General features: G+C 36.6%; 2 protein-coding genes, 1 long non-coding RNA gene and 3 other non-coding genes across 6 annotated transcripts; 1 reads left to right on the forward strand and 5 right to left on the reverse strand.

The window, feature by feature from the left end:
* Positions 1–6,559: 6,559 nt before the first annotated feature.
* Positions 6,560–13,900, reverse strand: LOC142609412 (uncharacterized). The gene is made up of 7 exons (XR_012839594.1): positions 13,787–13,900; positions 13,420–13,550; positions 12,275–12,415; positions 9,368–9,462; positions 8,281–8,351; positions 6,880–7,049; positions 6,560–6,784 (listed from the first exon to the last, which is right to left on the reverse strand). It is a non-coding gene; the product is annotated as an uncharacterized LOC142609412 (long non-coding RNA).
* Positions 13,901–17,984: 4,084 nt separating this feature from the next.
* Positions 17,985–20,084, reverse strand: LOC142611128 (putative E3 ubiquitin-protein ligase RHC2A). The gene has a single exon (XM_075783166.1). It carries the CDS (start codon positions 19,655–19,657, stop codon positions 18,548–18,550), a length of 1,110 nt encoding a protein of 369 aa, XP_075639281.1. The 5' UTR covers positions 19,658–20,084; the 3' UTR covers positions 17,985–18,547.
* Positions 20,085–26,421: 6,337 nt separating this feature from the next.
* Positions 26,422–26,495, reverse strand: TRNAN-GUU (transfer RNA asparagine (anticodon GUU)). The gene has a single exon. It is a non-coding gene; the product is annotated as a tRNA-Asn (tRNA).
* A 12,764-nt stretch (positions 26,496–39,259) lies between these two features.
* TRNAN-GUU (transfer RNA asparagine (anticodon GUU)) lies at positions 39,260–39,333 on the reverse strand. Its single transcript has one exon. It is a non-coding gene; the product is annotated as a tRNA-Asn (tRNA).
* A 1,450-nt stretch (positions 39,334–40,783) lies between these two features.
* On the reverse strand, positions 40,784–40,857 carry TRNAN-GUU (transfer RNA asparagine (anticodon GUU)). The gene has a single exon. It is a non-coding gene; the product is annotated as a tRNA-Asn (tRNA).
* Positions 40,858–51,594: 10,737 nt separating this feature from the next.
* Positions 51,595–55,097, forward strand: LOC142610734 (uncharacterized). The gene is made up of 6 exons (XM_075782659.1): positions 51,595–51,895; positions 52,104–52,246; positions 52,360–52,410; positions 53,543–53,764; positions 53,872–53,974; positions 54,212–55,097. Exons 1-6 carry the CDS (start codon positions 51,810–51,812, stop codon positions 54,777–54,779), a joined length of 1,173 nt encoding a protein of 390 aa, XP_075638774.1. The 5' UTR covers positions 51,595–51,809; the 3' UTR covers positions 54,780–55,097.
* The last annotated feature ends 16,992 nt before the right edge of the window (positions 55,098–72,089 follow it).

Consider the following 72,089-nt stretch of genomic DNA (forward strand, 5'->3'; position numbering starts at 1 on the left):
GTTGCTTCTTTTTTTCTCTAATCTCCGTTGCTTCTTTTCTTTCATCTCCATTGCTTCTTTTTTTCTCTCATTCTCTCCGTTGCTTCTCAAAAAAAGAAAAAGAAAAAAAGAGAGAGCTGGAGAAAAAAAAAAGAAAAAAGAATGAGCTGTTGGAATGTTCTTGAATGTGGGGGAGAAAAAGAAAATAAAAGAAGGGGTGAGGTGGGTAGAGATAGGCTGGACACGTGTGTGGAGGAGAAAAACAAGAAAAAAGAAATGAAAATGTATGGATGAGAATGAATTGAATGAAAGGAAAAATAATATAAAAAATAAAAAATCTTAATTGAGAAATGCTACTATAATATTTTCACAATAAATTTTAAGTAATAGATTGCTATTAGTTAATATTGGTGAGTAAAAAAATATTTTTAGTGGTGAGTTCAAATTAGAACTAGTAACAATTTTCCACAAAAGATATTGATGTGATTTTTGTGAAAATATTGCGAAAAATGTTGTGAATATAACACTTTAAATTGAAAATTATAATTGTTGGGAATGAATATAGGAAGAATAAATGATGATAAAAAAATAATAAGGAATGAATGAAGAAATAATATTTAAATGAGATAGAGAATATGATAGAAAATCTATTGGAAAGTGTATTTGAAAAAGTAGGTAGCTAAAAGATAAAAATCATTGTACATTCTCCAAACAGTACAAAAATTTAAAAAATCTGCTAGAAATGCTCTAAGAGCAAGAAATACCCGCCAAGCCCGAACCCATATACAGTTTAATCATCATTCACTGTTTTTCATCAACAAGAAATTAAATTTCACCAAAACATGAAATACCCACGTGCTATTTTGCCCAATCACATCCAAAAACTTAAAAATCAAACATCAAAAACAGAAACTATTATTAAAATGCAAATCTTAGGATTGATTTGAAATTTTTATTTACCAGTCATGCTATCTCATTTTTAAAATTTGATTTGCTTCTCAAGAAGAAAAAAGAATTGATTTGGAAAATGAAAAAATGAAATGTCATTGACATTAGCTAAAGCATCAAGTTTTCCAAGAATGTGTACAACATGAAACAAATTAGAATTGGGAGGAACCCGTTAACCATCGCATTTTCCATCTACTAATCGGTAAAGGACAAGGTTCTATCACCTAGTTGATGCCAGCTGGCCCATAAGAACAAGAAAGTACAGATACAAAGATGAGACTATTTGTGTTCTTGCATGTTCATGCCCACCAGTCAATCTCTTCATAAAGATATGGAGGGCAATATAAATCTCAACACCCATAACAGGCAGAGATAGTAGGATTAGCAAAGACCATTGAAAAAATAACTTAATCCAATGATATTATTGATTTTATTTTTCAATGTAAACTTGGCAACATGGCCAACTTATCAACCTGATCCTTCATAAATGCTAACTCTTGAATTGTGAAGTTGTACAGCTATGTTCTCATAAATAGGTCAATAATAGACCATGACGAATTTTAAACTAGTTTATCTTTACATTTGAGTGAAACTACAAATAATCCAGTTTTTCACTTTTTCGTGCTTTTTCGTGCTTGTGCTCGAGCTCGATAATAGTTAGTGTAAGAAACAAGACTTGCAACGGAATATAAACAATCGGTTTTTCAACATACCTCTCTTGTCCTAAACTGACAATCACACAGGAGTTTCGAGATTGTTCTACGCTGTCTAGAGCCAGCCTCCACGCAACCAGCTATTCAAACACGTTTTGAATTCCAGTTTGTATAACCCACGGACCATAAATGTTTCTCGATGGTGTTGTACACTACTAGAGTGATGCAAACATAACCCACAACCTAAGAGTCTCACAACACTCTGTAAACACTATGAGAAATGCAGAATTCATTCACAGTACAATGGTTACCACTCTTAGTGTTTATATACACACCACTCCATTAATATTGAGTGGGATAGTGGACTTAGTGGGATAGAATAGCAGCCTAAACCATTACTCCATAACTCCTAAATGTTACAATTATCCAGAGGTATATAGAAGGACATGCCCACTTTGGGTATCCTTTCATATTCTTTTCCATTTCTAATAGTTAGTATATAAGATGTATGCTCAAATGGTGCAATGATCTTTCAAGACTTGCCTAGCAAGATCTAGTGCTCCATTTTATTTGTAAATCAGATGCAGATTGTAAGCTGCTTTTCTGCGGAGGTCAAAATACCCGGTTTCTGATTTTCAACAATGTCTGGATTCTCACAAAGAAGCTTTGGAATGGGGTAATCTTTCTCCCGAATTGCAAGCACCCTTTCATAATATTATGCTGCAAGAGTTACAAGGCCAACATGATGATATGCTCGGGCTATGTTATATAATGCTTCCTACATGAAGTTTTTAACAGGACAGTTATAACATATTATCGTATGAGTGTGTGGGTGTGGGTTAATCTTCCTGAAGGCAAGAGTGTGTTTTTACCAAAAGCATGCATATAAACTAGAAACCAAACAAAAGCACAAAATGATAACCAGATTGAAGCTGACTGTTTTCACAAAGCCGTAAATTTTTGTAGAGGAAAGCCATACGTTGTGCAAGACACTGATGCTTGTTTTGAAGTCTGAATCCAAGTGCTAAATTAATCAAGGCAATTCCTGCAAAAAACAAAAACAAAAAAAAACAACAACAACAACAGGTCATGTACATGTAGACTAAAAGCATAAAAATGCATTTATATGTAGCACTCAAAAAATTAAATAGAAATAAAGGGTCTCACCGACACAAAGATTAATCAAGGGATTATACTGGCAACCGTTTATATGCTTCAAGGTATTTTGTTGCAGCATGTTGATGATTAATGGCCATGGTAAATTGATGTGCATAAATGATAATGGGTGGTACACAATCTAGGAATTTGCTTAGCATACCACGAAGAAACTTAAAATGCCTTGAATCCCGATTGTCCACTCTACAATACATTAAGAAAGTCCATCAAAGATGAACTAGAGTTAAAGAATTTATGAAAAATAAATAAAACCACCATGGTCCTAGCCAAAAATTCTATTCCTAATTAAAAAAATATATATAAATATATATATTTCCAGTCCTTCCAATTACAATTACAAACCCCCCCCCCTCCAAAAAAAAAAACCCCACAAAAAGGTCCAAAGGCTAGGCAATGAGATAAATGAGAATATCAACAAGGTCTAGCAGCGAAGGATCATGATTGTAGTTTTTTAGTTACATCTGGCCAGGGCGAACCTAGGATTTCAAGTAAGGGAGGGGGGCGTAGTATAAAAAAAAAATATCTATATAGTATTAACAAACTATCAACGAGGATAAATACACAAAATCATTGTTTCTTAATACATTAAGGCTGTGTTCGGTTCGATGTAAAATGTTTTCCAAGTGTAAAATATTTTCAGGTGAAAATATTTTTCGTAAAGGAAAATATTTTTAGGTGTTTGGTGGTATTTTAAAAAATACTTTGGAAAATATTTTTTAGTGTTTGGTTATGTTTTTGAAAATAACATAGAAAATACATTTTCTACTTGTTGCTCACATTTTCTCAACATCCAAACAAATATATATCATCAAATCCAGGAGAGAAGAAGGAAGAGAGAGAGGCGAGATCGCGATTATCGAAGGCGAAGGCCTCGATCACGCGGCGGAGGCTTCGATCGCGCAAACTAGATCTCGCGATCTAGATGGCGGCGCCGGTGCTGGGATGCGATCTCAGTGGAGCCGGTGCTGGGGTGCGATCTCAGTGGAGCCAGTGCTGGGGTGCGATCTCTCTCTCTCTCTCTCTCTCTCTTTGCACGTCTGAGTCCGGAAATGGTTTGAAGTGAACCATTTCCGGGTCAAACCCTTTAATTTTACGGTCAAATGAAATGCATTTCCGGAAATTCTATTTTTCATGCGCAACCAAACACACGATTTTACAGAAAATTATTTCCTGAAATGGTTTGAAGCCAAAACAAACGGACCCTAAGATGCAATCATCTACCAACAACGACAAAAAAACATAAAAATAATATTATTTCTTAAGAGCATCAGCTATTGCAAAAAAAAAAAAAAAAATCACAAACCAAAATACTAAATACTGTATGAGACATTTGACAGTAGCATTTTTGGTATTTGATGCTCTAAATACTAAATATTTAGCAATTAGAACACCTGAAGCTACTCTAATTCTTGGCTGACTAGGATTTTTTTTAAAAATTAATTTTTTTTTGGTTAATTTTTTGAGTTGAGTAGTTGCTAGTTGGGCTGCTTTCTTAATATTTTAGAAAGTAGACATTCTGAACTTGAATTTGAACACTGTGAGGGTCAATTTTTGGACGATGTCCAGGACCAAATTTAAACAAGAACCTCGGACCCTCTAGTTGTAATTTGAAGGAACTGGGCTTGGTTCACCGCAGCTAAATGAGCTGTTTACAAAACTAAGTGATGCACAAGGCAAGACTCCTACAATACTTACATACTAGCAAGCGAGAATATGTATTGAGCAACAAGAAAACAGCAAAGGAAGACAAGATTATAACAATAAAACACAGAGTAATTGTTCGGGATCCTCAAATCAATAAGAACTAATCCATTAATTTTTCTTAGTTATGGATTACAACGTGCTCACTAAATCGTGCTACAAGGTCTAAATAAGCTCAAAAATTGCAGACTTAGATGGCTATCTTAACCTCTAAGACTTGCAAAGTTTGAATCATTTTGAATCCAAGTATTGTGTTATAGTGGCTGTTTATAAGATACCAGGAGATATTCCCCTATTTTCTTTGAGTTTTACAGAGTTTTTTTGGATTACAACGTGCTCACTAAATCATGCTACAAGGTTCAAATAAGCTCAAAAATTGCAGACTTAGATGGCTATCTCAACCTTTAAGACTTGCAAAATTTGAATCCTTTTGAATCCAAGTATTGTATTATAGTGACTGTCTCTGGGATACCGGGAGATATTCCCCTGTTTTCTTTGAGTTTTACAGAGTTTTTTTATTCTATTCCGATTTCACTATTGCTGAAAAAATTGTCCCTTCACTGTTGCTGCTTTCTCATTTTATAGCGTCGCCTCAAGGCTCCGGGGTACCACTGGTTTCCTTTCTTTACTCCCCTGAGTAACAGAACCTGCAGCGTGCCAGTGGCTTTGATGGCTGGCCCATTCCTTGTTTCTCACAGTTTTCTTCTTTTAATGCATTTTCTCCAAAAGTCCTTTGCTGACCTTCTATTTTAAGATGTCTGACCTTCAATTTCTCTTTCTCCAAGGCTTCTTTGTTTTCCTCAGCTTTTTGGCCGCCCTTCCTTTTTGTCATTTTTCCTAAGTGAACCGATTCTATTCCTGCCATGTTGAAAGTTCCTTAGCTACTTCCCTTCATAGTTCTTGTTCCTCGGTTTCCTAAGGTACCAGCTTCCTTGTTCGTGAGTTGTTGCTTTCCAAACTCTTTGGTTCTTTACTGCATCACTAAGTGCTTGAGAAGGACATATTTGTCCTTCGTTTCTTGTGCTTTTTGGTTCCCCTTTTGAGCTGTCACAATCCCACTTTGGCTGTGCTGCACGTCCCAGGGATCTCGGGCCCTTGGTAGTCTCCGGGATCCCGGCTCAGTTCTTTCTACTAGACTCTCTTTGGTCCTCTGATCTTGGCAGGCTAGGCCCTTTTCTTTCCTCCCTTTGTTTCATGGGCTCTAAAACCTGCTCCTTCATGGATCTTGGGTCTACCATCCTTTTCTTTTTGTGAGCTCAATCTCTTTTCAATTTTACTTTCCATGGGATTGGCTCAATGTGCTATTTCTTTGGGCTTTGTGTTATGATTTTTTGAACCTCAACAAATACAAATTTTGAATTTTTTCGATACAAATCAAGGGAGTTATTGTTGTTTGAATATGGCTCATCTGGCTACCCGATATTCAGATTCCACCAATGTGCCAATAAAAGGGCGTTAAAATATTTTTTTCTATAGCAAATCCATACAAAATTAAATTTTGGGTAAAATATATGTTGATAGCTAGTTATTCACGAGACTCAATCGCTTTGAAAATGTGCTAAAAGTGACCTTTGTTCAGCTAACTTTGAATGAGAAGGAATTTGCAGACACGGTCTTAATCTTACTTCACAAACCCTGCTGGAAGAATCTGTGCCTTCCGGCATGGTAACTAATCAGCACTGGACAGCACCCACAATTTCAGACAACTGTCAGGTTTGGTTCTATCAATTACATCCTCCATGGTTCTTGGCTTTTCCATGCATTCTTCAAAGATATAAAAGATTTTTTATAAAAAAATCAACACTTTGCCAGACTGTATTTGCCAAAATGCAGTGGCTCATTTACAAAGAAATTTTTTGGGGTAAGGGTGTGGAAAGAAAAATAATAGAAGATGGTTTTCCCAAGAAGAAAAAGTAATATCATAAGCAGTGGAAAAAATTAAAACAGCTAGTGCATCCTTGAACCAGTCACTAGGCATGTTTCATGTGGAGCATGTTCACCACACACACACAAAAAAAACGGCAGGCCCATAAAAGGGAACTGTGTCAATAAACTAATACATGAGGGGAAGGAAGTTGACTGCCTTATTTATTTCTTTGACATGTTTTAGTTAAAACCCAGAACTAGGGAAATCAGAGGATTTAAATAGCGCATGTGCCTCTTTATGATATGTTGAATGCAAACTAACCAACATGCATAATTGCTGCTACAGCCAACATATAAACTTCAACAAAAATTTCACATTCCAAGTTAGAAAGATCAAGCTGCATACAATAATTGGAGAAGGCCTGACAGAAGAGATCCTTTTCACTTTGCAATTGACTTACCTAATGAATAGACACAAAAAGGAGATCACAATAGATCTTTATTTAATATTTTTAAAAGCAAGCAACAAATCTAAAAGAAATTATTAAAATTAAACCTTGGCTGCAGCCGTTTCAATGGGCGATCTCAATGCTTCAGAAGATGGGGGTTCAATGGGTCTTAAAGATCTGAGACCGGCACAACATTTGCAAGTATCTTGAATCCATTGTCTGCTGTTGTAACAGCGAGAAGATTCCCCTCCATGTTGAATCTCAAGCAAGGAAGACTCTGACAGTTTATTTGGTGCAATTGTCAATCTAACAGGCATATTACTGACAGTTGAAGACAGTCCACAAGACTACTAGCAGGCCTAATAACCTGCATGGTCTCCTTGTTTTTATTTGAAGATAAACATGCATAGTTACAGTTAATTAGCTAGCAACTTGTTACGGTATCACTTTAACTACTTTCCCACCATAACATTTTCTATTTGTTTTTTCCACCACTAAGGTCCATAAACAAAGAAATTGCCTAAATACAAATGTCACAGATATTGACATACATTATTAAAAAAATCCACAAGATATCCATAAGCTGGGATGCACGGACAAGGCAAAACGCCCGCCGCACCTATGTCCGATGCGGGGGGACACCGCTGCCTGTGCATCCATGCCGCGTCCAGCTTTTTTTTTTTTTTTTTTTTCATGACTCGCGCCGACGCGCATGGAATCGGGTCGATCCGCGCCGAATCGGTCCGTATCGGCAGCAGCCACTGATACTGGTGCCAAACCGGCCAATTCAGGCTGAAATTCAACAAAAAAAAAAGTACGAAAAAAGGTGCAAAACACGTTGAGGATTCGCCGGAGTCAATAGTTTTCCATGGGTTTTTTTTTTTTGAAATAACCGGTCAGATTCCATGGGTTGATAGTAGAGAGAGAGAAACAAAAAAGAGTGGAAGATTTTTCTTTTTTGTTTTGGAAAGAGGAGAGAGGAGAGGAGAGGAGAGGAGAGTGATGTCAAATGTGGAGTGGGTGTGCATTTTGTTATGAGTCATGGGAAGGGCTTTTTGAGAAGAGTGGGGCCTACTCAGCATTCATTGATCAGGTGTGTGGGTAAGAACTATAGAAGCACTATGGCTTTATTTATTTAGTTCAGTGTACGAATGAAACACAAGTGTGAAGTTGTGTCCTATAAAACAATTGAGATTTTAATATAGATTAATTATTGTTGTATATAATTAGTTATACACAGTCTTGCATATATTTTGTGAAGTTATATTTTAAAAATATAATTTCAATTATAATTGTAAAATCATAAAATTTTATTTTCAAAACATAATTTTATAATTTATACTTAGCAATATATAGAAAATATTTTTAATAATTTTTTAATCGCCGCACAGCGTCGCACCCAAATCCGGAAACGCACCCGTGCTTCATAGTCCATAACCCTACATGTCATCATATTCATTCACTGAAGTGCATCACATTATGTTATAATATTAAAAAATGTCACTTACCTTGTAGGATCCATGATTGAATAAAGGTTCAGCTGTATTGCTGAAATCTTATCTTGTACAACCTCCTTTTCCTGAAAATGTCAATGGCAGAACATAATATGACGTGAAAAATGATAAAAAAAGAATTCAAGACCAATAGTCAATACTTATTTGCAACAAGGTCAGTTTTTTATCTTCTTCTCTGAATCAGGGAGACTATTATCAGTAATAAATGGATTTAATCAATAATACTGGAATTTTCATTCATTGCAAAATGCTCATCTCTGCCGCTCTAATTTTGTTTCTATTTGGATGAACTTGCTTATTATGTCTACATAATTTCAAAATTCAAAAAAAAAAAATTGGGTTTCTTACTTGCTATTGTAATTTGTGATTACTAGGTTTAATATTAACTAAGCTAGCCTTTTAAATATTTAGATAGCATTTCAAAGCATTAATTGCTTTGGAAGGATATTATAGCATGGATGGTAAAGGACTTTCTCACAACCAAAAGAGGAATCTGAAGAGACTACCACCACTATGAAAATTATGCTAGGAAGTGACCACATAAGCATCAACTACATCACCTCCACCATCACTAGTCATTGCAACCATTAACAACCAACACCAACATATGTGTCATTGACAACACTAACCCAAGCCTTAGTCCCATATTTTTTGAGGTTGGCTAGGGACACTCATCAAACTTTATGTACCTCCCCTCCCTTCTTGCCATTTAAGACTTGATCTTTTCATATGTAGGAAATTGAATGGCAACATGACATATCCCGGCCAATGAAGGAACAATGCCACTGTTTCAAACCAAAAAAATATCATGACAAAAAGAACACAGCATGAAGACTTTCTTTGTTGAGTTAAACAATGTGGAAAGCACATTTTAGTAATCACTTTGAGCAGAATGGGTCCCAATCATTCTGAAAAACTTTTATTTTTATTTTATAATATAAGTAGTTTAAAACCAATTGAAGTAAAAGAGTAGCTAGCTGCATTAATTACCACAATTACTCATAAATGTATTAAGATTGGATCCCAGATACTGGTTATTTGCAAACTCACATAATATACATCAAATTAAGGAAGAACTTACCTGTACAATCCTCGAATGCCTTTCTCATGTGCTATCCTCGTCAATGCAAACAGCATATCTTTGTAAGGAATTACATCCCGCCTCATTCCCTGTGTCTGAATGAAGATGAAAAAGAAATGAATGTCCAAAACACCTCAATGAAACATAAACAAAATGTGATATATTGGGAAACTTGGGTATTATTAGTCATATCATATTATTACATTACAATATCAATTTATGAAAGAAAACACATATTCTGACCAGCTTTCAAGCACAATGTCATCAACTCATGCCTTAGATTTTAAGACTACTTAAGACAATAAACCACAACGCTACTAACCATTTTAAGGCCCCTGGTTTAGGTCATAAAAATGGTGGGACAGGACAGGTCATAGGTGGAAATCATACTGACCAATAAAAACAATACTGCCATCCACTATAATTATATATATATATATATATATATATATATAAAAGTGAACATATATAAAACTGAGTTTATATATGTTAATTTGTTGATGATATTCTTCTAATTGCTCCCCTTTCCTTAATTTGGCACCTTTCTATTATTTTTTCTTTAATACCCTTATCTAAGTTAACCACTTTTCCCAAAATCAATTTGTCCATTGATATCACATTATCAACAAATCAACATATATAAACTCTGTTCCCCATCTTACCATGTCAGGTTTATACAGCCCTTCATCTTGTATGGCAGGTTGCAGATTACAAGGATTGAAGATAAAGTTAAACTTATCTTTATGAGAGAGAGAGAGAGAGAGAGAGAGATCAAATCATGTTGTCTGACAGTTAACAGAAAAGTGGGGTATGGGTATAGAACTTAAAAGTGAGTTATTCCACCACGTCAAGGTGACATTCTACCGCTGAGTTATATCCCTTGCCCCCCATTGAGAAATAGAACAGACTAATCCTAAGTCAAAGGGTAGAGAAACTCAAAGCTACTATTCCACTATTCTTGAACAACTTGGCGTCAGACCTTCCTTCTTTTCGCACTATTACGAATACAAAAATAATGGGAAAAATTGGATTCAATTGTCAACTATTCCTATCGAAAATAGGATTGACTATGGATTCGAGCCATAGCACATGGTATCATAAAGCCATACGATTTTCCCTATCTAAATAAAGCAAGTTTTACATGAAGAAGATTTGGCTCAGCATGTTCTATTCGATACGGGTAGGAGAAGAATATCCTAGAGAAACAACTTGCTAGCTTAAAAGTGATTAAGCATCAACCACCAGCGGCTGCTATTGAATGAACATTTCTAGCAGCCTTCCACAGAATCTCCACTTGACCAATTCTAAAAAAACTTTCCTATTAAAATAGGGGTATAGAACTTAAAGAAAGTTTTAGCTTAGACATTCCTGCACATCTCTGAATGCCATGTCACAGAAAAGCATATATTAATTGAGTTAAAAAATGTTTCACTATTATCCTTACATTGTAGCTTAATCATTCTAACAGTCAATTTCTTACTAGGCAAAACTTTCTTCTGACATTCACATAATAATCAAACTTATCAGCTCTTTAGGTGGGTAAATTTCTCTTTCTAATGTCTGAGAAAAAAGGTTTGTTTTCCCAATTTCATAATTGAAAAGAGATAGATATTGTTGCAACTGGAAAAAACAATACCTAGTACTAAACATAGCTATAAAATGTATCTTCAAATGTCAGTTGACTGTTTGAAGGGGAAAAAAAGTTTGAAGAGAAAATTGAGCATGAAACCAGATAAAATCATTGACTCAAACACAGCTACCATAGTTTCACATATTTAAAGGCATTACAAACAACTTCTTTATATATGTGTGTGTGTGTGTGTGTGTGTGTGTGTGTGTGTACGTATGCAGGTATATGTATGTATCTATGAATAATTTAATTGAAATGAGACAAGGCAATACCAAACAGAAGCACACCACAATAATCAGCAAAAATAAGCATAGAAGAATGCAATTGTGTCTTACATACTACAGTGTGACTACCAACTAAACAATTAAGTGTCAAGATGTCTTCTGCATCAAATTATATGCATGGCCAGGGCAACATAAAAAAACAAAAAAAAAAAAGGAAATTTATAGATTCAAGGAGCTAAAGGCATTAAAGAGAGGCCTAAATATAATATCGGTCTAAAAAGAAAGAAAATCATAATCATAAAACATATAACAGAATATGGCCCTAAATAGGGCTGATTGGAGAAAGAAGGATTTATGTAGCCAACCAAAGATAAATGCACTATACATTGTCCAAAGAGTATTTAGTGTACACTGACTCAAACATACTAGTCGAATTATGAACACTACCTACAAAAATCTAATATTATACAATGTAGATTCTATATGATACTAAAGACATCTATGAATACTGTCTTCTTTTATTTTTCTTTTTTTGATAGTTATGAATACTATTTATATAGATATGTAAACTAAATGACACTTTTTTTTTAATAAGTATGACTTAACTGAAGAATACAAATTTTAGATGCAAAGTTCCCTTGTTAAATGTATAGCCAAATAATAAGAAAAAAAAAGTGCATAACTTTTGTCCATGAATATGGCAAGGTAGTTAGATATGAATTTATGAGGATGTTCAACATGACAAACAAATCCCATCTCTTTCAATATATGTCTTTCTGTTCTGCTCAAGTCAGTCTTGAGGTCATGATATTTCTGTTAGAAAAGTAATAGGATAACAAGGAAACCATGAGAATTTATTGCATTTTTAGAGAAAAATAGGAGGAATATATAAGTGCAAAGACACCTGAAGTGCTAAAATTAACCACCTATTCAGACAAAGCCATTATACTCGATAGTTGCCAAAAAAGATAAAAAGAAGAGAGATTAAATTCTTGTGCCAAAGAAGAAAATGATAAACAGGTAATTCTATGGAAAAGAAGGTGGGTGCTTAACCTGTGAACCAATCTCCAAATGCTCTATCGGTAAGTTCTCCATCTTACATTCTATTCTGTGGAAAACGTTAAGGACTTGTCTTGCTTTCCTTGGGCTTTCCTCCAGCTTTGATGCAAGCCACAAGTAGCTTGCAGCAACTTTCTGCAAAAAATTATCATATCCCAGAATATTAATAGATGAGTTACATGAGCATAGAAGTTTTATGCTGTTCCAAGTTCGTAACACAACTATCTCTTATTGGTTGCTAAGAAAATGTAAGAATAAAAATACATTCTGGACAACAAGGACCTTAATTCAATGAAGCTCAAGGCAACTGTTGGACTTGGTAGAGGTGAATTACAGATACAAAACTAGTGGTAAATTATCAATTATCCCAAAGCTTAACTAATAGAAAACGGTGTATTTAATTAACTAACCATAATTCTAACACTCCCCTCATGTATAATCTCAAACTCTACCTTAAGAAGTGAGGCCCAACACATGGGATTTTTAACATTTTTAATGAGAGTTGGAGTGAAGGTAGGGTTCAAACTCATGACCACCTTTAACATTTATAATGAGAGTTGGAGTGAAGGTAGGGTTCGAACTCATGACCACCTACGTTGATTACCCTAAGAAATCACTAATTGTCCCAAAAACTTCAACTATTAGGAAATGGTGAATTTAACCATAATTCTAACAATTAGAACATCATGGACACATTTCAAGGAACACTTTTCTTTCCTACATTTATTCTCAATGTAAAGAGAGAATGATAAGAGACAAAACTTAACATTGAAGCAAGCAAATGATTTCTTGCAATAGAAACGATTTTATAGATCCTGCCCGGTCGCCACAGCTTCAGGTCTATAAGTACAAAGATTAAGGTAACATACTGATCCAACAAAATTAAGAAAAGTACACAATTTCATAAACCCAACATATAAATAAATAAATAAAAACAGGATACAGTTTAAGCAAGATGCCACTTTCTTGGATGAGATCACAGCCATAGATTCGTAAGGCTGCTACATCATAACAAATACAAAATTTTAGTCTAACATACCCATCGAATTATTATTTTTATTTTTATTTTTCATGTCACAAACTTGAAACTGTGTATAAACATGAATGAAGCATTTAGATTGAGAAAATTTGGAGATTACCTTAATTAATAATTATTGCATGGGTGCCAAACCTTGAGGGTCTCTAGCTCCTATCACCATTGAACACACCGGAGGGGGGACCAATGGTAGTGTGGTGATGCAGAGGCCAGTAAGGGGATGAGAACAATATTCTGAGGAGAAAATCAAAATAGAGCAGAATATTATTCATAATCTGGAGTCTGGTCTTAACAACCCACAATGGATTTGTTGTGATTGAATTGATAAAAGGGGGGGTGGGGGGAAGCAGTGATGCCCAGTCCTTTTTCTTGTTTTGGTTTTTCCCAATTCCAAAAGAGAATGAATTGATAGAGAAAAGTAATTGAGTTTGATCAAAGCATAGAAACAAACTTTAGAGAGAGAGAGAAACCTGTACTGCGAATGGGGTAGAGGGAAACCGGTTGAGATTTTCTGTTTTTTGATGAGAAGAATACCTCTGAAGCAAACGGAGACAGCCTCCATTGCCGATACCTCTCTCTCTCTCTCTCTCTCTGATTTCAAAATCTAAAACAGAGTGTGGGTTTATGTGAGCGATTCTTATTTATAACTATACGGGGGAAAGCAGGGCAGGGGCGTGGCCTCTGGTATTTTTTACTGTTGCTCAACTCAACGGTAACTTTTTTTTTTTTTTTTTTTAATACAAAATAGAATTTTACCCTAGAATAATCTAAGTGTATATGTGTGTAAAGCTCCCTCCTGAAGACTTGAACCCGGCCCTTGCTTCCCATATCCCACAAGTACTTATACTTGTGGAGTGATCATCGCACCAATGGTGTGCGGTGGGTACGGTAACAATTTTTGAAATTCCAAAGAATTTTGTAGTTGGACTTGGATCACTGCTGGCTTATGCTCGTTTTAATTGGGCCCAAATTAAATGATAGTATTTTCTAGCCACTAAAAAAACTAAATTTCTTAGTATATATGTTTAAAAAAATCACTAGTGTTTGAAGTGGAAATTTTCCATAATAAATAAATAAAGTTGATTTTTGTTATAGGTTTTCACTTTCAAATTTTGATGATATTTAGTGGTCACCATTTGTCCATCATGACAAAAAAGAGCGATAGTGTAAGAAAGTAGGATGTTGTAGGCATAATTTTTTTATTTTTTTTTTTGATGTATTTAGCTAAAAAGATTTTTTTTTTTTTTTTTTTTTTTTTGAAGAAACCTAAAGAGAGAGTTAGCTTAGTCTATTGTGGGTGTAAATATATATTTTTCATTTACTTTGACATATATGCTATTTGAGTAGCTTTTACATTATGTATGGAGTTTAGAGTTTAGATTCTCTACCCATTTATTTTGATTTCATTGAGCTCAATTATTTATATTTTAAATGATAATTTAATTTGTATATTTTTATTTTGCCATTTGTGAACAACAACAAATGGAATTGTTACTTAATGATATTATATGCTACATGATGATATTTTGGAATTTAATTCTTATTGAGGCAATTCCAAAACTGTTTTTGCATGGTGAATGAAATGATGAAATTTATTATGTATGAATGAATTTAAATTTTTTTATGTATTAATACTTGGAACATGTTTTATCTGTCTATGCATGAACAAGTTTATGATATATGTGGAACTTATTTCATTCACCATGTGTAAGGAAACAATTTGCACCCAAACGCAAAAAATAAGATTGGGATAGGTTCAAAAAGCCCAATACAATGAATTTGTAGAGAGTAGGCTTGAAATCTAGGTTCTAGTGATTTTAAGTAACAAAGATAATGGGCTAGATTACAACATCATACAAATGGAATAGTTTATATAACAAAAATTGTCCTCGGACTCAAGCCGAGAAAGCTGGATCCTATCTTTCTCTTTCTCAAAGACAGGTTATAGATATTGATCTTAATGTCTACAGTGTTTTCTTTCTCCTATTTTTCGATCCCATCTCTTGAATGTCTTCTCCTCCTTTTATATCATCTTTCTTCTTCTCTCCATCCTCCACGTATAGATCAGATTACTAGTTTGGATACTTGTCTCATCAACTCATCCATGAAGTGAAGTCTTTGGAGGTAGCTGTAAAGCTAAACCCTGATACTCAGGCATCACTTCCCCATTAATGCGGCCAGAGGTTTAGCTGCAGAGCATTTAATACGGTGGTAACAGCTTTATCTTGGATATTTCACAGCCCTTCTTCCTATCTTGTACACCCACCATGCATATCCTTACTTACAGGTTCTCCTAGAACATCGCTTTTGGACGTCAGATGACCCTTTCTTACCTCGAACCACCTTTTGGGATGACCTTGATCAACCTTTGTTTCATTATCCATCAACACTGCCTCTTGGGCCGATACTCCAACATCCTCGGATTATTTAGCATCCTCAGATTAAGCCTCTGGCCCAATACATACTCCTGAACCCATTGACCCTACACCATGTATGAACATGATTTTTAATTTACAATTTATGGTTGTTGTATAGATAATTGGACTTTTTCTTTTATGAATACTTGATAGATGGACAATTGGACATCTAACAGGTTGCTAGCTAAATAATTAGAGTTTAAACTTGCCCATGCAATTGGACAACTTGCTAAATAAATAGAAGTTTTTATTTGCTTTAAGTTTTGAAAGATATTGGGCATGAGAGCCCTAATTTTTTTATAGATATTTTTTTAATTTACCAATTAAACTGATGTAGGTCGAAAAACTGACCTTTGGCAATGTGCACTGGTTCAATTATGGAAAAACTGATACTAATCAGTTTAGTTACAATTTTGAAAAAAAAAAAAAAAAAACACACACACACACACAACGATTTAACCAAATCGTGCACACCCTTTGTCATAGACCTTGGCGTTATAATAAATAGATACACTTAACTTTATGTTTAGTTAATTTTAGTACATAAAGTTTGATATTGTAACAATAAGACCCCTTAACTTTTTAATTTTTTTTCCTCCAATTTAACCTGTTTTAGCACCAAATCATTATAAATAAGTAAAATGAAGGTGTTATATGTTTAGGGTGTGTTTGAATACCGCTTATTTGCTGAAAACTGAAAACTAATTACTGAAAACACTATAACAAAATATTTTTTAAATAACCAAAACACTATTCACGTGTTTTGTGCAACTTGGCTGGTCCATGAACAGTGCCATTGGACCAGCCAAACGCAAACGCAGACGCTGAAGTAGTACGCAAACTCACACTTACATACTAAAGAGCATTAGCATTGGTAGTGCTAAAAAGCCATGCTACAATGGTGGAGGAAAAATCAAAAAATTTGGCTGAACTACAGTGCACAGCTAAGATGGGAAAAAAAAAAAAACATTTTTTTTTCCTGTATAGTTGAATCCCACTTCAAACAGATTTTTTCAGTATAGTTGACCATTAATATTTGAGCTCTAGTTCCAATGGTACTTCCTCCATGAAGAATGGTGTGGAGGGTGTGGTCGTGAGTCAATACCCACTAGGTGTGTGCAAATTACAAAACAAAAAAATAGTTGATAATTTATATACATACCTTTGAACCTAAAATCATCCAATATTTTCTTATTAGAAAGTTACACACGCACCCGATTGGTCTTGAAGCCAATTCCTCACCCTCCACCTAAAACTTACAAGCCAATTCCTCACTCTCCATCTAAAACTTACAAGGAGAGGAGGTGCTAGTTGGGCTAGAGGCTCATTGCCATTGGTAAGCCTTCCATGCGCAAAAAAGGTCAAGAAAACAGATAAATGACATCCTAATGGTACCTAGTGGTTGTAAACCATCTTGATATGAATGAATATGACATGATTATACAAGTAAAAGGCTAAAAATTCAGCCTTACCTAATCCTACATGATACTAAGTATCCCTTATCTTATCAAAAAAAACTTCAACAATGCTGATACCATCATTCAATCTAAAGTTCTCTGCCTAAGGTAATACCAATTCAAAATAAGCAAAGATGCTCAAATACAATAAAAAGAATGCATTCCATTAAAAAACGCGAAGCAAACGGTATCCTATCTCACTTGTTTCAAGATTTTGGAATAACCTGCATGCTATACATTACACCGTGTTTTTTTATAGATTATAATAACTTTAAGTTTAAAAAGAAGTGCATTCAGGGGTTACATCACCACAAGTTCTCCACAACAATACACTGCAGGAAAACTGACCTGTAGCAATGATGCCAAAGTATTGCAGCAGCCCCTCAAGCTAGTGGTTCTGCTGCTTATTTTCAGTTATGAAGAACTTTCAAAATGAAACTGGTCAGGGTTACAGGTGATGCTATAAAATTAACTATCCTATGAACATCATCACAAGAACAGGTAAGAAAAACAAATTAACAATACCCAACCAGTATCAGGATAATTAAGAACCGTTTCATAAAAACACTCCATAGCAGTCCATGCAAGTGATAAGCTACAACTGCAGCCTATCTAATAGTTGATTCCAGAAAGCTTTTGAAATCAATATGATCAACATCTCCTGGTTAGTTAGCCATCTTGTATTGTTTGCAATCTCTAACTAATGACCATTGGTCCCACTCACAACTACAATTCTCTGATCCATAAATGTATTATGGCAGACATTCTATGTTAAGAAACTGCCAACATAAATCAAGAAAATTGAATTGGACATATTATAGCAAGTAAGCCACTGTTATTGAAGTGTAGCATGTGGAGTCAAAAGCGCCCAAAAGGACACAAGACCACAGAGGGAAAGAAACCATGTTACATACAGTAAAAAAAGTTCAAAATTGTCTACAAGGAACGGCAGATATTACATACCAAACAGCTTCTACAAATACATTAAGAGAAGAAAGTGTGCATTTCCTATTGTAATAAAAACCATCGGCGGAACTCAATAAGGTACAACATTAGTACAAGCACAGCTACAAGGGGATTTACCTCCATAACTTTTGAAGGCCCACTCTAATTGCATAACTATCTTCTTCTCCTTCCACTAGTGTGAAAATCTAAGTGATCTGCCACTTCATTTCTCTCTTTGACAGAATTCAAAACTGAAATTGCTCAACTCTTTCTCATGTGTTGTTATGTACAGCAAGTAAAAATCAAACAATATACAGATGTGAAAACATTGTAGTCTTACTGAAACAATTAGAGAAGACCCTAGATAAAGAATATAAGCAATTCAACACCTCTCTCATTACAAAATCAAAATTTACCATCTGTCATCATCCAAAGCCGCTGGCTGGCCACGCTGCCGCCTCCTCCATGATCGACTAAACACTAAATTAGAGCGACTCCTTTGCGGCTCAGACCTTGAGCTTGAGGTTGATGAAGTAATTCTAAGCCTCCCAAAGAATGAGAAGAAACTACGAAACACGCGGCGCAACCCGCCACTCTCCCTTGAGCTTCTCATACTTGTCTCCCACGCAATCCTCCTTGGAACAGCACCACCACCATTAAACCCTCCATCATTAAACCCACCATCCACCTCAGTGTAAACAACAGGCAGCTCACGCTCTGCTGCTCTTATCCCCCCAGTAAACCTCCCAACCGCAAACCCGCCACCGGGCAATCTCCAAATCGTCAATCCCACAGTCTCTTCATCCCGAGCCGAACCTGTTACAGGGCCCAACTCAGGCGAACTCCCACCACGCACATCCGTGGGCAACTCGTGCCGACACACCGGGCACGAATTCCTAATCGAAAGCCATGGCAGAATACAATCCGAATGGTAAATGTGCTTACAAGGCATCTCTCTCGCCTCCGAATCCAGCTCAAACGGTTCTTTGCAAATTGCGCAATGAGACTCCATGGAGACATGGCTCCCAACGATCTTCACAAACGGCATCGATTCGATCGCAGCTTTTGAGGCCGGTGGATGCTCTAACCTTCCAACCCCATTGATTTCCAATTGCGCCAATTGCTCGAGAAGCCGATCAAACCCTGACCCCATCAAGAACTCCGACATACTAGCCGGTAAAGGCCGAAGCCCCGACCCCGCTCCATCATCGTAGTAGAGCTCGAAATTCCCTCTCTCGGGCTCGTTCCCACGGAGGACGATGACCGGATTGAACGGCGAGCGATCCCCACCGTTCCTCCGGCTGCGGCGGAGCCTAGGGATTGGGATTGCGTTGTGCTCCGGATTGGGCGGGTTGTCGATGTACATTGCGGCGGGGAACCGGTGGAGCGGGGATCGGGTCGGGGTTTCTTCGACGAATCCGCCGCCGCAATCGGGGCAGAGGACGGCGTCTTCGACCCGAACCCGGACCCGGATGAAGTGGTTGCACCTGTAGCACCAGTAGGACGAGGCAGTCGAAGCCATCGATCAAATCAAACCAAATCCCCCACCGACAATTTTGCGGGGATTTGTAAATTTGTCAGATACGAAAACCCTAATAATATCTTTTCCCCTTTTCTTCAATTTGTTGAAAAATAGAAGGGCAAAAGTAGTAAAATACCCTCAAGTTCTTGGTCAAAAAGATCGAAGCTTTTGAGTGGACTTGGACGCTAAGGAATTGAATCAAAGGAAATAGAGACGAAATTGAAGAAAGAAAGCTTTTTCTTTTTCCTCTTCAGAGATCGGAGAAAGAAGAAAACCAAGAAATTGAATTCTCCGGTTTTTTTTTTAGAGAGGAATTGACAAGCATGGAAAAGGAAAAACCTGATTCGTAGGAAAATGTTGTTAACACACACCACAACAACAAGAAGCAGAGAGAGAGAGAAAGAAGTGAAAAAGGAGAATTTGAAGGAAATTTTGTTTTTTATTTTAATTTTAATTTAAGAGTAGCGTGGAAGATGCAACGGTGAAAGCGCGTGACTCTTTTAAGCGTGGTACTCACGCTTAATTACCGATTTTTTTTTTCCTTTTTTTTTTTATGGTTTGGAAATAAAGGAAAAAAAAATGCTACGTCCACAACATTTTTACAATATTTTCACAACAAATTACAGGTAGTTAGTTGTTATTAGTTCAAATTTGAAACTTAGCACTAAAATTACTTTTTTGCCCAACAATAACAACTTGCCACTTATGATTTGTTGTAAAAATATTGTGAACTTTTATAAAAAAAAAAGCGGTAATTGGTGGGTTATGACAAGCACTAAGTGATAACTTTTGTACACATGTTAAGATGCTATCAGTTGGTTGGTATGTTGACGGCGTTATTAGCGACGTTAATGTGTCTCAATGAAAGTACTTTGGGTGTGAGGTGTGAACAGAGGTTATGGGAACCGGCGAGTCGAGTCGAGTCGAGTTGAGTCGGAATGAATTTAAAGTAGGAGTGAGAGTCGCGGAAGTGTGAATTCGGACAAGGAGGCAACACGTCACACAGTTTGTTTGACGTTTCGACCCCAAAGATGCGATCACGACAACGTGGGGCCCGTTTAACCAAGTCTATTTAGATTTTAGCCTGTAGGAGTAGCCTTTCTCTTTCTGATTCCGCTAGACCATTTTTAGAACATTCACGTTTTTTTTTTTTTTTTGGAGAAGTGCTCATGTTTATCTATTCACATTAACTATCTTATTTCTTTCTCCCAAAAAAAAAAAATCTTATTTCTTATTTTTATACACAACATAATAAAATAATATAAAGAGTAGTTTCTCCAAATATATATATATATATATATAAAGAGAAAAGTGAAAATAAATATAAATAAAAAATAAATACAAACTTACTACAATAATTGTTATAAATAAAAATTTACGATTTATAATTGCTAAAGAAATTTAGCAATACACAGCTGTGTAAAGCTCAATTCGAGCTATGTGTATTGTTAAAATAGTCCTTTAGGAGGTTTTACATCCCGATATCAAGGCGGTGTTTGGTTTTTTTTTTTTTATCACTCATCACTCTTCACTCAATTTTCGTCACTCATCACTTAAAATACTCCAATTTCTTAAAATTACATGTTTGGCATATATCATTGAGTTATGTATTCAACCAAAAAATCTAAAAAAATTGGGACCCACACACTGGCCCATGTCATAAAAACTTTCCTCTTTTTTTTTTTTCCCCTTACTCTCTCCTTCGTTTTTCTCTGCTTTTCTCTTCGTTTTTCCCCTTTTTTTCTCCCTTCATTTTTCTGTGATTTTCTCTCCGTTTTTCCTTTAAAAAAGTCGACGATCATCCACTAGCGACGAGCGACGCCATTGATGAAAAATTTGAAACTAAAAGAGAGAGAAAAACAGAGTAATGGGTTAGAGATTTTGGAGATTGTTTGAATTGAAAAGTTTGTGAGTATTGTTTGACTTGAAAAGTTTGTTCCTTGATTTTGGAGATTAATGGGTCTGAGACTAAGATGATGGTGCCAACGGTGGAGTCAAGAAGGATGGAGAAGATGGTGGGTCTGAGCTCCGTGTGAAGGTATGATGTTGGTTTTGGATATGAAGCTGTATGAAAAGGAAATAAAAGAAGAAGAAACCAAAAAAGAAAAGAAAAAGGAAGATGAAGAAGACCAAACCAGACCCAAGAAGAAAAGGACTAGTGTGAAAGGAAAAAGAAAAAAGAAGAAGAAGACTAGCGTGAAAGGAAAAAGAAAAAATGAAGAAGAAGAAAACCCAAACTCACCGAACCCAGTGAGAAAAAAATAAAAAAAGTCAAAGTTGTGGCTGACCTTTGACTAGTGGGTCTCTCAGTGTGTGTTTAATTACCAAAATGCCATTGAAAACTGAGTTTTGGAAACTGAAACACCTAAAATATGTTTTCAGTTTTCATAACTCATTACTATAAAATCTGAGAATTGAGTGATGGAAACAAAAACAGGTAACAAATCCAAACAAACTTTTTTTTCGTAGGACCCACATATTTTGAGTTATGAGTGATGGAAACAGAGTTATGAGTTATGAAAATAGCAAATCCAAACACCCCCTAATGCTCTTAAACAAAACCAACAAAGTACTTAGCTCATTCTTTAGGATCCTATAAAAAGCGGGGCAAAATGAATAAAACATGAAATTTCTTTAAAGAAAATTCTATCTAGAATTTATCCCTAAAAGATATGTTTGTGTATATATATAAGCAAGAAATAAATAGATAAATATAATAACACCATTTGTTTTTTACCAAAATAAAAGTGATATCAGCAATTGTCCACCACTTAACAATATGTTACTATGGGTTTTAGCTAACTCAAATGATAAAATTTATTGTTGTCGAAAATGAAATCTGGGATTCAATTGCCACCTACACTAAAAATCAATTTGTCTTAGTCTATTGATAGAAATAAAATAATTATAATAAGCAAAATTCATATGTTAAAATAATTTCTCTAAAAAAACAGGTTACTTTTACAATTTATTTCTTAACAAAGTTGCCTTAAAAAAAATATAAAAAAAACCCCACTAAAAACCCACCTCATTTAAAAATTTTGATGTGGAAGCTTTGACTTCGTCTATATATTTTTATATGTAGAACTTTAATTATAGAAGTTTTTGAAAATAAGAATCTTAATGAAAATATTTTTAGCATACAGGGCGCTTGACAAACTACAAATACTTGTTTCATAAGAGTTTTGAAATATGTTTTCACGTTTAAGTTTGTTTGGTTGAGTACTTTCAAAAAAAAAATGATTACTTAATTTTGCTATACAAATGTATTTTTAGAGGGGTTTGGTTTACCCCCATACTTTTTTAACTGGACATGTCCTTTTATTTTAAATATACAATGGTAAGTGGTAGTAAATTTTAATCTTCGTCTTTTATTTAGTTAGTGAGTGATGTAACAATCTCTCACTAAAATAAAATGAAATTTCTTTTTAAAAAGTATTGAAAGTAAGCCAAACCTTTTTTTGAGAACACCAAAGAGACAATTTCAACACTCATTTTATGTTTTTTTAAAAGCATAGTGATAATTTTGTAAATTATGGGCTACTAAAAAGTTATGTATCGTCTTAGTCTAAAAAAAAAAAAAAGTATATATCATATATAAGAGTCATCCAAGTAAACAACATCCGTCCAAGATGATCATCTAGATGGAAAGAACAAAGTAGTAGCACCAAGAAGGGGCAAGTTCGACTAAGTAGAAGACAAGTCGTCTAAAGACAAGAGCCCATAGGTGATGGATGAACACTTATAGTAAATTATAAGGTGTTCTTTGCAAATCAAGAATGGTTACACCATGATCAACTATTCCGAAACGTGTGGTGAATTCCTCAAAATCCACTCCACTCTTCTTACTAAAATCACACATCTCCTATGATAATAGTGGCACCTAACAAGTAGACCCACTCAAAACTCTCTATAAAATGGACCAAACTTCACCAAGTAAAGGTATGCACAACTATTCATCCACTTTTCATACTTAAGTCATTGAGAGAAATACTAACTTAACTATCAGAGGGTCCTTGGTCAGCTCCACCCGATCAACTCCGATAGTCTTTCTTTCTTTTTCAAGTTATTGATCCGCCTTAGTGTCCAGAACTTGCGGCCTACTAATTTCATACTTCATCGGTAAATAAAAGCATCATGCCTTCACATAGTTGAAAATTTTAGATTAATTCGCATAAAGTGATAAAATATAGGTTTTATTATTGAATTTTCATATTTGATGGTTAATTTGAATTTCTATGATGACATGTGAAATATTCCATTTTGATCCCAAACTAGAGTGCATTGCATATTTTCATTGTTCAGGTATGCTTGTTTATTTTACTTATGACTAACTTAAATTTATGTTTTGCTATTAGCAATAGAATTATGTCGATCTTTTGCACATGGAGTTCTTCTTTATTCTTTATATTAATTTTCTACTTTTGTTATTGATTGGATGCTCATTAGGTAAACTATTTTATAATATCCATTGTACATATGCAATGATTTCATTGTAAGTTTTTAGCAGCCTGTTTGATAATGTTGTTTTAGTAACGTTGTTTAAGTGTTGTAAAAATATGCGTGGGTGAAAAAATGTTGTAGAAATACGTGTTATATTACCAAACAGATCCTTGAATCATGAGGAGTCATTATTGATAGTAAAATCTTCACCTTGAGATTTGCAATTGGGAGATTTTCTCTCTTTATCCACTAAAGAGAAGAAACTAAAATGCAGTCCATTCGAGTCGCAATTCTCACAAGAAGTAAGGACAAATTATGTTGCCACACTTTTTAGACAATGTCAAGTATTCATTCACCTGTAATATAAAAAAATTAAGCAATGATGAAAGCTTTGGAGTATATATATTAATTATAAAATTCGTTGAAGGATTAAAGGATTTATAAGGGGAGATTATGACAACTTCTTAGATGGAACGAAAGAACATGACAAGGAAGACATATAGTGATGGATGATAAGGAGAAAATTATTGCGTAGAGAGTTAGAACACTTACAATCTTCAATTTGTAATTGATTTTAATTTTTTATTATAATCTCCGCTAATATGCATTTGGATTTTTTTTTTTTAAATGAGCGAAAACTTACCATGCGTTTGGTTGCAAATGGAGGAAGAGAAAGGAAAAGAAATGATTAAGGAGAAAATAAATGATAAAGAGAGGAAAAAAAAATGTTTCCCTTGCATATGTTTGGAAGTAGGGAGGAGAATGGAAAAGAAGAAAAAACAAGAAATTGTTCATTTTTTATTTGTTTTGTTTGAAAAACAAAGAAATGGAATGTTTTTTTAAATGAGTATTTTTTTTTACTTTTATACCCTCATTAAGTGGAGAAGAGAGTAAAAGGCTAATAGGCAAAATTGTAATTCTAAAAGCAATATGAAGTCAAGAAATGTGGTTGATCTCCCCAATACACCTTTCTCTCCATTTCTACCCAATTAAAGCGGAGTGGAAAAGGCAGGCCTAGATGAATTTCATTTATTTTGTTTTCTCTTCTCTCTAGCCAACCAAACAATGGACATACAATCCTTTTCGCCAATTTATTTTATCTTCCCTCCTCTTCCTTTCATTCCAAACACAACATTAGAATATGCGTTTGGATTAGGGGTGTCCAAACCAACCCGTCAACTGACCTACCTGGCCAACCTAGCTGATCCGATCTGAGAACTGGCCGACCCAACACCATTGATAGGTCGGTAGCGGGTCTTTGCCCCTAGAACCTGAGACCAGCTGGTCTGAACATGAAAAATCGAAAAAATCGACCTGATCATATTACACTGGAAAAGTAGTCGTTTTCCACCAATGAAAGCATTTTGCCAGTCATTTTAGTCCAATTAGGCGAGAAATAAGCCTGATCTCTTCAAGGTCTGGCAAGATCTTGTCGAGACTCGGCCTAATCTCTTTAAGATCCAGCGAGATCTTGTCGAGATTAGGCCAAATCTCAACATATCAGGCTCGATTTGTTATAGATTTGGTAGATTTCAGCAGATTCCGATATAATTCTTCAAATTTCAACCCCGACCGGTATTTGAGGAGTTCCAACCACCCAAATCGACCCCTTTTACCGGTCGGCAGTAGGTCCATAAATGGTAGACCCAAAGTAATCGGATTGGTTCTAGGTTGGGCATAAACCTGACCCGGATCAACCCGTGGACAGGCCTAGTTTGGATTTGGACAATATTCTCAACCACATTTTTTTAACATTTTTGTTTGAGAAGTGCTACGTCCACAATATTTTCATAAAAAATCATTGGCGGTTAGTTGTTATTGGTTCTAATTTGAACCTACCATCGAAATTACTTTTCTATCCCACCAATAACAATCCGTAACAACCTGTCATATAAAATTTGTTGTGAGAATGTTGTAAAAAAGTTGTGGACATAACATTTCTCTAAAAGAGTTTAGATGAAATTTCATTCTAAAATCATATCGACTTTAGAGTATTTTTGTTTTTTTTAACAAACCTCTAAAATTATATTAATAAAAGATAATATAAAAAAAACACGTTAATGGTTAACAATATTATTGACAGGAAAATGTTCTTACCATCTTCAATAGTTATTTTTTTATTTTATATTTTAATAAGATAGAAGTTTCACAATTTTATATTTTAAAACAAAAACCCTTGTGTGTAAAATGGGTAAAAACTTGTGTAAAATGGGTTAACACATGAAAAAGGTTAATTATAAACTTAAACCCTTGTGTGTAAAATGGGTAAAAACTTGTGTATACTGGGTTAAAACTTGAAAAAGGTTAATTATAAACTTATACGCTAGAAGGAGGGCTTGAACCTCCGACCTTGTGGTTAACAGCCACACGCTCTAACCAACTGAGCTATTCCAGCAGTACAACTAGGGGTTTAATAATTTATCTAATTAAAAAACAAGTTATTCAATTTTTAATAACTTTGACATTGATGGTTATTCCATTATTATTCATTCATTAATTTTTTATCATGAAATATTTTATATCATTTTGTCAAAAGTTTAGAGTTTTAAGATAGAGATTATACATATTTTATTATAATAATAAAAAAAACCCCTTTCGTGTAAATGTTAAAAAGCTTAATTATAAGTAAATTCACTACCCTAGAATAAATTGTCTCATTTGAAAATTTACCTTTATGATTTTTTTATTATTATTATATGATTGCAAAATGATTTTTTTTTTATTATTTAGGAAAATGAATTCAATATATTAGTCTATACAAAATTATTGGTCCTAAAATGGTAGAAAAATAACATATGGATGCTAGGAGTGCTAAAGAATAATATATATTTCATTGGTTATCTGCCCAAATGTAGAAAAAATAACATAAAAACTCTAGAACACAAGGCCAAAAATGTTCTTACCATCTTCAACAATTATATATATATATATATATATATATATATATATATTTTTAATAAGATAGAAATTATACATTTTTCTATACTATTATTTAAGGGATTTTCCCTGTTTGGATTCTTATTTTTTTAGTTCAAAAATGCCCCTAAACCCCTATGTTTAAGTAGAGATAAAACTACAGGACAATTTGGTAAAAATGCAACTCTAACTCCCACTAAAACATTGCCTAAAAAATAGGACCGCTTTCTTATTAATTTTCAAATTACTTTATCTACTTATAAATTAGATTTTCAAAATAAAAATTGTAGGGGCATTGGGCCCAGTAATTTACCAAGGATGGCCCAACGAAGTCTTTTGGGCTAGAAACCCAAATCCGAAGACATCAAAATGATCTTGGAGTATCTGAATGTATCTCATAAAGAAATGCCAAATAAAGATATGATAAGCAAATGATCAATTACGTCTGAGGAGTAGATTTGTTCTCGGATTGTTAAGCCGAGGACATAGGAAGAGAAGTTTAGTGTCCCCTGGCTATGTTATAAAGCATCCTACGACTACATGGATACACAGTACACATGGAGGACAATAGAAAGAGCGGTGAAATATCTAAGGTAAAGCTGCTACCACCGCCAATACATTAAAAGCTCTGTAATTGATATACTGACTGCATAGATGGAAGGATGGGACCTGAGCATGAAGTTTGGAACTTGGTCCCTAACCCCAGCAGGCTTTAGGGAAGAATTGATGGGACAAGTATCCTAAACCTGCATTGCAACCATGAGGTGGAAGCTGGTGAAAGAGGAGAAAAAGAAGTATAAATAAAGGGGAAGACCTACGAAGCAGGAAGTGACTTTTTCAGTAAGAAAAAGGACCAATAGTATATGATAATCAAGAATTGTATCCAAACTTTAGGAAATACTGTTATAAATTATCCTTGGATTATGTCCGAAGAGGAACTTTCAGTCTTACTCTTGTAAACAACTCTTTATTTTGTGCCATTGGGCCCAAAGCCCGTTCTTTTCCTTGTCATCTAAACCATCCTTGAAATCTAGATTACAAACCCATCATCTACAAATTTTATTGTAAAAAAAGCCTTTCAAGCCCATTTCCTTCCAGTCATAGTTTGGGAATTTGAATTGTGTCCTTACAAAAATTATATATATATATAATAAAGAAATAAAACATAGTTTTTTTTCTACAAAATAGGACCACTAAAAAAAAATTTTTATCTCCTGTTAATTTTCAAATTACTTTATCCACTTATAATTAGATTTTCAAAATAAAAATTATATATGATAGGGTATGATAAAGTACCAACCCCGACGTCGTCCAGGACAAAGCCAACGAAGCAAGGACCCCGGAAACCTCACTAATAACTACCTCGTCCATGAAGGAAGAAGCTTGGACGAGGTTCGTATGATCAGGGAACAAATCGCCTCGTCCTAGAGAGTTGCAAAGCTCGTCCTAAACAAAATCCGTACATAGGAGGAACGACCCTTATTCCTAAGCTAGGTACGCTCGACAGGAAGATCCTCGGACGAGGCTGTCACACTTAGAAAAATTTCTGAGTGTGTATTACAACTCCTTATTACACATATAACTTCCAGTGACCGTTATGTAAGAAGTATATAACTCCTAACCAGTTATGGAAGTTATCTTTGAACCCTCACACCTCCTCAAATCCAGGAGAGGTTACAAGTTTGATAACTGTCTTTAAGACACTATATAAACGCTCATTCAGACTAAACAAAGGTACATTTTTACTTCTCCCAAAAAGTTGGAACTCCAAAAATATAGAGAGACAACTAACTTTGCCATCGAAGGGTTCTTGGCTAGCGACCCCGGTCACCTTTGATCGCTTTTCTTTCTTTTTCAGGCCATCGAGAGAGCAAGTGGTCCTTTCAAGTCCGAAGCATCCAGCCTACTGATTTTCTTCGCATCATCAGTTGGCGCTGTTTGTGGGGAATCACTGTTCTTTTCGTTCGATTATCTGTTTTGTTTTCAACGATTAGCCTTTCCCAGATAAAAGGTTGAATGGTTCGAACAAGATCAAGGGCTACCAGCCCAAGCCACCAGGAGAGTAGGGATGCTTCTAGTAATCCCTTTCGCGATCGCCAGTTAGCGCCTGTCATGCAACCGCCTTCTGTTCAACATATACAATCCATGGCTGCCGCTATGGCAGAACTAACCCATCAGAATCAGGAGTTGAACAGGGAGATCAACCTTAGGAGGCAGCGCCACGATGGGCACATGGAAGGATGAGCCTAGAGTCAGGAAGGTGGAGGAGAAAATGTTGAGTTCAAAAATCAGACAAGGGGTATTGCTTCAAGAAGAGTGCCACACTTGGAAAGAGAGATGGACCAGATGAGAAAAGCCATGGATGAGATGAGGGAGAACATGAGGCGGGCGAACCTAGTGGATGATTTAGTTCACCGAACGGACTCCCCTTTCACGACTTCCATCAACAGTCATCCCCTACCTCCAAAATTCAAAATGCCTTCTTTGGATTCGTATGATGGAAATCGTGACCCATGTGATCACATTGCTACTTTCAAGACGACCATGCACCTTCAAGGGGTCCTAGACGAGATTATGTGCAGAGCATTCCCTACCACACTTAAGGGACCAGCGCGGGTGTGGTTCAGCAAAATACCCCCAAACTCGGTGGGATCATTTGAAGATTTGAGTAAGTTGTTCATCAATAATTTCATTGAAGGGCAATGCCACAAGCGTTCCTCTTCTAGTTTGCTAACTATAGAGCAAGGAAAAAACGAAAGTTTGCGGTCTTTCATTACCCGGTTTAATAGGGAAGCCTTGACAGTGGACGAAATGGATGACAAGTTATTGTTGGCCGCTTTTCACAATGGGGTCAATTCTGACTTGTTCATCCATAAGCTCTACGAGCAGGAACCACAGACTATGGCTGAACTCGTCCATTCGGCCTAGAATTTCATGAATGCTGAGGACACTATCATAGCCAAGAAGAGAAAGAGAGCAGAGCGCTCGGAAGCGGGCCACCAGCGTTACTCAGATCAGGGACCTTGTCCAAAGAAGGCTCGGGTAGACAAGAGAAAAGCCAAGGATGGTAAGAAGGCAGGTTCTTCAGCGAGAGAAATCAGCAATACACACCCCTGAGTATGCCACTAGAGCAGGTCCTTATGCAGATCAAGGATGATCCGTCCTTGAAGTGGTCGGATAAGATGAAAGGAGATCCTAACAAGTGCAATAGGAACAAGTATTGCCGCTTTCATAAAGACCAAGGGCATGACACAGACGAGTGCTTTGATTTGAAGTAGCAGATAGAGAACCTCATTAGACAAGGAAAGCTAAGGAACTTCCTTGGACGAGACCAGAGAGATGAGAAACTGAAAGCTAAGGTGGAAGAGTCATCACGACCCCCACTAGGAGAGATAAGAGTAATAATCAGAGGAAACTCGACAGCGCAGTCATACAAGTCGAGGAAGACATACCTGAAGATGGTGCAGAACATCCAGCTATCTGGACAACCTCCTAAGACGAGGAAAGTAGACGAGCAGGCCATTACGTTCACAGATGAGGACGTAGGACGACTTCATCACCCACACGATGACGCGATAGTCATCACCCTACTCATTGCTGACTACATGACCAGAAGGGTGTTGATAGATAATGGCAGTTCTGCGGACATTTTGTATTACCCCACCTTCCAACAAATGAGGCTAGGACGAGATCAACTTCGATCAGTGAATTTTCCATTAGTGGGATTCGGAGGAATGAAGGTGCAACCAGTGGGCACCATCACATTAGCAGTGGTCGTTGGAACATATCCACAGCAGATAACCAAGGAGGTAAATTTCCTTGTAGTTAATTGTGCATCATCATATAATGCAATTATTGGAAGACCAACTCTGAATAGTTGGAAGGCAGTAACCTCTACCTACCACTTGTCCATCAAATTCCCGACCGAGCTCGGAGTGGGCCAAATACAAGGAGATCAATTGGCCGTCAGAGAGTGCTACTTAGCCATGCTGGCGATGGACGAGCATATACAAGCAATGAGTATAGACGGGAGAAGGATCGCAGCGAAACCCACTGAGGTGTTAAAAGATGTCCCTTTGGACGAAAACCAGCCCGAGAAGTTCACTAAAATTGGGGCGAGCATGGAAGAAGAGGCAAAGCAAGCTTTGGTCAAGTTTTTGAAGAAAAGCCTCGATGTCTTTGCATGGAGTCATGAGGACATGTCTGGTATTAATCCAAGTGTTATTACTCACAGCCTGTACGTGTGTCCCTATTCCAAACCAGTGCGTCAGAAGAAAATGGTTTTTACTCCTAAGCGAGACAATGCCATCAAGGAAGAAGTCCAGAAGTTGGTTACCGCGGAGTTCATCCGAGAAGTTTATTATCCAGATTGGTTGGCGAACGTAGTCATGGTGAAGAAAGCAAACGGCAAGTGGCGAATGTGCGTGGACTTTACTGACTTAAACAAAGCTTGCCCCAAGGATAGTTACCCATTGCCACGCATTGACCAGCTGGTGGACTCGACGGCAAGTCATAGGGTGCTGAGCTTCATAGACGCCTTCTCAGGCTACAACCAGATAAAGATAAATGAAGTGGATCAAGAAAAGACCTCATTCATTACAAGCCAAGGGTTGTATTGCTACAAAGTAATGCCTTTTGGTTTGAAGAACGCAGGGGCGACTTACCAAAAACTGGTTAACCACATGTTCCATCCTCAAATTGGGCGAAATGTGGAGATTTATGTAGATGATATGCTGGTAAAGAGCCTGGACGAGGGAAATCATCTGGACGACCTTCAAGAGACTTTTAATACACTTTAGCGGTATAACATGAAATTAAATCCAAGCAAGTGTGCTTTCAAAGTTTCGTCAGGGAAGTTTTGGGGTTCATGGTTTCACACAGAGGAATTAAAGCAAATCCGGACAAAATTCAGGCGATACTGAATATGGAACCATCGAAAAATATCAAGGAAGTCCAGTCTCTTACCGGACGAGTTGCCGCCCTTAACAGGTTTGTGTCGAAAGCTACTGACAAGTGTTTGCCATTCTTTAAAGTCCTCAGAAAGGCATTTGAGTGGACAGACTTATGTCAAAAGGCTTTCTAAGACTTGAAGACATATTTCATGACAGCACCGTTGCTGAGTCCGTTTGTACCTGGAGAAGAGCTGTATTTGTACTTGGCGGTGTCCCCACACGCAATAAGCTTGGCGTTGGTCAGAGAAGAAGGGAGAATCTAGAAACCGGTTTATTACACAAGTCGTGCGATAAGAGGAGCAGAAGGACGATACCCGATGATGGAGAAGCTAGCTTTTGCCTTGATTACGGCTTCCAGGAAGCTGAGACATTATTTCCAAGCTCATATTATCAACGTCCTAACAGATCATCCCATAAAGAAGGCAATGAACAAGTTGGAAGCCGCTGGACGATTAATACAGTGGGCTGTGGAACTTAGCGAGTTTGACATCAGATACCTTCCAAGGAGTGCGATAAAGGCGCAGGCATTAGCAGATTTCATTACAGAGTTCACCCCCAGCTAGGATGAGCTGGACAAAGACGAAGGAGTTGAAAGGTGGGTTATTAATGTAGACGGATTGTCCACACTATATGCAGGAGGGATTGGAGTCATACTAAAGTCTCTAGAGGGTGACAAACTGGAGTACGCGGCCCGTCTACAGTATCAAACCACCAACAACGAGGCTGAGTACAAAGCTCTACTCAAAGGATTGGAATTGGCTAAGTCCTTAGGGGCGGAGTCGATAATAATCAAAGGAGATTCTCAGCTAGTCATCAACCAAGTAAATGGAATGTGTGATACCAAGGAAGATCGGATGAAGAAATACCTCAGCAAAGTGAAACGACTTGCACGAAAGTTTTCAGCAGTAAGTTTTGTTCAACTCCCCAGGGAGGAAAATATGGAAGCAAATGCCTTGGCGAAAGCCGCTTCGGCAGGAGGAGTTACGAACGAGTACGACAACGTCCAATATATGCCGAGCATAGACTTTCTGGACATACAGCAGATAGGAGGGGGAGAAAATTGGATGAGTCCAATAGTAGTCTATCTTAAAGATGGAACGCTTCCAGAAGACAAGGACGAAACTAGGAAGTTGAGGGTCAGGGCAGCCAAATACGTCCTCATAAACGAAGTGTTGTACAAGCAAGGTTTTTCCCAACCTTACCTAAGGTGCTTGGCTCCGGACGAGTCAAACTATGTTTTGAAGGAAGTTCATTCAGGAGCATGTGGAAATCATTCAGGAGTGAGATCACTATTCCATAAGGTTGTCTGTGCAGGCTACTATTGGCCTACAATGCAGGCAGATGCTAAGGCCTATGTCAAGGTATGTGACCAATGTCAGCGCTATAGCAATGTCCCTAGACAGCCGTCAGAGTACCAAACCCCAATGATGGCCCCATGGCTCTTTGCAGAGTGGGGATTGGATATCCTAGGTCCCTTCCCTATGGGAACCAGAAATGAAGTTTTTGGTAATAGGGATTGATTACTTTACCAAGTGGGTAGAGGCCAAACCTCTTGCAACAATCACTCAGCAAAATGTTAAAAATTTTGCATGGAAGAATATTCTATGTAGGTTCGGAGTACCCAGGGTCCTAGTATCGGATAACGGACGTCAGTTTGACAACACACCCTTTAGGGACTTTTGCAAACATTTTGGAATCAAGAATCACTATTCCTCACCCTCCCATCCACAGGCAAATGGACAAGCAGAAGTAGCAAACCGATCCCTACTGAAAATCATCAAGACTCGGCTCGAGGGGGCAAAAGGGATATGGCCAGACGAGTTACCAGGTGTTCTTTGGGCCTACAAGATGACTGTACGAACTCCGACAAGAGAGACCCCCTTTAAGCTAGCCTATGGAAGTGAAGTCGTCATACCGGCAGAAGTTCATATGGCTAATCATCGAGTGATGAAGTATCAGGAGAGAGAGAATAGGGAACAACTTCGTCTTGACCTCGATCTTATTGATGAGGTAAGAATGGATGCGGAGTAAAGGACAGCAAGATACAAGAATCTTATGGCTAGGCAGCATGATGCCATGGTGAAACCTAGACGATTCAGTGTTGAGGACCTTGTTCTCAAAAGAGTCTCCTTAGCAACCAGGAACCCAGCTCATGGAAAATTGGGACCCAATTGGGAAGGACCCTATAGGGTAATTAATTGCAAAAGGCAGGGGTCTTACTACTTGGAAGCTCTGGACGGACGGAAGTTAGAGCATCCCTGGAATGTGGAGCACCTGAGGAGGTACTATCAGTGATAAGTAGGGACGAGGGAAATCAATGACGAAGTTACAGCTATGATCTACATGTTCACTTATATTTACTGTTGTGTTCTTACTACTACTATGGTGTGTATTAAGAATAAAAAGTACACTAGTTCTTAAACTTTTGCACCACCTACAGACCAGCTTGTGAAAGACGAGGTTATGTATTTTCTTAAGTATTTTAATAAGACACTAGCTTATAAACGTGTGCCATACTTGTGGACAATGTTCATATAATAATATGGTTTGGATTTCTAATGTATTTAATGCATAAATCTAATTTCCATAATAATACCCACAAGGGAGGCAAAAACCTAAAATGAATGAAAATCCCTGGACGCAGGGATGTGACATTCATAAGCTTTTCTCGAGACGAGGATAAAGCAAAGGGAAAATAAGATAAGGCATGCTCGTCCACAGATGAGAAAAAAAGGCATACAGTGAAATTTGTCCATGGACGAGCATATGGCCAAGACACTCAGATGCTCTAGGACGAGGTAAACAATACAAACGTCTGAACGAAAGTCAAATGCCAACTGTTTAGCCATGGACGAGGAAAAGGACGCATGATCATCATTGTCATTTCTGAGACGAGTTATACTTAGAAAAATTAAAATGGCTAACAAAGACGTCCATGCATAGGTGGGTCGTCCATAAGAAAAATGCATGGACAACCATACAACACAATGCTCACTGTTTAAAAGCCCACATCTAATGGTAAAAATAGAGCATAAACTCGTCCAAACAATATAAACTCGTCCAAACAATAAAAGTCAATACTGGATAAAAGTATGCATTCATCAAAGTTTAAAACAAGGGTTGACGACCAACGTCCAAAAACCCCTACAAAGTAAGCCTTAAGAGGCAATTGTTAATAAACTCGTCCAGAAAACTTTGGACGAGATAATTGTATTCAAATACATCTGAAAAAAGGTCCTAAAAATAGTGGACCAAAACAAAGAAACAAAACAAACACTTTGAACAAATAGTCAAAATATCGTCTTTAGGCAGTAGGGGCATCGGCATTGGGGTCGTCCTGAGCAAGCTTAGTCGAGGCATCATCTTCAATGTTGATATCTTCAGAACTTGTCTGAAGAAAAGAACTAGCAGCACCCCCTAATTGAAGCATAATGGAGCTAAAATCAACCTCGAGAAACTTTTCCTTTGCCTCCATGCGAAAATCTTCGAATCCGGCTGCATAGTTGGCGTCTAACAGGTCAATTAATTGCTTTGAGGTCCTAAACTCCTCTATGGCATTTTCCTTGGCCTTCTCAAGAGAATTGCTCAACTCGTCGGTCTTCTTCTGAAAGTAATCAAGACGAATGTCTTTCTCTACTATATCAGCTTTCAGCTCTTCGACGAGGTTCAGCAAACCCTTGGTTTCCTCCTTAGCCTTGGCTGCTGTTTCAGCCCAGCTTTTACAGTCGTCCCTGACTTCCTGTATCCTTCTCTCCAATAAAATCCTCATCTTATCCAGCTTAGTAGCCTGTCTAGACGCGGCTATGAACTTCGACATAGCCTACACAAGTGATTACGAATTTTCGTATAAAGCAAATAAATAAAGTGTATGAAGAGGAAGACATGGACGAAAGGAAAAAGAATGGAGAAAAGTTTATATTAATTACCTTGAAAAGGTCGTGGACACCTGAGTGTTCAAACTCTCTCAAGGACATGTTGTAGTACGCAACCACATCCTCACCAGAAACTGCCTTCTCAAACCTCTCCCAAGCCAAGTCCTCATTCTTGATGATGTTTGAAGCAACTTTCAAAGGAGGCTGGGACGAGGTAGGAGCATTAGTTTTGGACGGAGGGGTATAGGTAGGCTCAGACGACTCTACGTCCAGGATCTAGATGGACGGCGACTGAGATGGAGGAGGAATAGGGACATCAGGAGTGACGACCCCAAACTTGGACGACCTCTTGTGCTTCGCTCTCTTCTCCTTCAGACGGCTGGGGAGATTCTCAAGATTAACAGTTTTTGACAGGCTTCTCTTATCACCTACAGCAGGATGAGCCTGAGTTTCAACGTCTTGCTTGCTTGCCTCGTCCACAACTTCCTTGCCCTTGTTCTCTTTCATAGTAGTCATTCCTGCAAATAAAGTGGTTAGCATCATTCAAAATATATATATGATGGTGGTAATGGTGAAACGAACGAAATGACGAAGAAATCTTTCAGGGCAAAAACTTACGTCTACGGACTGTAATTTCGTGAGCTGTGGCTTCAGGAGAGGGCTCAGGGCCAAGTCCCCAAGTAGCAAGGCGTTGAAGGGTAACCAAGGAATGGAAGTCCCTTTCTGGGTGAAGATGAGTTGTTTGAACACGTCCCAAATAAAACTTGTTCAAGGACGGCCTTCTAACACCTGCAGTAAGGACGAGGAGCTTAATTAGTATAGAACGACGTGTGATAAAGGTAACACTAATAGTAATAAGCATACCTTTAAGACGAAGGTTCCCTAACTCTCCTGTATATGGGGCAAATGGATGTCCTGCCCAAAAACCAGAGACGAAGAAAAACTCCGTCTTCCAATTCCTATCTGATGTGACCAACGATTTTATTATCCTACAATCTCTTCTTCTGGCTGTAAATTGATAAAAGCCATGGAATTGGCTAATTTCAGAGGGTTTGTAGCAGAAAAGGAATTCGTCCACGGTAAGGGGACAATCCCCTTCAAAAACCTCTCTCCACAAAATTTGCATAGAAACGATGAATTTCCATTCATTGGGATTGAACTGACACAACCCTAAATCCAATCTAGTGAGCAACTCCCTAGCAAATGCATTGAGAGGCAACCTAAGACCTCCTAGAAGATAGGCCTCATAAATTCCTATGCCAAAATGAGGTTGGCAACACCACTCATCACAGACGGCCAACCTAGGGTTTAGCTCATTTGGAATATGATACCAGCTCCTAAGAGATGCTAACTTCTTCTCGTCCGTCTTAGAAGGAACCCCCACAACATAGCTATAAATGGTCTCAACCTCGTTCTTAGGGGTGGACGGGGGAGCATTGAAGGGACCTGCCCCAGACCCAGACGCCGCTCTCGTCCTAAATTCCTCTTGAAAGACTTCCAAGGGAACCCCAGGAACCCCAGAAACATACTCGTCTGTGGTGTTACCCCCACTACTACTACTGTTACTACTAGAGCCACTGTAACTAGTTGAGTTGTGGTATTTGTCTATCTCTTTGTCAACGCTATTACTAGACGAAGAAAAAACTTCAGACATTGTGGAAATTTAAAGGAAACCTAAAGACGAGTGTAAAGAAAATACCTGGCTCTAGATGAAGAGAAACTAGGGACGCTGGAATACTTCTAGACGAGGCGATGGACGAGGAATGTCAAACAAGAAAATTTGAAAAATGCAGAGGGTATGAGAGGAAATCTACTATTTATAGGCGTTGAAAAATGGAACCTGGAACGACGTGATCAATCAGGAAGAGCCACGTGGCAACTTCCTCGAAAACACGAATCAACGCGACGGTTAACCAATAAAGTCATGACGCGTGGCACAATTTGAAACCAATGGAACTCAACCATCAAGATCATGACACCTGGGGTAATTCATGATCATGAACAAGGAAACACGTGTCCAAAGACCAGGAGCTCTAGACGACCTTTGGACGAGGGGGCAACTAATAGGGTATGATAAAGTACCAACCCTGACGTCGTCCAGGACAAAGCCAGCGAAGCAAGGACCCCGGAAACCTCACTAATAACTACCTCGTCCATGAAGGAAGAGGCTTGGACAAGGTTCGTATGATCAGGGAACAAATCGCCTCGTCCTAGAGAGTCGCAAAGCTCGTCCTGAACAAAATCCGTTCATAGGAGGAACGACCCTTATTCCTAAGCTAGGTACGCTCGATAGGAAGATCCTCGGACGAGGCTGTCACACTTAGGAAAATTCCCGAGTGTGTATTATAACTCCTTATTACACGTATAACTTCTAGTGATCGTTATATAAGAAGTATATAACTCTTGAGCAGTTTTGGAAGTTATCTCTGAACCCTCACACCTCCTCGAATCCAGGGGAGGTTACAAGTTTGATAACTGTCTTTAGGACGCTATATAAACGCCCATTCAGACCAAACAAAGGTACGTTTTTACTTCTCCCAAAAAGTTGGAACTCCAAAAATATAGAGAGAAAACTAACTTTGCCATCGGAGGGTTCTTGGCCGGCAACTCCAGTCACCTTTGATCGTTTTTCTTTCTTTTTCAGGCCATCGAGAGAGCAAGTGGTCCTTTCAAGTTCGAAGCATCCAGCCTACTGATTTTCTTCGCATCATCAATATATATATATATATATATATATATATAATTTTTTGTTTAAAAAAGCTTTTTTTTTTCTCCAAAATAGGACCACTAAAAAAAACCCTCATCACATGCGCTTTGCGTGTGTGATGAATGTTATCATTATCACAATTTTTTTGGGCTAAATTGCAAACTACACCTTAAATTTGTGGGGAGTTTAAATTGTACACTCTAAATTTTAGTGGTGTACTTTGCAATTTGTTTTTTTTTGTTCTCCTAATATTATTTTCAGTCACTCTTATTTATGCATGTTTAAAATTTGTATCTCTTTATCAATAGGCAATATCATTGTTCTTTACATTGTATTTTCTTTTTTTGGTGAGAGTTTTATCTCTAATGTTGGGCGGGAGAAAGTGAAGAAGACAACCTCCCACGACAAAACACCAACCAAAATTTTATTTTTATAAGGTAAGTTGCTTTGTTAGTAATTTTTTAACATATATAAATGAAGTGTTTATAGTTTCTCAAAAAAAAAAATGAAGTGTTTAAATTATATTATATTGTTCTTTCTCAAAAAATATTATATTATATTGTTGGTTAAAATGCAAAATTGACCACAAAAAAAAAAAAAAAACCCTCATCACACGCGCAAAGCGCGTGTGATGAGGCTAGTATACTTTAAAACAAAAACCCTTGCGTGTAAAATGGGCTAAAACTTGAAAAAAGTTAATTATAAACTAAAACGCTAGAAGGAGGGCTTGAACCTCCGACCTTGTGGTTAACAGCCACACGCTCTAACCAACTGAGCTATTCCAGCAATACATTTAGGGGTATAATAATTTATTAAATTAAAAAATAAGTTATTCAATTTTTAATAACTTTGAAATTGATGGTTATTCCATTATTATTCATTCATTAATTTTTTTATCATGAAATATTTTATATTATTTTGTCAAAAGTTTAGAGTTTTAAGATAGAGATTATACATCTTTTATTAAAAAAAAAAAAACCCTTTCATGTAAAATGGGTTAAAAAGGTTAATTATAAGTAAATTCACTACCCTATAATAAATTGTCTCATTTGAAAATTTACCTTTATGATTTTTATTTATTTATTATTATATGATTGCAAAATGATTTTTTTTTTTTTTTTGAGGAAAATGAATTCAATGTCTTAGTCTATACAAAATTATTGGTCCTGAAATGGCAGAAAAATAACATATGAATGTTCGGAGTGCTAAAGAATAATATATATTTCATTGGGTTTCTACTCAAAGGTAGAAAAAATAACATAAAAACTCTACAACACAAGGCCAAAAATGTTGTTACCATCTTCAATAGTTTTTATTTATTTATTTTTAATAAGATAGAAATTATAAAAATTTTATATTTTAAAACAAAAACCCTTGCGTGTAAAATGGGTTAAAACTTGAAAAAGGTTAATTATAAACTTAAACACTAGAAGGAGGGCTTGAACCTTCTACCTTGTGGTTAAGGGTCACATGCTCCAACCCACTGAGCTATTCCAGCAATACATTTAGGGGTTTAATAATTTATCAAATTAAAAAAAAAATTATTCAATTTATATTAACTTTTACATTGATGGTTATTTTGTCATTATTCATTCATTAATTTTTTTTATCATGAAATATTTTATATCCTTTTGTCAAAAGTTTAGAGTTTTAAGATAGAGATTATACATCTCTTATTAAAAAAAAAACTCATTTCTTGTAAAATGGGTTAAAAACGTTAATTATAAGTAAATTCACTAACCTAGAATAAATTGCCTCATTTGAAAATTTACCTTTATGATTTTATTTATTTATTTATTATTATATGATTGCAAAATGGTTTTTTTTTTTTTGTTGAGGAAAATGAATTTAATGTAGTAGCCTGTACGAAATTATTGGTCTTGAAATGGAAGAAAAATAACATATGAATGTTAGGAGTGGTAAAGAATAATATATATTTCATTGGTTTTCTGCCCAAAGGTAGAAAAAATAACATAAGAACTCTAGAACACAAGGCCAATTTTTTTTTTTTTTTTGTTGAGGAAAATGAATTTAATGTATTAGCCTGTACGAAATTATTGGTCTTCAAATGACAGAAAAATAACATATGAATGCTGGGAATGCTAAAGAATAATATATATTTCATTGGTTTTCTGCCCAAAGGTTGAAAAAATAACATAAGAACTCTGGAACGGTTCAAAAAAAAAAAAAAAAAAAAAAAAAAGAAAACAAGGCCAAAAATATAATAGATTTTCAGCGCTAGAAGGAGGGCTTGAACCTCCGACCTTGTGGTTAACAGCCACACGCTCTAACCAACTGAGCTATTCCAGCTGTACATTCTGTGTTTTAAACTTTATAAATTTAACAAATAACGTGTCAGTCAATTATTTAGTTAACTTTGACATTACATTTACCCTAACGTATACGTAATTACAGTTGCAGGGTAGATATATATATTTAAATATTTTTTTTTGAGACAATTTAAATATATTATTATTGTTGCAGTGGATAATATTTTTAGATAATTTATCCCAACTTATCATTCTGTTAACTAGTTGATTCTTTTGAGCTTTATACAAATGATACAGGAATTAAAAGGCATAATAACAAGTAAAATATATATATATATATATCAATGTGTAAAAGATAAGTAATCAAAAAATAGTCTTAGAAAGTACAAGTGAATACGTGATACTTGTTTATCTTTCTTACATAATACTAAAATCGCTAATTTTATTCTTAATGCAATCTATTATTTATGTGAAAGAGGGACGTACATTATCATTTTATTTTAAGAGTACCTAATAATAAGGAAAGTAAGAAATATAATTATGAACCTCGTGCTATAAAACATTTACTATGCGGATGATTGACCCATTTGGAAAGAAATTTAAGTCTAGGACTAATTGCTCACACAAAAATGTTGTTAAGCTTGAGTTGTCATTAATAAAATTTTAAATTAAAAAATGAAAAGGAAAAGTAGGCCTTAGTTTTGAGACTTTTGTCTCCCTCACGCAATCTTTGGTCTAGTAATTGAACTGTATGCTTTGATGATTTTTTTTTTAAAAATTTAAATTTAAATTTTTTGTTAGATCTCTTAAAACCATTTGAGTTCGATCTCTCTGGTGGATGTGACTGCAAGTGTCTCTTGTTGCTTTTTGACTTTGGTACTACTATTTGATTAGCATTTGCTATCATATAGCTAATGCTGATTTGAATGAGTTAAGAGCCTACTTATTCATTGGTACTATTTGATAAGCATTTATTTTTATGAATTTTTTATTTGATTAGCATTTGAAATGACTTAATAAGAGCATTCCCATCAAGGTTTTAAAAATTTTAGCATTTATCATCTCAAAATTTAACTTTATAGCATTTGACACATCACTTTACAATTCACCCCACATCAAAACTTCTATTTTTTAATCACTTTATTTAAATATTATTTATTATTTATTCATTTTTTATTCGGTCCCTCTCTCTCTCTCTCTCTCTCTCTCTCTCTCTCTCAAAATCCAAAAGCTGTCTCTCCGTCCCTCTGTAGAAGACTAGAACCTTCTCCCTCTCTCTGATATGCTCTCAAACCCGTGCTCCATGTCTCTGATATGCTCTCAAGCCCGTGCTCCATGGCTGACCACCAAGCTCCGTCAGCCTACAACACTTCTCACCCTCTCCATCGGCCTAAAACACTTCTCACCCCTTCTAGGTATTTTGGAAACTAATTTTCTGGGTATTTTGGAAGTTGATTTTCTAGGTGATGATGCCAAAAATCGTCAGTAAGTCACACGGTCCTGTTAGAGAACTTGCACAACACAAAAGCTGAAGACCTTAAGAGGAGTGTCGGCGTGGTATCAGCCAAATACCCCCTGACAGTCAAGTTAGAGAAATCTCTTGTTCACAACTCTAGAATGCCAGGGTTGTAGTGAATTATGCATACCTTAATTTGTGAGGGTTTGGGGTATTTATAGTAGTGTAGGGCCGAAATTCATGCCTTGGACAAGAAGTTCTTTCCTTATAGAAGAGAACCTCTTGGATTTACATATCTCCTAGAGTTCTTTCCTTGTAGGAGTCTTCTTGATTAGGGTTAAGCATGGGGTGCAAGATGTTTCCTTATATATATATGTATGCGTGGAGATCAAGTAAGGCCACGTCAGATTCGACAAAGATTCATATATCCCCTTCAGCTTGCTGTCTTTAGCTCGCTGTCTTCAGCTTTTCATTTCGTCGCCCAACGTACAATCGTCAGCTATGGGATAAAGCTGTAGACCTTACGCTACTTTCACCTGTCATAAGTAATGCCAATAGCCTTGTTATGTTCGTCGCCTTTTGTTTCGTTATGGGTTAATCACAAAATTATCCTTATAAGCTGCCCCCTACTCCATGGCCTCGTCAGCTTTAGCTGACGGGTTGTGGAGTTAACATCGTCGAAAGGTCATTCATGCATGGTGCCTCGAGCCGCCCTTATTAAATGCTTGAGCACGTGGCGCAAGCTGATTGATTTCGCGTTTGGACGAGCATGTCGCTTCATCTTTCATGCAACCCCTGCCTATATGTATCTGGGTTCTTCCTTCATTTTCAACATTTTGTCCTTCACTGATCTTGAGAGAAAGAGCCTATCGCCTCCTGAACTCCTTTCCTCCGTCAGTCTTCCGATCTCGTCACCTTCCGCGCCGTCATCTTTCTAGGAGTGTCCTTTATCGAGGAATCGCTTACTTGTAAGTTCTCTTTCCTTTTATGATATCCTTTTTATTATTACATTTTCTTTTCATTTTCCTAGTTAGTAAACTTCCGTAGTGAGGTCGTCAACTTAAGTTCTTAGAATGAATCCGTTGTTTGTAGGTAGTCAGATGTCTAGAGAGGCAATGAGTGAACAATCGTCGCTCTGCGAGGGAGCGAGTTACGACGAGGTCTTCCAATCAGGTCGTGAGCCCGAGGAGGGCTTCTCCTAGTCGTTAGAGAGGGAAACGTCAGCCCAATCTTCTGACGAGGAAGTAGGAAGTTGTAGAGGAGAAGATGAGGAAGTAGTAAGTGAGGGCAAAGACGAGAGTGATGAAAGGGAAGAGGAAAGAGTGAATGACGGGGATGAAGACGTTGACGAGCAAGGAGAGGAGAGAGAGAGTGATGGGGATGAAGACGTTGACGGGGATGAAAACGACGGTGATGAGGAGGCCTTAGAGAGTACTTCGAGAGGCCTCGGTGACGACCGTCCTTTCATCCTTCCTAAATCGTGGACCGTCAATGACTTTATGCCAACGATGTCCAACAAGGTCTCCAGCACTTTACGCGACCATTACCAAATCCCATAAGACATACCAATTCGTCTCTCTAGGGAAGGTGAGAAATGCTATTCAGGGATGACCGCGGACGTTGGCATGTATGATGCAATGTTCATGGCAGGTTTGAGACTGCCACTAACGGCACTCCATCATAGGTTAGCTAATTTCTTGGGTTTATCCGTCAGCCAAATTGCCCTCAATGCTTGGAGAATATTCATTGGGGCTGAGATTTTGTGGGGTCGTTTAAGTGGCGGGAACCATCAGCTGACTCTTGAAGAGTTCTTTTGGTGTTATCGACCCTAACATATCTCCTCGACCCCAGCATATCTCCTCGTCCAACATATCTCCCCAACATATCTTTTGGTGTCGACTTTCTCTCTCGCCCCATCGTCACAGTGCCACCACTACAACCTGCGCCAAGGCTATGATTTGATCAAGCTTTTATGCTCCAAGCTTTTACCTAAACACTATAAGCAGAAGATTTTCATATGAATATTTCAAACTCTCTTTCTCTCTCTTCTCCAAGGTTCGGCTTTCTATCTCGCCCCGCCGTCACGGTGCCACCACTACCACTTTTGCCAAGGCTACGATTTGATCAAGCTTTTATGCTCTAAGCTTTTACCCAAACACTATAAGCAGAAGATTTTCTCCAACTTCATCCGCCAGAAAAATATCAACTAATTTATCTATGTTTGTATGCCTTTTGTTGCTTTGTTTTGCTTTGTGATAGTACTTTCTTGGGGCTTTTGATTTTCTTTTGAATTGGGATTAGTTTATACGCTTATATATATATATATATATATATATATATATTATCTGTGTGTGTGTGTTTTATGCTGCAGTTATTAGAATGTTTGGTTCCATTTTTTTGGTTTGTGGGTATTGTTTTTTGGTCTCACTGTTATGTAAATTTTTGTGCTTTTGCATGGATTTTGATTTTATTTTTAATTGTTCACTTTATTATGAAAGGTTTTAGGGAATGTATTGTAAATGTCTCTTTGTTTTCCCTGTCATGCCATTGATTGCAGGATTGGGTAAGTGTAAATTGTCCTTTGTAGGAATGGAATGCACATAATTGTATTTTGATGATGAACGGTAAAAGAAAACATTCAGCCTATGGCTAGATTTTTGTTTACTGGCTGCTAGCTGCTGAAATGCACTAGCTTTTAGGGTGAGGCAGATGAATTTTCGATTTTCAAAAAGTTGAACTGACGAGAACCCATTTGTGGTTGGTATTTGAACTTTAAAGCTCTTATAGGAAGAATAATTGAATTTTATGATTGTTTTTTTGTGCCTCTCTTTTTGTAGATTGGTTTTTGTATTGGCCTTTTGGTTATCCATTCGGAAAGTTTGCATAATTTTTTGGACAAGTTTTGTTATTGGTTTCTCTATAATTTTGAAGGATTGAGATTTGTTAATATTGCTTGTAGGTTTCATTGATCCTAATTATTAGTAATTTGGAAGGGCCTTTGGAGCTATGATACATCCCAAAGCTTTGATACCAAAAGAACTTACATAACAAAGAAGCATCATACATTCATACTAAGAGATGGGGCAAGTTGTTTAACACGAGGCAATTCAAAGTGATCAAGCTAAGATTGAAAATTGTAGACTCTGGATGGAATGTATAATCAAGAAGCAAGAGGTGGAATGTATAGTCAAGCAATAAGCACACCAATTGTAGAAGTTTCATGTTATTATAATCATATAATCAAAGTGTTTATTTCAATGGAATTCTTGTTATGTGATCAAAGTGTATATTTTAATAAAATTTGTTCATTTTTTTTATTAAATTCTCGTATTGTCTACTCTGTTGGATTGAATTTTGATTGTAACGCCAAGTAACTCATAGGGGTGCAACCCAAGTACATAGATTAGCATCGTTAGCTGAGCAATGTAAAAGAAAGTGATTAATTGGCTCCCTTACCAATTTGCAATGCAAGTACACAGAGTTCACATGAATTTGCATTTAACCAAAAACCAAGTGATTTGCATTTTGGCCTTAAACTGCTTTGCACATGTTAACTCCATAGAAGCAACATCGTTTGGATTTCAAATTTGATTCACAAATTCAAATTTTAAATAGTGCAATGGCAACTAGATTGATTTATCGTAAAATACTTTATATTCACTGATGACATTAGGTACTTGCCTTAGAAACATACGCTAAAAGCTTGGCTTATTTATATAATTTTTTCCCCAAACAGTAACACTCATATATAAAAACAACGACTCCTACCTAGACAAAAACTAAACACTATCTACAACAAAGAGGGAAACTGATCCACTCCTAATACATTCGAAACCTTCTGCAGAAAACAACAACTATGTAGAAAACAACAACTATGTAGAAAACAACAACTATGTAGAAACACAAACAATACATCTGAAACCTTTAAAACAAAACAGGACAATCTGCTACAGAATGTGCAATACCGGACCTAAATATGCAGAAACAGTAATTATGCAAAAATTACAATCTGCAAAATGTACAACTTGTAGAGACAGTAATTATGCAGAAAAGCATAACGATTTTTGCAGCAACAAATAATTATGTAGAAATTAACACCATGCAGAGATACATCAGACATGCAGATCATTGCCAGTTGGCAACAAAAGGAAATTTATGGATCATCATAACTTCAATCTTAAAGTAAGAAAATTACAAAACTAGAACACTTGGTCAAAACTTGTACCTCTGTTTTGGCAAGATATAAACAAAGATATGCTCTTTGGTAACAAAAGGAAATGTTCTTTTGGAAAGTATTGTTTCCAAATAATAAAAAATCTGAACATTTGAATGTGACCAGATGTGATTGAGGTCCTAAACTAGGAAAATTACAAAACAAGAGCACTTAATCTCAACATGTGACATAGATTATAAAACATGATTCTAAACTAGAAAAATGGCTTGACTTTATGAACCATCTTATTCCATCCACTTGTAACACTTTCTTGAGTCAAAGGACCTCCACTTGCAACACGTCCTTGAGTTAAGAGACCTTCTGCACCATCAATTTTGTCGTTGGAGCCTACGACACTTGATATAATCTCTAAATGTGATGCTAATGCAACACTTGCTAATGAGCCTCCCTGATGTGATGCAAACTTGTAGAAGCCGACTACAAAAAAACCAATTACTCATTACACATATCACAAGCTTAGCATTAAAATTATCAAATCATGCATCTAAACTATTATTAATATCAAAGTAAAATATATAATTGTAAATATCTTTACCAATAAAAGTTGTGTAAAATTAGTAATATTTCCAGAAGTGATATCCTTAGTTTTCTTTTGTGCCATGATGTCATGTGCATATATTTTATGTAAAAATTGTACTTGTTTAGCAACAATAATAGTATACTATATTTGGCTGCTGAATGAGCAGTAGAGTTACGGCATCTACTAATCCAACTAAAATTGCAAGAAACAAAAGACATAGCCAAGTCTTGAATGTCAGCAATCAAATGGAAAATAGACCAGGCAGAACAAGGACCATTGGTGCGGATAGACCAGGCAATCAAATATGCCATATACTAATAAAGATTCAATCTTTATCTCAAAAAAAAAAAATTCGATCTTTATCGAAAAAAATAAAAAAAAGATACTCCAAGAATCATCCAACCATTATAAAGATTCAATATTTATCTCAAAAAATTAAAAATAAAAGTTTAGATAGACTCTAACTTGCATCTAGCCATCAAAACAACAATATAAACTCACCAAGACAACAATATAAATGCAGAAAAATGAGATGGACTCCAAGAATCATCCAGCCATTATAAAGATCCAATCTTTATCTCAAAAAATTAAAAATAAATGTTCAGATAGACTCTAACTTGCATCCAGCCACCAAAGCAATAATATAAACACACCAAGACAACAATATAAATGCAAAAAAGTGATCAAATATCAAATAAGATAACCATAAACAAGTTTTATGGATATACCTCTATTTTGGCAAGATAGAAATAGAGATGTGCTTTGAACTTGTTCTCTGAACCTTTGAACTTGTTCTTTGAAGCTTTGAACGTGTCTTTGGTTTTCACTTTTCCCTCCTAAAAAGGCTGTGTCTCTCTCTCTCCCTCTCTCTCTTTTTACTTTTTATGTTTTATGTTTTTTTGTTTTGTTTTGTTTTGTTTTGTTTTTTTTGTTGTTGTTGTTTTCTAGTAGAAACTGTGGTTTGTCCGGTTGAGTTAAAGAGCCTCTAGTTTAAGTGTGGTTTAGGTTAAGTTATGACGTGGCACGTTTTTTACCCTTGATAGTTTTCAAAAAGATCCTATCCATGAAATGGACACTCTCCTTTTCAAAGGGAAATGGAGAGGGTCTGGATCCCTATTTAAGATGTATCATCAATAAGCTCAATGTTTTTTGGTTTGTATTGTTTAGAAAATAACTTTGGGAAATTTTTATTTATTTAATTTTCTTTTTAGGAACTTTAGGCACATTTGATACAAATCAACGTTACAATTAATGCAAGAAACTTGAATGAAATAATTATTACTATTAGTAACAAAATATAAATAAAATCTGAAATTGTATTGTACATACATCACCGTGATCTTACATTTTTTTTCTAATTCCTCAATCATTTTTCTTTAGTTTTATGAATAGAAGGTAAACCCTTTACCACATTTATCAATATGTTAAATGATTTTTTAATATTTTCTAAAAAAAGATTTTTTATTATAAAAAAAACTTTTATCAACTTCTTCTAATATTTACACATAAGTTCTTATGTACATTTTTTTTTTCACATGATTGAGGTTTTCAAAGTTACAAATAGTGCTAAACTTCATTGGTTTAAATTAAGTAGAAGCTCACTACCTTTTTTCATAAAGCAACCTAATACTTAATAAATTGTGATTAAATCATGTTTGATCATTAGATAAGTTATTTTCACTAAATCTCTAATTTGAAATTTTAATTTATTAACACTTATTATTAAACATGTAAGGATGATATAAAAATAATTTTTGTTGAACTTTCCACTATAATAACAACTAGTATACTATATAATAAAAGATGAGTCTTAAAAATGATAATTGCAACTAGTTACTAGTGGTTATTTTTTCTTTATAAGAAGTGGCTATATTCTCTTTATGTTGAGTGGCTATCTTTAATTAAAGACTTGGGTAAATTATAATAAGTCATTTAGTCGTTGTCACAAAAATATTCATAAAAAATTATATATATTACAGTGACGGAGTCAGGATTTCAGGTCAGGAGGATCAAGATTGAATGTAAAATTAATCTAAGAAATATTAATCGTAACAAAATAAATGAACGACTATATACCAAAGTCATTGTCATACATACTCTAATATAAAATTTCACTTTAATTCATTTTTTTCATTCCAAATTTAATTTACTCAATTGCAAAATCTATTTCGATATGAGTTGATTTAGAATTTGACCTGGACATATTATTATGAAGTTGTATATGTTACTCAATGCCATGAATGCTTTTAAAATGTTATGGAGACAATGACTTAAGCTTTTTTCATTCCTAATTCATTTTTTCTTTTAAATGTTAGCAAAAACTTAAGCTTTTTTTATTTATTTTAAAAGAATAGCAAAAACTCAGGTTAAGACTAAAAATGATTAATAACAAGAGAAAAAAAATTGTACATAAGAGGTCGACTGGTGAGGTGCTATAGTTTGGTATCATAATATATATATATATATATATATATATATATATATATATATATATATATATATATATATTTTCCAGTCCTATCGGACAAAGTTATGTGCAAAACCAATGTTCTAGTAGGTGGGACCCATTATTTAATAAAAGTGATGTTTCACTGGTTCACTGCTTTGTGAATGTAAAATTGTCTTATTTAGCCAAAAAAAAGAAAAGAAAAAAGAAAGTAAAATTGTCCTCTTATTGACAAGTTAGCTAATACATATGTAACTATTAAAAACTAAAAAGTTGTTTTTGTTAGGAGGGACGAATAACCTTTTACTACGTTTATTATTAGTTTACCATTAATGCATAGAGAATTTTTGAGAAGGTTAGTTCCCCCCGACCTTCCCTTTCTATCCGCCCCTGGTATTTTATAAGCACATGCTTTAACAATATCCTATACTATATAATAAAAATTATGTCCTACATGTAATTGCATGTGATGAGGGCGATTTTACAATTAGCTCCTAAAGCCTTAAGAAGGTGACGGGAGTAACGAGCCCATCATCTCTGGTCTTTAAACCACCTTCTTTTGACGGCGTCGCGGCGTTGCCTTATATCTGACAGCATTAGGCTGAAGGGAGCAAGCTGACAAGATCAAGGAAGAAAGGAGAAAGCTGACGGGATCAAGCTGAAGGTTCTGAGCTGACAACCTCTCTTGGAACAGCTACGTAAGCTGATGACCTTAGGAAGGAAAAGCTGACGGAGGGAAAAGTTGAAGGGGATAAGCAAACCTTCAGCTATACACCATGCTTGTCCCTCACGTATACGTGTATAAGGAAAATTCTTGCGCTACACGTTTGACCCTAGTTGAGAAGACTCCTATAAGGAAAAGAACTCTAAGAGATACGCAAGATCAACAAATTATTCTCCTAGAAGGAAAGTACTTCCTCACCAAGGCGCATATTTCGGCCCTACACTACTATAAATACCCTAAAACCTTCATAAACCAATGTACGCATAATTCACCTCAGCTCTAGCACTTTAGAGTTGCGAATAAGAGATTTTCTCTAACTTGGCCGTCGGAGGGTATTTGGTCGGTACCCCACCGGTACCCTTTCTAAGGTCTTCAACTTTTGTGTTGTGCAGGTTCTTCATCGAGGACACGTGAGGACCGTGTGGCTTACTGACTATTTTTGGCATCATCAGCATGCACCAAGTAGACACCTTATTTTCCTCAAAAAAAAAAAAAAAAAGTGGACACCTTTTTATTGTATTATATAATTATTCTCTTGGTGTCATGTGACACACTATAAGGATTAAGTACATTGAAATAATTCTCTCTCTCTCTCTCTCTCTCTCGTGAATCTCTATTGCCAAAATTTCAAGAAATTTAAAAAATACTCTAAATAAAATTCAACCACCAAGAGTATATAAAATTTTGAAAGAAGTTTATTTATTTCTCTTTTATAGTTGTAATAATCTAATTTCTAAAATGTTAGGTCCACAAGATGTAGGTTGGCAAACCGTGAATGAATATTAGAGTGTATTTGAAGTCCAAAACTCAAGCCCATAACAACTAAATAGAACAAAAGTTGCTAGAATCTTGTTACCTACCTTGACAGCTAGTTGATCGATCAAGAGTGGCTCGATAGCCTCTCAATAGCTCTTCGATCAATCAAGAATAGCAAATCTTGAATCCAAATGAGGTCCAATAAGTCGCTAAATCTCTATAATTTCAAGCTCTACTTGCTAAAGTATGAAAGGGCATTTGGTACGACCTAAATAAGTTTAGAGAGCTGTACGTACACCTATGGTTTTGTAATCAAGTTCTTTATTATCATCAAGTTTTGAAGATCTGATGACTAGTAATCAAGCTAAAGCCAAGCTAAAGCTGGATGCATACATCACAGAGTGGTTGTTATGAAAATCTTCAAGAACCAAAATGAAAACAAACCAAAAAAAATAATGGTATAAAAGTGTGATACTGATTTTCTTTCTTTTTTAATAGTGTATATTGTAGAATAGACCTCATTAGCTAGCCGTCACGGGCCGTGCCTTTATTCCAAAACAAATCAATGTCTAAACGTAGTTGGGCCTCAAAACCTTAACCAGCCCGAGTCCCGTAAAAACCCAAGTAGACCAAAACAAACCAAAGTCGTCCTTCTTCTTTGTTTCACTTCTCCACCGCTCGCTCGAAATCTATAGGGGTTTCGCGAACCTTCCTTTCGCTGCTACATATACAACTTTACAATCGCATTGCAAAAGCCTTGAAAGCCTTTTCCTCTGTATCTTAGAGAAGAAGAAGAAGAAGAAGAAGAAGAAGAAGAAGATTGTCTTTGTTTGTATTGTTATTGTTAATCGCATTAATGGCTAAAGAAGGACCCAACTGGGATGGATTGCTCAAGTGGAGCCTCGCACACTCCGATGGCACTAACCCCAGTCGCAATTTAAGGTACCCCTCTTGTTCCTTCACAATTGTTGTTAATCTAGAGTTTAAAATTTCTTTGGGTTTGTATGTATTAGAAACATGGGAAAGAGTAAAGGAGGCAACTTTAGGTTATAATCGAGGTTATAAGTGAAATTTGTATTAATTGCTGCAATAATGGTCAATTTGAATTAAATGGGTGTTGATTAATTTTATTCATTATGTATATTATCAGCGAGGAGGATCGAAAATGGTTCATGGAGGCTATGCAAGCACAGAGTGTTGATGTTGTTAAGCGCATGAAAGAGATAACTCTTGTTATGCAAACTCCTGAGCAAGTCTTGGAGGCCCAAGGAGTTACATCTGCTGATATCGAAGGTATTATATATCACAAAAGCCTAGCTTTTTATTTTTATCTTTAATCAAGTTTTCCTTTTTGTTTTAGTTATATATTAATTTCGGTTTGGGTTCTGTTGTTTGTCAACTGGTAGATATGTTGGACGAGTTACAAGAGCACGTGGAGTCTATTGACATGGCCAATGGTAAAGTTTTTGCATTGTTTTTGTGAACTACTTCTAATGTGATCAGAAATTTGGGAATGCAGTTGCTTATGTCTTTGGTGCTTGCTTAAGTTATTATGTGTGAATGAGTGCATTGAGTGTAATGTGACTATCTTGATCGATAAATGTGTCTTGTTGTTATTGTTATGTGTTCTTGGATGCTTGACGCATACAAGTCTTATCTTAAAAAATGTCATTGTCATCTACTTCTATTAGGTATATAACTAACGGGTTTGGCTTGTGTCCAATGCTTTAGTGCTCTAGATGCGACATCATGCGAACATGTCACATGTGTCCAAGATTGACCATGTTTCCGCATCTTGTCTCATCCCAGCACTAGAGTACTAGATGGAAGTTTTGCCTATAATAAAAAAAAAAAAAATCAATACATTGTATTGTTAAGTTATTTGGGAATTGGCAATATTTCCACGGGATATATCCTTTCTGGAGTGGGTTCTTCTACCTCACTCTTTATATCTATTGAGATATAAAGCTACTAACACCAGTACTTTGCCCCCCTTTTCTTAAGGATTGATGGATAGTGTTTGAGCCATTGCTGGTTTATCCTAAATGGCATTGCATATAATAACTTGAGGTGTCATTTTTTTTGTTTTGTTAGCCACTGCCTTTGCTCAAACTTTTTTCTCCCTCTTGTCTTACTACTGATTTGGTAGATTTCAAGAGAATTGAAGGTGTCATATATCTATGTATAGATATATGTATGTATACATATTATATATATGTATATATATAAGTATAGAGATATGTATGTATACACACACACACACACACACATGTATGTATGTATACCTGTTGTTTCCACTATTTTGTTCCTCTGTCTTCTTTCTGCCTTAGTCACTTTCAAGAAAATTTAAGGTGTCATATTTTTTAAAAATTTCGTTAGCCATTTATATATTCTTGTTCTGCACACTTTTTCTTTCCTTTGTCTTATAGTCTTACTACTGCTTTAGTTGAGTTAAAGAGAATTTGAAGGGTTGGTTTTTTGTGTAGCTAGCTACTTGTATATACTTGTTGTGCACACTTTTCCTATCCTTTGTTCTTAGTTGTGTCAAGAGTATGCCTCATGTTTTGGCTGTTAATGCTTATGCGACAGATCTTCACTCAATTGGTGGTTTGGTTCCTCTCCTTGGTTACCTGAAAAACTCCCACTCAAATATTCGTGCAAAGGCTGCAGAAGTTGTAACAACTATTGTCCAGAACAATCCCCGTAGTCAACAACTAGTCATGGAAGCAAATGGTTTAGAACCTCTCCTTTCTAATTTTACTTCAGACCCTGATGTGACTGTTCGAACCAAAGCACTTGGGGCAATATCTTGTGAGTGACTTTAGTTCTATGATGAACTTTCTTTTTTTGTTAACCATATAATTGCTTGGGCTTAGACTGATATACTTGTAAATTTTGCTTTGGGGTTGACTCTTCAGCTTTAATCCGGCATAACAAACCAGGTGTTACAGCATTCCGTCTAGCAAATGGTTATGCAGCCTTGAAAGATGCTTTAGGTTCTGAAAATGTGAGATTTCAAAGGTAATAATGTAAAAATTAATCAGTTTATATGGTCATTTTCTTTTTGAGTCTGAAATGAATATATAGTCTGATATTTCATTGTTAGAAGAAAAACATTATGGATTTGAGGGAGAGAAGCCAATTTCAAATATTTGGTTATAGTATACATTGGCATGCATATATGATTTGCTGTATTTTATCTCTCAATTAAGTTAGTTTCTCCACTCTTAATTTCTTACAAGATCAACCACCTTTCAGGAAAGCCCTCAACTTGATCCATTACCTGCTACATGAGAATGCTTCAGATTGCAATGTGGCAAGTGAGCTAGGATTTCCTCGCATAATGATGCACCTTGCCTCCAGTGAAGATGCAGAGGTACGAGAAGCTGCCCTTAAGGGCCTTCTTGAGCTTGCTCGAGAAGAGACAAAAGGGGCCAATGGCAGCCTAGGTGAAGATGAGAAATTGAAACAACTTCTCCAAGAACGGATCAATGGTATCAGCTTGATGTCACCTGACGATCTTGGGGCTGTGAGGGAGGAGAGGCACCTTGTTGACTCCCTGTGGAATACTTGTTACAATGAGCCATCCTCTTTGAAAGAGAAGGGGCTTCTTGTTCTTCCTGGGGAAGATGCACCACCACCTGATGTTGCCAGCAAGCATTTTGAACCTCCTCTCAGAGCTTGGGCTGCAAACCCTTCCACTGATAAGAGCCCCAGTACTGAAAAGAAAGAGGCTCCTTTGCTTTTAGGAGGTCCTCCACCTGAGGCTGCTAGTCAAAATAATTCAGGTGCAGGAGAGGATGCCAATGGACATCCGAATAGGTAAAACTAGAGAGAGAATGCCAATGGATCATGAACAGACAGAACTGGAATGTAGTTCAATTAGCTTTTAGCTTGTGAGTGGGATTTTTTGCTGCCACTAAATCCATACGTTTTGTAGTGTTCTTTTTGGAACATCTCTCCCCTGGCTTGTCCTCACTGTTGGATTTAGGGAAGCTGCCCAGAATTCTTGTTTGTTTTTACTTAAATCTGATGTTAATATTATGGTATTAGCAGTTAGCCTGAAATTTTGTGATATGTATGGTTTTAGTTGTTGCTAACACTGTGAAGCAAACCTGGTTGGTAATATACGACATCTTGGTGAGCTTTGACGTGCAATATTTTTCCTATTTTTCTTTCCTTATAATCTTGGTCTGATTGTTGCTCAAAAAAATTGCCATATAGCGGTTTTAAAGAATAGCGCAAACAGTTATTTCAGTCTTCTACTGTAACGGGGGTTTCAATGATAGCTCAAAACTGGTAAAGTTTTTTTATTTTTATTTTTTATTTATTTTTTATTTTTATTTTAACCAGAGATCTAAGATTCGAATCTTGCTTACACTAAAAAGAGATTTGAGCCCCTTATACTAAAAATGAATTGCTGTCTTGACTTGATGATAAAAGCAATTATTATGGAAGAGACTATAAGTTTGAAATACTATTATATAAAAAAGAGGTATTTTATTGTAATCAAGATTTAAAATAGTCACGTTTCTCAAAAAAAAAAAAAGATTTAAATAGTTACCATGCACCTTTAGTGCGGTGATTATTTTACAAGTATGATAATTATTTCATAAGTATAAATGCTTGTAGGTGTTGGGGGCAAGAGTTGGGGTTCAAGTCTCCAGGAGGGAGTTTCAAATATATATAAACTTCAATTATGCTAAATTAGTAATTTTATTTTGTATTAAAAAAAAAATTTAATTAGTAATCTTCATTCAGGAAAAAGAAGTTTTTTTAAAGGATAAACTACGTATTTGGTCCCTATCCTATACATCATATTTTAATTTAATCTCTAACCTTTTAATTGTGTCAATTTGGTCCCTAACCTTTCTTTACCGTGTCAATTTAATCCTTACAGTTATCTTTTGGATGAAAATTAATGACATGTCTAATGGCCAAAATAAAAAATTAACTTCTGTTGATGTGATAATAAATTAAAATTTTATTTTGGCTATTTGCTATGTAAATAATTTATCTAATATATAATGGCAAAAACTAAATTGACACGACATTAAAAGGTTAAGGACCAAATTAACACAATTGAAAAGTTAAGGACTAAATTGAAATATGGTGTAAAGACTAGGGACTAAATATGTAGTTTACCATTTTTTAAACAGTGGTCTTCATTACACAGCTGCGCATAGTTACAACACAAGAAAATAACAAATATAGTAGTAATGTTTATGTTACAAAGCAGTCATGCGTCATGAGTCATGACTGTGACGTGGAATGCAGAGAGGATTTCATTCTTTCCTCTTCATGGATTGCCTCGGATAATCTCCATATCTGACTTTCTTGTAAATACGACAGGGCCCTACGGCATCGAACACATGATCAAATGGCTCAACTTCAACATTGTCCTGCGAAAGACGTGATGCATTATCTTGGTGAAGGGTATACCTTTTGGCAAAAGAGAGATTATTATTATTTTTAAAATAAATATTCTTTGATTAAAAAAAAGGTTACTACTTTTTTTTTTAGGAACAAAAAGGTCACTACTTTGATGTAAAATAAATAAACCTAAAAGTAACTTTACTTAACATAATTACTTATTCGTAATAGTTTCATTAGCCAAAAGTCTTGTGTAGCTCAATTGTTCAAATCTCTCATTCTTTATTGTAGTTATCAAATTAAAAAAAGAAAAAAGAAAAAGAAGAAGAAGAGAGTTTCAATAAATTTCCATTCCTCACTGAAAATGTATCAAAAAGAAATTAAAAAATCGATAATACTACTCTTATTTCTTACCATGATGGTCTTAAGCCTAAGTCGAGCTATTTATTTATTTAGGGTTCACAACTTGGAATAGATGACTTTATAAGCTGTACATATTTTTTTTTCTTAATTCTATTTTACCTTTACTTTGGATAATAAAAATGTGTTATTTATTTATTTATAACCAATCAAAAAAGAGTGTTAGAAACTTAGAAATAAAGAAATGATCTTTCTCTCTCTCAAATAGACTTCTTCTTCTTCTATTATTATTATTATTATTATTGTAGGGGTAGGTTTTGGTTCTTAAGCCCAAAAGATGAATGGATTAAGGCTCAAAGCGCCCAATACAAAGAATTTTAAAGAGTGGTTTTAAAAGCTAGGCTTTAATGGATCACAGAATATCCGCAGTGAATAAAAGATAGCAGGAAAGTAAGGAGAACAAGATTTTATGCAAAAGAAACCCTCCTCGGCAACGTCTGAGGAGAATGATCCTAGCCTATCTTTCTCTTAGACTCAGATCTTAGTACAGTTCTTACTACTACAATGTTTTCTTCTCTGATTTTCTCACCACCCCTTTTCCCCGGAGGGTCCCTTATACTAAATAGCTCCCCTCAGATGATCTTGACCCTCCATTTGTTGATCATCCAGTCCACTACTTGAGTGCTTGTTCCATCAGGCACCTTTCCAAATCCCTTGTGAGTTAAGAGAGCCAAGACAACACTGTTCAGGGGTCTTCTCTACATAAAATGCAGCCAGGAGGTTTAGTGGGATGCATTAAATGTGGTGGCAGCCACCATCCTTTCAGTCATGTCAGTGCTAACTCCTTCCCCGAAACAGCTTCTCTCCAGTACGACCTCCTTTGCTGACGTGCTATTGATGTGACCTTATCGTCCAAGGGTGTGGTCTCCTCGGCATGATAATGGCCTTTCTTGGTCATGGGTATGACACGTGGCGCAATTACCTTATTGGAATTTCTGTACTCTACAGTTATTATTATTAATTTTTAAATTTCAATTTACCTTTTCTTTTATTAAAAAAAAACGATAGAAATAAAGAATCTCTCTCTCTCTCTCTCTCTCTCTCTCTCTCTCTCTCTCTCTCTCTCTCTCTCTCTCTCTCTCTCTCAAATTTCCATTGATATACTGATATAGGGTGACTTATTACCTTCTACTAAATATTTGATTGAGAATAAATATCCTCTCTTACCTTCTACTCATTTCTATGCTAGTATGTTGATTTGGTGCACTCAGAGTCTATTTTATCTTCGATTATTTGTCTGCCAAATATTGGTGCACAAGCGCTGCTTCATCACCATATGACACACCCCAATTCTTCTTTCAACACTCAGATAAATATTGCTTCGAGCTAGGTTGCTTCTACGTCTTCCTTACCCCTCTCTCTATCTGTACTTTATCATGGATTTCTTAAGCAAACCAAGTCTTTTGAGGAGACCATATGGTTACTCAAGGTTGGAAGACACAGTAGAGAAAATTCACCAGAGAGCACAGTTCTTAATCTTCAAATACTCGAGCAAGCAGACTCGAGAAAACGACCTTCGTATTTACAAGTTATAATAGGCAATTTGAAGGTAAAGATCCGGAAGAGATTAAAGAAGATAAGGGGAGCATAAATTAAATCTGCATCTAGAATTGGTGCCGGTTTTGCTATCTTACTCTGCTGGCAATTTATTTCCATTTATTTTTTGCTTTACTCTCTATTTGCATTACAAAAAAAGAGGTCCTGTTTATAACACACACAAAAAAAAAAAGTGTCACCGTCGAAAACTAATCTAGTTTCCATCTGGACATTAGCTTGAGACATTGGTGTTTAGAATAAAATTTAGGCTAAAACACTATTTCCGTCCCTAAAATTTGTATGAATCTCGTTTTTCGTTTTTTGTTTTTAAAATTAAAAATTTTGTTTTCTCTAAAATTATTGAATATCTTATAATTTATGGTCTCAAACTTTACAAACAGAAATTCTTTTATTCCTAAAATTTTGAAAAATTGTAATTCTTAAACTATAATAAAAAAACCATTTCATAAATTTAAAGATGAAAAACGAAATTCATGCAAACTTGAGGTACATAACCAATATTTTAGTCTAAAATTTAAGCTCTTAGTTAATAAACACATGTTCAAGAGTTAAATAGATTAATATACCTGAAATTGTTCGAACTATGGAGGAGCAGTTATAACTTATAATGACCTGAAATTCAAAAGAGAAGAATTTGGGTCTTATTAGGCAATTACGCCAAAAGTCTAGGAGAATCCGGCAACTCATCTTGATAATTGTTCAAAGGATAAAGGTCATGAAGACATGTGTCCTAAGACAACTGTCAATTGTTGCCAAGAAGCAAGTATGGATAAATTTTTCATTTGAGGGGAGAGACTGCAACTCCATATAAAAAGTAAAAACTGTGCTTGTTAGCCTTGATTGCAATAGATTTGTCACACCGAGCATGGACCGTCCATATATTTCATAGATACCTTGAAGCAAATGGATGTGTGGACGGGACGTGTTAGCAAAAGCAGATAGAGACATAGGGGGTGTTTGGTTTCTATTTTCAAACAACTATTTTCAGTTTTTAAACAACATTACACGTATTTTCACACACATTTTTCATCTACACATATTCCAACAAATGTTTTCAAACAACAATTTTCAGTTTTTAAACATATGTACCAAACGGGCTCATAGCCTTTTGGAAATCTATGACACATGTGCATGCTCTCCTTTTATTTATCCAGCTTTTGTATGGGATGTAAGGTGATGGCGAACCAAAAAATTGACCAACTTCAGTTCGTCCATTGTGTCGTCCAAGACTAGAAAGGTCGTCCACCTGATGTATTAAATGTTTAGAATTGCAATGGAGGTTTACCCTATGAAGGCCTCCGAAGAAGATGGTCTAAGTGCAGGAAGGTCGTTCAGAGTGGAATCATCTAGACGACCACCCAACACTTAGTAATTTTCAAACTAAATCTCTATTTGAAAGCTTATAATTCAAACCATGTTCTACTATTTTGAAGTGGGAGTGAAATCTTTACTCATCGCTCTAACCTTCCACTAAGTTATTAACATCCAATAGCAGTTGTAGAAGTTAAGTCTAAACCTTCTAACTTCCACCCACGTTGGGGAAGTTACTAAACAAGTAACCACTCCAAAACTCACTATAAAAGGACTTAGTTATATCAAATGAAGGTAAGTTTCCACACTACTAAAGTTGGAATTCTTGAGTTTTAGAAAGAAAACTAACTTTAGCATCGGAGGGTTCTTGGCCGATTCATCCGAGTCACCTTTGATCTTGTCTTTCTTTCTTTTCAGGCCTTCTAGACAACCTCAAGCCCATTGAAGAGTTAAGTAAGTTGTTCGTCAATAATTTCATTGGAGGTCGAAGACATAAGCACTCCTCGTCTAGCCTGCTGATTATAGAGCAAGGAGATAATGAAAGTTTGCAGTCCTTCATTACCCGCTTCAACAGGAAAGCCTTGGCAGTGGACGAGATTAATGATAAGTTGTTGTTAGCAACCTTCCATAATGCAGTTAGTTCAGATTTGTTCATCCATAAGCTCTATGATTAACAACCACAAACCATGGTTGAACTCGTTCATTTAGCCCAAAGCTTCATGAATATAGAAGATGCATTCATTGCTAGGAAGAGGAAGAGAGAAGAGCAGATGGAAGCGGAGCACTCACTTCATTCAAAACAAGGCCCTCGTCCAAAGAAGGCCCAGAAGAGAGAGAAAAAGGACAGAGACAACCAGAAGGCAAGTTCGTCTTCAAGACGAATTCGGCATTATGCGCCCCTAAATATTCCACTTAATCAAGTGCTTATGCAGATCAAGGATGACCTATCCTTGAAGTGGCCAGAGAAGATGAAGGGAGATCCTAACAAGCGCAATAAGAACAAGTATTGCCGCTTCCATAGAGATCACGGGCACGACACGGATGAATGCTATGACTTGAAGCAACAAATTGAGAATCTCATCAGATAAGGAAAGTTGAGAAATTTACTTGGACGTGATCATAAGGATGAGAAGTTAAAGGGGAAGGTAGAAGAGCCATCACGGCCTCTACTTAGAGAAATAAGAGTTATTGTAGGAGGAACTCCAAGAGGACGATCCTTCAAGTCAAAAAAGACCTACTTGAAGGTGGTGCAGAATGTTCAACTCTCTAGACGACCACTAAGAACTGAGGGGGCAGACGAGCAAGCTATCGCCTTCACGGACGAGGATGCTAGAAAGGTCCATTATCCACATGACGATGCAATCGTCAAAACCTTGCTCATTGCAGACTACACAATTAGAAGGGTACTAGTAGATAATGGGAGTTTAGTAGATATCCTATATTATCCCGCCTTCCAGCAGATGAGGCTTGGAAGAGATTAACTTCGTTTAGTGAATGCACCTTTAATTGGATTTGAAGGAATGAAGGTACAACTAGTGGGCACTATTACTATACCTGTCATGGTAGGAGCATATCCACAGCAGATTGCAAAAGAGGTGAATTTCATCGTTGTAGATTGGTCATATTCTTACAATGTCATCATTGGACGACCAGCTCTGAATAATTAGAAGGTAGTGACGTCCAGCTATCACCTATTTGTCAAGTTTCCAACAGATTATGGAATAGGACAAGTGCAAGGAGATCAGTTAGCAGCTAGAGAATGCTACTTAGCCATATTGGCCATGGACGAGCATGTGCAGACGATGAATATAGAAGAGAGAAGGGTTGCTGCGAAGCCCATTGAAGTTCTGGAAGATGTTCCTCTGGATGAAAGTAACCCTGAGAGGTTTACCAGGATTGGAACAAGCATGGAAGAGAAGACAAAGCAAGACCTCGTCCAATTCTTAAGGAAGAGCAGTGATGTTTACGTGTGGAGTCATGAAGACATGTCAAGGATTGACCCAAGCGTCATTACCCATCGTTTGGATGTGCATCCTTACTCCAAGCCCGTTCATTAGAAGAAGAGGGTCTTTGCTCCTGAACGAGATAATGTTATCAAGGAAGAGGTCCAGAAGTTAACCACAATAGAGTTTATTCGGGAAGTTTGTTACTCAGATTGATTAGCTAATGTAGTGATGGTCAAGAAGGCTAATGGTAAATGAAGGATGTGTGTGGACTTCACCGATTTAAACAAGGCATACCCCAAGGACAACTATCCATTGCCACGTATTGTCCAGCTAGTAGACTCAATAGCAGGTCATAAGTTGCTAAGCTTTATGGGCGCCTTTTTAGGTTATAACCAGATAAGGATGGACAAGGTAGACCAAGAAAAGACATCCTTCATTACCAGTCAAGGCCAATTTTGCTACAAAGCGATGCTCTTCGGTTTGAAGAACGCGGGGGCAACTTATCAGAGGCTGGTTAATCATATGTTTCGTCCACAAACGGGACGGAATGTAGAAGTGTATGCAGATGACATGTTGGTAAAAAGCTTGGACGAGAAGAAGCACCTAGATGAACTTTAGGAAACCTTTGACACATTTAGATGATATAACATGAAGCTGAATTCAAGGAAGTGTGCTTTTGGGGTTTCGTTAGGGAAGTTCCTAGGGTTTATAGTTTCACATAGAGGAATCAAAGCAAATCCTGATAAGATCCAAACAATATTGGACATGGAGCCACCAAGAAACATCAAGGAAGTCTAGTCTCTCACTAAACGAGTTGCAGCCCTTAACAGGTTTGTCTTGAAAGCTACTGACAAATGTTTGCTATTTTTCAAGGTTCTTAAGAAGGCGTTTGAATAGACGAATGAGTGTTAGAAGGCCTTCCAAGATCTTAAGGGCTATCTTACAACGGCTTTTCTACTAAGCCCTTCTATACCAGGTGAGGAATTATATTTATACTTAGCAGTGTCCCCACATGTAATGAGTTCAGCATTGATCAAAGAAGAAGGGAAGATACAGAAACCTATTTATTATACAAGTTGAGCATTAAGGGGTGCAGAGAGATGATATCCTATAATGAAGAAACTAGCCTTTGCACTAATAACTGCTTCCAGGAAACTAAGGCATTACTTTCAAGCTCATATCATCAATGTCTTGATGGATCATTCACTCAAGAAGGCAATGAACAAGTTGGAAGCTGTAGGATGACTCGTCTAGTGGGCTATAGAACTTAGTGAGTTTGATATTAGGTATTTACCAAGAATTGTGATAAAGGCTCAAGTTTTGGCAGATTTCATTGCAGAATTCACTCCCAATCATGGTGATCTAGACAAGATGGATGTAGTTAAGAAGTAGATCATCTATGTAGATGGTTCGTCTACACAATATGCCAGAGGTATAGGAGTTATACTAAAATCTCCGGAAGGGGATAAGTTGAAGTATGCAGCTTGTCTACAGTACTAGACAACCAATAATGAAGTTGAATATGAAGCTTTCCATAAATGGCTGGAGTTGGTCAAGTCCTTAGGGGTAGAATTAATAGTTGTTCAAGGAGACTCTTAGTTAATCATGGGTCAAGTGAATGAAACATATGAAGCTAAAGAAGAATGGATGAAGAAGTATTTCAGCAAGGTGAAGTGACTTAAGAAATTTAAGGAAACCAGTTTTCTTCAAGTTCCAAGGGAGAAAAACATGGTAGCAGATGCCTTAGGAAAGACAGCTTCAGTAGATAGGTCACTGGACGAGTATGATGAAGTCCAATACATGTCAAGCATAGATCTTCTAGAGGTGCAGCAGATTGAAGGAGAAGAAAACTGGATGACTTCAATAGTAGCTTACCTTAGGGATGGAAGGCTTTTAGAAGAAAGGGACAAAGCTAGAAAGCTAAGGATTAGAGCAGCTAAGTATGTCCTTATAGATGAGATGCTATATAAAAGAGGCTTCTCTCAGCCTTACCTAAGGCATTTAGCTCCAAATGAATCAAGCTATGTATTGAGAGAAGTTCATGAAGGAGCACGCGCAAACCATTCAGGAGAAAGAGCTCTCGACCATAAGGTCATCTGTGTAGGATATTACTAGCCGACCATTCAGGCAGATGCTAAGGCTTATGTTAAGGTGTGTGATTAGTGTCAACGTTTCATTAATATCCCTAGATAACCATTGGGGTACCTCACCTCGATGATGGCCCCATGGCCCTTTGCATAATGGGGATTGAATATTTTGGGTCCCTTTCTAATAGGAACCAGACAGATGAAGTTTTTAGTAGTGGAGATTGATTACTTCACTAAATGGGTGGAAACTGAACTCTTAGCAAAGATTACACAACAGAACGTCAAGAACTTCATCTAGAAGAGCATTGTCTGCCGATTTGGGATTCCTAGGGTACTAGTGTCAGATAATGGAAGATAGTTTGATAACACACCATTCAAAGATTTCTGTGAGTAGCTTGGAATAAAGAATCATTATTCCTCACCCTCCCACCCACAAGCAAATGGACAAGCTAAAGTTGCAAATCGATCCTTGTTGAAGATCATCAAGACTCGATTTGAGGGAGCAAAGGGAGTATGGCTAGACGAGCTACCAGGTGTTTTATGGGCCTACAGGACGACTGTGAGGACTCCCACAGGGGAAACTCCTTTTAAACTAGCCTATGGAAGTGAAGCAGTCATACCTGTAGAAATACACATGGCTAAGCACAGGGTGATGAAGTATAAGTACGAGGAAAATGAAGAGAAACATTGTCTCAATCTTGATTTGATTGACGTGGTGAAAATGGATGCAGAACAAAGAGCAGCGAGGTATAAAAACCATATGGCCAAACGATATGATGCAATGGTAAAACCTTGGCACTTCAACATTGGGGACTTCGTCCTAAAAAGGGTCTGCTTAGCAACCAGAAACTTGGCCCCCAGAAAATTGGGGCCTAATTGAGAAGGACCCAAGGGTTATCAATTGCAAAAGATAGGGATCATACTGCTTGGAAGTCCTAGATGGACGAAAGTTAGAACACCCTTGGAATGTTGAGCATCTAAGAAGATATTATCAGTGAAGCATCAGCCTAGACGAGTTTAAGTTATATGTTGCTTTCCATTACTTATGTTTATTTGTGTTTATTGCTAGTACTACATGTTTTTTAGTATTTTAATTCCCTAAAAATGCACTAGCTTTTAGCTTGTGCATTGTCTATGGATGTAGTAATGATGGATGAAGTCATGAACTTAGTCCGTTTGTACATAAATATTTTTAATTCCCTAAAGGCACTAGTTTTTAAGCATGTGCCATGCTTGTGGACGATGTTTATGGTATGTAAATACAGTTTGGATTTCCAATGTATATTAGGTTGTGTGAATTTCCAATTTTCATATTGTTGAAGTTCTTATTAAAACTAATCCACAAGAAGGCTAAAGGCCCAAGACGAGCAAAGTCTCTGGACGCAGGGATGTGACGTCTATAAGCTTTCCTTAAATAAGGTAAAAGCAAAATAAAACGAACCTAAGGTATCCTCGTCTAGCTAATGACATAGTTTTCAGACCCGGACCGTTCATTGAACCGTAAAAGGAAAAGTTCAAGGTTTTTGAGGTCGAACAATGATGACATCATAATTAATTTAATAATCATTTTAAATATAAATAAATACATTAAATTAGTAAAAATAGAAAAATTAACTAAAATAGTCCCCAAATAAATATGAGATCTATCTTTCAAATATATTTTTCATATCATAATTTTCATAAGACAAATAGAAAAATATTAAATCTTAAGCAAACTTAATAAATAAACAAACAAATAAGTATATAACAATATTATAGTAGATGATATAATGAGTATAACACAACTGTTGTAGTAACAAACTAGAAAACTACCGCTATCAATTTTTTCGTATAAAAAAAACCACTACAAAATTTAAATCTAACATTAAAATATTATTAAAACATGAGAGCTTAGAAAGCTTAAAGCTGTAGTACTCTAGTAGCAGTGGTGGTACTGTAAAGTCTGTAATACACTAATATAATATCAACAAAGATAAAAACTAAATATAATAATTAATAAATACATCAATTTATGTGGTTTGTGGTGATACACGAGGGCTAGCGTTTTTTACGAAGCATATACTACTTTACATCTTTACCCAACAGAGAAAGACTTCAATAAAGTTCAAACAAAAGAGTGATCATCTCAGCGAAAAAGAGAGAAAGCAACATAGTGAGAAAAAGCGAGTCTTTCACTGGTTTAGAGAGGTCCGATCACTGGTCATCAACTGGAGGCAGCAGTAGACGACAATGCCGACGAGGACAGAAGCTTTGACTGGCATCTGGAGACTTATGGAGGATATTATTAGAGATTTGACTGAGCTGAGGAGTGCAGTGGCTGACGAGGGAGAGAGGCGATTTGAGGTGAGGGAGGGTTCGTGAGAACCGTTGAACTGTTTACGGTTCTTAGAACCGTACGGTTCGACCACGGTTCGCACGGGTCCCTGCTTTTTTTTCTATAGAGCAGTTCTTGAAGTTAAAAAAACCGCAAAACTGAGAGGTTCGTGGTTTTCCTGGTCGGACCGGTTCAGTCTGGTCCAGTCCAGGTTTCAAAACCATGGCTAATGGATGAGGCAAAGCATGCTTGCAAGAATATTCAAAATCCATGAAAAAATATAGCCAGCTAAAAAATCTAGTCTCAGGACGAGAAGATGTTGGAAAAGTCTTACCCAAAGATGAACAAAGAACCGTCTAGCCCATGGACGAAGGTTAATGCGAGCTATAAGTTAAACCTATGGACGAATAAAGCTGGCAATAGAAATTCCATTCATAGATGAGTTACACTTGTAAACTATAATGAATGGTAGAACGTTGAGCATAAAAGTTATCCTAATATGGACGAACTAAATGCCTTCATATATGGACGGACCACACTTAAAAACCATAGAATATGACATGGATGATGTAAACAAAGAAAAATTCATTCATGCATAATATATAATATGTTCAATAATGAATAAAGAATGAACATGAAAATAGATATTTATAAAAATTTAAAAGGGTAGATGACCATTGTTCAAAAACCCTTATGTTGTTCAAGCCAATGAAGGCTATTGTATATGTTATACGTCCATAAAACTTGGACGAGGAAACTATACTTAAATAAGTTTTAAAACAAAAAAGCACAAAACAACGGGCACTCCCAACGAAATAAAAATAAATAAATTTTTCTAAAAGAAATAAAGATTACCGAGATAAACCATTAGGGGCATTGTCTCCAGACTTTGGGTCGTCCTTGGCGGGCTCGACATTGTCCTTAATAGGCTTAGTTGAAGCATCGTCTATGATGCAGATGTCCTCAAAGCTCGTTTGAAGCAAGGAACTCTTTGTTGCTGTAGGAATTTTGAAGGAGTCAAAGTCTATCTCAGGATAGGCCTCCTTGGCATAAGAACGAAAATCTTCAAAGCTAGCAACATAATGTCGGTCTAGAAGATTGGTGAAGTTGCATGACTTCAAGAAAGTTGCAATGGCTTACTCCTTAGCTTTGTCCAAGGACGACGTGAACCCTTGACATTTCACCTTAAGGTGGTTGATGCAAGTCTCCTTCTCAATGAAGTTTGCCTTGAGCTCTTCCACCTGGTTCCTTAGATCCTTCTCAATTCCTTGAAGGCGAGTGAGCTCCTCGATTAGCCTGATCACCTCTCCCTTCTTCAAAAGAAACTCGTCCTTCAATTCCTTGTTCTTCGTCTTAGAAGCTTTGGCCTCGTCACAAAGCTCCTTGGCTTGGTTGGACATAGTATAAAACTTTTCCATGGCCTGAAAAACAGATGGACGAAAGGGAGTTAGATTTTTTTCTTAAATTTCATAGAAAAATGAAATTAGAAAAACAAGAAAACTACTTACCTTGAAAAAATCATGGATGGCCAAGCCAAGCATTCAAAGTCTCTCACTGACATGTCATAACATACACTCACTTTTCTTTCAGAGATGAGTCATTCGAACGTCTTCCAGGCATAATCTTCATCCAGTACCAAGTTTGGAGGACGTTTGGTTGGAATTGAAGGATGAACTCTCTGAGGACCTTTGGCTACAAGAGGAGTAGGATTTTCAGGCTGGACGACTAAAGGAGAAGCTTGAGTGGGCACCAGGATCACTGCCGGATCGTCCAAGACTACTGTCGCATCCTGAGGCTTTGAAACCTTGGGAAGAGGGGTCTTGCTAGACTTTTGCTTTTTATGACCCCGACGACTTGGAAGGTTCCTAAGGTCTATATTGCTTAAAATGCTTTTCCTCTTCCCAGCAGTAGTCTAGACGACAGGCTTCTAGACGGCCAATGTAACTGGCTCGTCCTGAACTTGGACGTCTCCCTCTTCCTTAGTGCCACTAGCCACATTCTTTCCTTTATTCTCCTTCATGGTGGCTAACCCTGCGGTGAGGGAAGAATAAAGGATTAAAAAAGAAGAAGAGAATGATGGGTGACACTTACTTCGACGAGTAGTCTCCTCATGTGCAAGATTCTCCTTAGTGGGCTCAAGACCAAGCCCCCAGAAAGTAAGACGACGAAAGGTCACTAGGCTATGGAAGGACCTCTTAGGATGAGCACAAGCTCTGTCAATGCGCTTCAAGTAAAATTTGTCCAAATGTGGATGAGTAATAGCTGCACAATTGAATAACATGGTTAGGTGGGGGAAAAAATAAATAAAATGAATGAAGTAAAGGATAAAAGACATACCCTTAGGGTGAAGACGACCTAGGGCATTGCTAAAAGGAGAAAATGGGGCATTATTTACATCACTTGGGTCCCTAGCCCAATTTCCAAAAATGAAAAAAAATTCTTTCTTCCACGACCTATCTGATGAATTATGACCCCTAATCAAACTAAATTGGGGACCCCTAGACTAGAGCTGGTAAAAACCAGCAGACTGTTTGATTTCTGAAGGTTTATAGCAAAAGAGGAACTTGTCCACTGTGATTGGATGGTTCCCCTCAAATACCTCATGCCATAACACTTGCATGGCTACTATCATCCTCTATCCATTAGGGTTGAGCTAGTTTGGTCCAATACCCAATCTATGGAAGAGGTCTCTATAGAAGGGATTAAGGGGAAATCTAAGACCGGCTAATAAATAAGAAGCATAGACACCAAAGCCAGAAAGAGGAGAATAACACCACTCTCCACTTTCAGGCAGATGAGGTCTAAACTCAAGGGAAATTTGGTATCTAGCTACAAGGGTTGTTAACTTGTTCATATCTAAGATAGACGCAACCTCTAGGGCACAGCTATAAATGACGTTTTAGTCTTGAAGGGGATTAGGTGATTTACTTCTTCTGGACGAGCTAACCTCAGTCCTAGAAGTCATCCTATGTTGCATTTCCTCTTGGAAGTCCTTTAAAGGAAATCCAAGAACCTTGGACGAATAATACTCGTCTTGGGAACTACTGTCGCTACTATCATTGCTACTCTCATAACTACCACTACTACCAAGTGACTCGTCTTGATACTCGTCTATCTCTCTCTTAGTACTACCACTAGACGCAGACATATTTATAAATATAATAAACAGAATTTCCTAAAGAAGGAAACCTAAGAATGAAGAGAAGGAAGTACCTAACGAGAGACTAGGGACAAAGATGACTAGACGAAGCTCTTCGACGAGATGGTAGAAAAGAAAATATCTAAAAAGTGAAAGGGGTAAGAGAGAGAATGTGCATATTTATAGGCTCTAAAGATAGGTCAATGACACGACGTGGACCAACCAGAAATTGACACATGGCATGTCCCCTTGAAAAAATAAATCGACGTGATGGGTTGGCCAATAAGATCGTGACATTAGGCGAAATCTGAGAAGACAAAATTCAACCAAAACTAGGATGCCACGTGGCACATCAATTGACTACTGAAACATCAACACGTGTCAAAAGTGAACAGTGAATCAAGATTCTACTACAGTGGCCAGGACGAATCTTGGACAAGGGGGCAACTGATGGTAAACCAAAAAATTGACCAACTCCAGTTTGTCCATCGTGTTGTCCAAAGGTTGTCCACCTGATATATTAAATGTTCAGAATTGCAATGGAGGTTTAACCTACGAAGGCCTCTGAAGAAGGTCGTCCAAGTGCAAGAAGGTTGTCCAGAGTGGAATCATCTGGATGACCACCCAACACTTAGACATTTTCAGACTAAATCTCTATTTGAAAGCTTATAATTCGAACCATGTTCTACTATTTTGAAGTGGGAGTGAAATCCTTACTCATAGCTCTAACTTCCCACTAAGTTCTTAACTTCCAATAGTAGTTGTAGAAGTTAAGTCTAAACCTTCTAACTTCCACCCACGTTGGGGAAGTTACTAAACAAGTAACCACTCCAAAACTCACTATAAAAGGACTCAGCCATATCAAATGAAGGTAAGTTTCCACACTCCTAAATTTGGAATTCTTGAGTTCTAGAGAGAAGACTAACTTTAGCATCGAAGGGTTCTTGATCGGTTCATCCCAGTCACCTTTGATCTTGTCTTTTTTTCTTTTCATGCATTCTAGACAACCTCAAGCCCATTGAATTTCAGAGCATTCAGCTTACTGATTTTCTGTGCATCATCATAAGGCAAATAAGGACTAGTAGACTTTGTCTCTTAAATGACTAATATGATTGTTGTTGTGTAAACTCTCTATTATAAAAATAATACCCCTTTTTATTAAAAAAAAATGTTTTATTTCAGTACTTTAATTTTCTACTCAATCTGCTATCGCACTTTATTATTATGCTTAATCATAATCAACCATGTATACACGATCATGCCTTGGTTTAAGTACTTTTAGCTGAGAGTTCATAAAAAAAAAAGTACTCTTAACTGAGACAATACTAAATTATTGATTCTTGAACATTTTAATTGAGGATAAACATTCCATTGAACTCATTGTAGGTGCACAATTTGTACCCGGACCCAAAACGAGTGATGGGCTTAGGCCCAAAGAGCCTTATATAATGAAATTTGTAGAGTATGAGTTTGAAACCTAGGTTAGGGATATTTGAAAGTTGATAAACAGGCTAGAATGCCGCAGTCTATGCAAGTAATAGATGAATGTGACAAAAATCCCTCCTCATACGTAAGCCGAGGACAATTTGTATAGCCTTTCTTTCTTTAAGCAAGAGATTACAATTTTTAGTTTTCAAAGAAGAGCCCAATTTTTTCTTCCTCTCTCGTCTTCTTATATTCTTCTTCTTCTTTCCTGTTTCATCCATGTGTAACACAGATATTTCTCCTGGATACTTGTTCCATCCACCACCTTCTTAAAGTCTTCAAATAATAGCTGGAAGGCTGAATACTACTGTTTAGAGGTCATTTCTCCATTAATGCGGTCAAGGAGGTAGATGCAGGGCCTTTAATGTGGTGGTAGTAGTTTTTTCCTCAGATATTTCTCCCATGTTCCCGCTTCTAACGGGTGCTTGGATCACGTCTTTACCCAACAGACCTTCCAGAATTTAGTCTCTAAGCCTTTTAGCAAGTCCCATGGCCTTTACTAGGCCTGTCTGAGGAGATACTCCACCTCGGACTACTCCTTGGACCATTATAGTGCGGACTAACCTGTGGGCCTAGAAGACTCTGATTGAATAGACTTATACCAATTAACCAGGCCCAATGCCCAAACGTGCCTTTAAACATTTTTACCCCCACAATAGCCCCTCAAAACTTCATTTTTCCCTCCCATTCGAGGAGAGAAATGGAGTTTTGAACCAACAGGGCACCCTCCACACACTTTGCAAACCGCCACACGTGTAGGGGTCCTTTTGTTCCTTTAAAACTGCCTCTGACGCTTCGAAACCTGAAACACTCGCATTTATGACTACAAGTTATGTCTTGTCTCTCACGTTCAACGGTGAGATAAGCATCCAACGGTCTAGGTTTGTCTTAAAAATTTGGGCGGGACAATTTTGATTCGTGGCCGCCTTCCACACGTCAAAATGCCTAGGAATCCGTATCTCCATCCATTCTTTTAGAAATCAATCACATCTAAGAGTTAATCACTATCTTTTCTCTCAAGAAGCTCGTGAAGAATCACCTAATTATTTCTCGTAAGTTTTCAACTCCCTAACTCATTCCTTCTCAGCTTTTGTCCTCGGCCAACATCTAGACCCCTCCCCTTCACTAAACTTTCATTCTCACTCCCACCAAATGGGTAGATTTAAGTATTTGGTAGATACCGACGCCAGTATGGAGGGTTTCCAGGCCAAATACCAAATTTCCCAAGATGTAGACTTAAGATACTGTCCTGTAGAAGCCATAGGTAACGCTAGGAAAGAGGGATAAGTTATTATCCCCATCATCACCTTCCTAGAAGGTGGGATGACCCTTTCCATGAAAAACGTAACCAGCGAATACCTTCGTAACCATAGGTTATGCCTAGATCAGTGCACGCCAAATGTATTTATAGTCTTAGGTTGTGTCGATACTTTAAACAAGCAAATGGGCTTGAACCTCACATGGCATGACGTCGTTTACATGTACGAGTGCCATAAGCTTAAAA

The sequence above is a fragment of the Castanea sativa genome, chromosome 9 (assembly GCF_040712315.1).
Source record: "Castanea sativa cultivar Marrone di Chiusa Pesio chromosome 9, ASM4071231v1".
In the NCBI taxonomy this organism is placed as follows: domain Eukaryota; kingdom Viridiplantae; phylum Streptophyta; class Magnoliopsida; order Fagales; family Fagaceae; genus Castanea; species Castanea sativa.

Excerpts from the sequence above, each read along its gene's own strand:
- LOC142611128 (XM_075783166.1), bottom strand. The coding sequence starts at position 19,657 with ATGGCTTCGACTGCCTCGTCCTACTGGTGCTACAGGTGCAACCACTTC.
- LOC142610734 (XM_075782659.1), top strand. The coding sequence starts at position 51,810 with ATGGCTAAAGAAGGACCCAACTGGGATGGATTGCTCAAGTGGAGCCTC. Across the intron at positions 51,896-52,103 it reads AACCCCAGTCGCAATTTAAG|CGAGGAGGATCGAAAATGGT; the intron begins GTACCCCTCTTG and ends GTATATTATCAG. Across the intron at positions 53,975-54,211 it reads GAAAATGTGAGATTTCAAAG|GAAAGCCCTCAACTTGATCC; the intron begins GTAATAATGTAA and ends ACCACCTTTCAG.